Consider the following 68,227-nt stretch of genomic DNA (forward strand, 5'->3'; position numbering starts at 1 on the left):
TCGAACTCGCGTTTGGTCGAACCCGCACACACGCACAAAAAATTCGCAAACTCACACTCATCGTCGCCAGAGCTGGCGGGCACCACAATACTTGGTACCATGCCATATTATACTCACCGTAGAACCAGCCGCGCTCAGCACTGGGGCAGGGATAGAAGACAGCTCATCGCAACTGGGGGCTCCAGACCTGCGGAGGCAGCTCCGCCGGTGTCATCAGCGGGTGGTACCAGGCGCCTCCGGCGCCCTCCGCTGCTGTCGTCTCCGTCGTCGTGGGCACAGTTCCCGCCAGCAGCCCCCGCAACCCCGGCCGCGCCGCGCTGCGCTGAGGCCCCGAGATGCCTGCCCCTGATAGCGCCACCGCCGCAGCAGGATCGTCACCGGCGTTGCCCATTCCCACCACCATCCCATCCCTATCTGTCTCCTTGTCTCTGTCCTTGTCCCTCTCCCGATCACGTGCCGCGCCAACCACAATCATAGGTCGTAACCCAGGCGAATGGCCGTTACCGGCGCCGCCGGTGACGCCGCCTGTTGGGAGCAGTGGTGACAGCTCGCTGTTAGCTGCGGCGGCGGCGGCGCCGCCGCCGCCGGGGGCACGGGATAGCAGCCCCGCAATGGCTCGAGAAAGTAATCCTCCCTGCGTGCTGTGGGAGCCGGAGCCGCCGCCGCCGCCGCCGGTCAGTGGCGAAGATGACACCGGGGACCCACCGTTGGCGGCAGACGCAACGACCGCCGCCGCCGACACTGGGGACGGCATGGTGCCGGTGCCGCCAGCGCTGCTTCCGCCGCCATTGGCAATGCCGCCGCTGCTGAGGTTTCCGCCATGCTGCCGTCGCGGCGTTTTCATGTCCTCGTCAGAGCCGTAACCGTCCTCGCGCGTCTCCATGGCCGTGTACGACCCGCCGTCGGGCTGCTTGGCCTTTTTGTGCTGTTGGGATGGCGCTGATTTGAGTTTCCTGCATCGCAAATCCCCAGGGTAAGGCGAGAGGCGGATCACTTGGCATGGCGCACCACACCACCAATAGCACCCTGACGGATCAGGACCCCTCAACAGCAACAGCAGGAAAAACAGCGACGACACGACGACATCAAAACAAAGGGGGGACATAACCACAGTTGAAACAGCAGCGAAAGGCGCAGCTGCAGAGGCAAAAGCAGCGACAGCAATCCGAACCATGAGAAGCACAAGACCCACAGCACCCGCCGGCTTCACCTCGCCGCCACAGCACCCACACCGCAACCATGTCGCGACCCCTGTGCTGCTCCTCTCCCCTCCTCCCTCCCCTTAAGGACAAGGACTAAACCCAACAGACGGCAAACCATCATCCAACCGACAACGAACAGTTCAACTGACGGGAGAAACTGACGGGAGAAATGTTTCGCCCTCTGTCCCGCCATCCGCACCCCTTCTCCTGCAACTCCCATCAAGACCCAACATGCCGCAGCCCCCACCCCATCCCCACCCCCACCCACTTGTACTTATGGTAGTTGAAGAGCAATACACCAAGAATGACGACTAGCAAACCTAGCCCGCTGATCCACGTCATTACATCGTGCATGATGACGACAGCCGCCAGCACTGAAGGGGTAATGACGCGGGGGACCCCAAAGGTGTTGGGTTAAGGTTTGGATTGCATATGCCCCCGGCAACAGTCCAGGGAAGCCGGGTTGATAAAGAGAGGGCAGTAAAACAACAACTAGTAGTAGTTGCAGTAATGCAGACAGGTTGCGGGAGCACGGGCGGACATGGCGCGGTGCATGTGTGTCTGTGGACGGCATGATACGGGATAGACCGGACGTGTCACATCCTCCTCCTCCTCTTCCTGCCTCTCCTCTCGCTGCTCCAGATCAGCCCCCCAGCACTCCCTACCTGTCACGACCTCCTTAACGGTACCGGCAATCATGAAGGTGAGAGCCGAGGTCTCCTTGATCACCTGGTTTTGCGGTGCGGGTGGAGGGTTAGGACGGTCAAGGTCAAGTTAAAAACCGGTCAAACTTGACAGCTTTGCCAGAGGGGGAAAAGCCAGAAGCCCCCACGTCGGAAACCTCTCTCCTCCACATCCTCCCTCCCCCCTTCCCCTGCTACCTGATACTCCGTCCACACCATCAAGAAGGCGATGAGCGCCCCCAGCGCAATCGCCATCAGCGTCAGCACCGTGTGCTCCAAACTGCTGAAGTACACAGAGTGTGGCAGCACCACCCACAGCTCCTCCCAGGCCAAACTGAAGAACAGCACCGTCACCGCCATCACGGGGGTGAGCAGCTCCAACACCTCCAGTGGACCGCCCATGGACGCTGTCAGGAGGAGCGAGGGAGGGAGGGGGGGAGGATGCCCCGCGGGAAGGGGGAGAGAATCATCATAGCTTGACATGCAATTTGCACCATTTTTGGAAAGGATCGACAGCGAAACGACGACGTCCAGCCAAGCAAACCAAAGACCCCGCACCCGCACCAGCACCCGCACTCACACCCACACACGCCTCCCAAAAGGACGCACGTACCAGACGACTGATGCCCGTGCAGCAGCACCTGCGTCAACGTGAATCTGAGTCCCGCCAGGCAGCTCGCGGTCATCACCAGGCCGAAACCCAGGAGGTCGAACTGCTTCTCGTCCTTTTTTCCCCACACAAGCAGCACCAGCCCGCCCGCAATCACCACCACCACGCCCAACAGCTCCAAGTTAGGCCTGTGGACCGCGGGGGTCGGGGGAGGGGAAGACGAACCGAGAACGAGTGAAGCTGATGCCAAGAAGTGGGAGAGGGGACAGCAGTGCGACGTGGCGATGTGTTGGGATGAGGGTTTCATTTATTACAGGGTTAAGAAAGGATCGACAAGCAGGGGCCCCCAGACGTGCCGCCGCCGTGGATGCCATTGCAATGCCAGTCCTAGGCGGGGAAGGATGGGAAAAAAAGGATGTGGATGGAAGGCGCCATTTGAGGAGGAGGGGGCCGTTGCATGACGTAGTACCCCCGTGCCATTTGCGGTGCGAATACTGAATTGGGTTGGGCTCGTTATAAGTTTTGAGTTGGGCAAAAGCTGGGTTGGGCCTTATGGTGACCCAGAGAGAGAGAGAGAGGGTCTGAGATCTGCAACCACGTGCGCGTCAGGAACGCGGAGGCCCCCGAGTTGCTGGCTGGCCTGCTGCTGTCTCTGGCTGCGCGCAAGTTCTATGAATCCCCGGTACACATGCCGTTCGTCACGTACTTTTCAATGCCCCAGACGAAGGCGAAGAAGAGCAGGAACACTGGCACTGTGGATTTACACATTGTGTAGAAGGACAGGTTTATGAGGACCAGGCTTTTGTTGCTGAAGCCGATGTCGAGGCCGGTGGTGATGCCGTTGGGAACAACTGCGGGCGAGGCCATACGGGGCGGAGGACATGGGAAAGGAGAATGCGTGTGGGTTTTCCTTGAGCAGCGTGCGTGAGGGAAGGGTAGTTGGGGTTGGGGTTGGGGGTACGCGTGTGTGTTTTGGGCGGAGCGACAGAGGTGCGGCACGCGAGGCGAAGGAAGATGCGAGGGATCGAGGTCCCTGCGAATCGCTGCGGTACGTGTGAGGGCGCTCTTGCACGGTATGGAGGCGGTGGGGAGATGGAAAAAGTGCCGGGGCTGGGTATTGGACGCGGCGGATGGCAAGTCAAGGGGGATCAGTTGGGGGTTTGTTGGGATGCCGTCGGGGGTGTTGAAAGATCCGTGCTCTTTTCTGTAGACAATCTAATGTCCAAGCGCCTGAAGCGGGAAGCCCATCGAGTTGATGGGGAGAAGGGGTGGGGGGTTTGCTGCTAGGTACATGCGTTACACCGGGTCAGTGCTGGGCTGGAAAGCACATACCAAGGCGGAAGTAGTCGGACCATGTCAAGCGGCGGCTGTTTGTCCGTTGCACCCAGCCAGCCCAGAACACAAGTTTCGCCAGCAAAGTTTGACAGGCAAACTGTACGCCAGACATGAGTAATGGAGCTGCGGAAAGAAAGCACCCCTGTCAGATAGCCAGCCATCCGTCAACAGTCCGCCAACTAGCACGCTTACCTGGAAAGGGTTGATTCCCAAATAACCCATGCTCCCTCCCCACCGTTTTTTTGTTAAATAGAGAAAGGCTTGTGCTAAGCACATACCTGTCAGTGGGAGCGTGGCATATTACGAACCACTGCAGCGCTGAAAGATTTCAATCACTGCAGAGCACACGCTTACCATGCCAAGATCAAAGACAATGTCTTGATGAATTTCCGTGTGATTAATTGCATGGTCCGTGCGCACAAAGCTAACTAAAGTCGCCTTCGTTTAACCGCGGCCTTGCATCCCTCTTTTACGGGATGAAACTGCTAAGCTTCTGTCCGTTCAAAGCATGGCAGCTCCCCCTCGCTTAAGTCTATCAACTGCCTTACAACCTGTAACAGCCGAAAAGCATTGTGAAGTACACCTAAGCAGAGAGTATAATCTATGTAGTAATGATTTCGCCAACATCGAAGGAACTTTAGCACGCAATGGCGTCGGGACCGCAAGCTGTGCAATAACCGAAGCAGGCAAGTCAGGAGAGCGGATCACGTGGTGTAGTAGGGCAGCAGCTGCTGGTTGCTGCAAGGGGATTAGTTCCTCTGACACGAGCCTTCGGTGCGATAGCTACATAAGAAACAGCACATAATGTCGATTGCCGTATTGCTATTGCACGTACCGAAACCAAAATCATAGCAAAAGAGTTTATGTGTCCGCTACGCATCTCCGCGTAGGGCGACATGTAGTGAGGTTAACGGTCAGTTTGTTATATGTAACGATGCGGGGGCGCCGGTTAGAACCGCTGGGCGTCGACATCGCACAATTGCTTGTCGTTCCATTGACGGCACCTAAGGCTGCAGCACAGCAGCTGCAACACCACTTCTCCTTCACCGTCAGTCAGTCATCCGTCACTGTCAAATACATCTGGTTCTTCAGAAGTGCACATTCATCGCGTGCATAAGAATCTAGCTGATGACCAGGCCTGGATGCTTGTACGGCGAATGGTCATCTATCTTGGCCGATGGTTACTAGGCTTCCTTTTAATTATATGTTTATCCGAATGGTCTGTTTGTGGCCTTTAACCGCTTTGAAACAAAGACAGGAGCAAAACAAGCCCTCGCTCAGATACTGCGTGGATGTGTGCCCGCCGCAGGCCGCGAACGCCACTTGCACGGGGCTACTCACTTACCCTATGTGTCTGCGAGCACGCACTTTCTGTTGCCTTAACTTGGCTTTAACGCAGCGAAATGAAAGCCGGACAGGAAAAGAGGCCTCGTGAAAGTGATGTTCCCGGGACCTCAGCTGATTGGCCCAAATGGCCCAAACGCCAACGCACGCCAGGCTCCGCGCCCGGCGTACAACAATTACAAAAGCTTACATGTTCTCTGTGAAGCAAAATAAAAATGACGCAATTACGACGGCAGTTGTTAGACACGATGACCACGCTGCCCTGGAAAACACCGTCCTCCGTAACCGGGACGACTTACCACACGGCTGTACATGCTCGTCCGGCCGCAATAACCAACAACTGACAACCAACGCCAATCAACCAACAACTATATATTGCGGAGCATCAATACAGTGCAACCGTTATACATAACGGCAACATCGCCAAAGCTGCTGGTACTGCTCTAACAGGCACGAAGGCAGATGCATCTCGCGCAAGGCCTTGCGGCCACCTGCCTCACCTACCCACTTCCCAATCCCTAAACATCAAACCTGGCCAAAGCGGCTTCTTATACCCAAAACTGGCACTATTAGTATTACGTCGACCAATCCTCCGGTCGACTGAATGCCGTTTGATGCATCTTCGCGGCATTTCCACGCCTAAAGGCCTCTTCTTGCTTCAACTGCTCCGGTCACCTCCGTTTCACTCACAACATGCCGCGGCGACAGCCGGGTACGCGGTCCCTTTGGCATCAGGCCCCCGAGCTGCTGCTCCCGCTCCCGCTCTCCAGCAGCGCATGTACAGCATGTACGGCACGCACTCCCGCCGTACACGCAGTGGTCTGGTCTGTGCCCGTCGTCGTGTCAGCCGAACATGTGGTCCCAGTCCGGTCCGCGGCCCGGCGGCGGCCGACCTATGTCGTTGAAGCCTTCGCCGCGCTGCGCCCTGTGGGTTTTTGGAATTGGATTTTTGGAATTGGGTTTTTGTGGAAATGAAGTGGGACTGAATCATATGGCTGGAAAAGGGCCAACCGCCGCGACATCGTCACCCGCACCAGCTGTGCTGCATCACCGGCGTTGGAGTCCCAAGCGACGATGCAACGGTCCATCATGGCCCCTGGGTGGGAACGGTATTCAAAATGAATCCAGGATGGCAGCTGGACGAGGTAGGTGGATGGGCACGGGGCTGAAGAGGCAGTGACGGTGGCGCAGCTGCGGGGGAGCCGTTTTACAGCGCCGGCGTGCGTCCATATTAATCTATCGACCAATCTCGAAAGACGGGCGAAGCGGGAAAACACTCGCCGGCCATTTCTTTCCCCCCCCACACTCTCCTCGTCCCTGTAATGCCTTTTGCCTAGAATGTGGAGGACCACATCTTGCGCGATTGCTTACAGCTTCATCGGGAAAGGAAACGAACGGAAAATTGCCAACTTTCTCCCTTTTTCGTCAAAGGGGTTTCCCGAGCGCGTTCTTCGTTTAATCTCGGGCATTATTGCGTAGAGATTACATGGTACAAGTACATGGTACGAGAGCCGGATCAAAATTCGTACGGTGGCCAGTGTACTACAGTTTAGTACGCCGGGTAGCAAAAGCGCCGCAGACGCAGCGGCAGCACAGACACCTTCCGCTCCGAAACCGGACGGAGGTCCGCGGGGGGCTCTCGGGCGCCGACTGATGAGGCAGACGAGGTGTGGGGCTGAAGCGGCGGGTGGATGAGACGGCGATGGAGAGAGAATGGAACGGCGGCCGAGGAGGGATCCCCACCGCCAGAGCAACAGCGGGCAGTAGTGCATGTTCCCCACGGTGCACGTACCCCGCCGCCGCCATGACAGTGGTGGTGGTAGTAGTGGCAGTGACGGTGAAGATGGTGATGGTGAGAAAAAAATGTAGTGGTCGTTGTTGGTGTCAATGACGAACGGTGGTGGTGGCGGTACGAAGAGGAAGCGGTGCCGAAATGAAGATAATACGACGACGACGACGGCGGCGGCGGCGGCGGGGGCGGGGGGGGGGGGGGGTCCCGGGGAAGCGACGCGGGGGAGAAGGCGGCAGGGACGCACGCGGTGACTTCGCCTCCGCGCGGGGGAGTTGCACGTGCGTGCCCGTACCCCGTACAATGCACACACATAAACACTTTCGTCCGCCTCGCGGCGGAGTTCATGAAGACGTACAGACGCCATCAAGACGTACAGACGTCATCAAGACGTGCAGACGTCATCAAGACGTACAGACGCCATCCAGACGTACAGACGCCATCCAGACGTACAGACGCCATCCAGACGTACAGACGCCATCCAGACGTACAGACGCCATCCAGACGTACAGACGCCATCCAGACGTACAGACGCCATCCAGACGTACAGACGCCATCCAGACGTACAGACGCCATCCAGACGTACAGACGCCATCCAGACGTACAGACGCCATCAAGACGTGCAGACGCCATCCAGACGTGCAGACGCCATCCAGACGTACAGACGCCATCAAGACGTACAGACGCCATCAAGACGTACAGACGCCATCAAGACGTACAGACGCCATCAAGACGTACAGACGCCATCAAGACGTACAGACGCCATCAAGACGTACAGACGCCATCAAGACGTACAGACGCCATCAAGACGTACAGACGTCATCAAGACGTACAGACGCCATCAAGACGTACAGACGGAGTTCCGCATCGGTGTCGTGAAGACTCACCTCGAGACCTCCCACGGCATCCCCCCCTCAACACCACACCACACAACCTCACATCCACACCGCAAATGCCCCTCGCACACCGCCCACCACCGCGCACCTGCCCGCCCTCGTGTAGTCGTCCGGACTCCAGCCTTGCAGTCCCTCGGGGGCTATGGGGTCCCACCTCATACCCGGCACCGCGGGCCCCCCTCCCATACCGGACGAGAAGCCAGGACTGCCGGCTGGAGGGTGACGCAGGCGGTCTGGCAAAGACGGGTGGCCGCAGTACAAGGAGTGAAGGGGAGAGGTTCGGGGGCTGCAAGCGGTTATGGTTGTTAGCGTGTACGGCACGTGGGTATAATGTGCCGTACACATACGGACACCACGCAATTCGGGTCAGGTGATGGCCAGACGTGGACGTGCTGTCCCTGCACCGCTTCAACGTTTACCGCGGATACATACATACATACGGATACATGCATACATCTATACATACATAGATAGATAGATAGATAGACACATAGATATATGTATTCATAAATAGACACACAGATACATGCACGTATATCCATCACCCTATAGCCAAACAACGCTGGGGCTTATGAGCGCAGCAAACCGTGACTCTTGACACCATGACATACAGACACACACACATACGACACGTGCGTGCCACAACCCAACCTTTACATCGCTGTCTGCCCCCTGCCTGCCCCGCATCTCACCCGCGAAGATGGGGTTGCCCGGTCCCACATGCATACCGCCACCCAGCCCCCGGGGACCCGCCGCCGACAAGCCCCCGCTCCCGCCCCCCCCGCCGAATAAGCCCCCCAGTCCGGGGGGCGGGTACAGGCCCCCTGCGGAGTGGCAGCAATAGTAGCACCAGTAACACACCAGTGCAGTAACACCAACAGCAGTAGCATCAGCATCAGCATCAGGAGAAGGACGATGAGGAGGAGGAGGAGGAGTTGGAAAGGTTCTATGGGGTGTCGGACGCCGGCGCAAGCGCCTCCTGATGGTGGGTCCAAGGCGCAGTGTGAAACGACAGGAATCTGAGACTATATACAAACACACACACAAACGCCAAACCACACACACAAACGCCAAACCACACACACAAACGCCAAACCACACACACACACACATGCACACACATACACACATACATACACACACATGCACACACATACACACATACATACACACATACATACACACATACGTACACACATACATACACACATACATACACACATACATACACACATGCATACACACATACATACACACATGCATACACACATACATACACACATGCATACACACATACATACACACATACATACGCGCACCTGGCATCAGGTCCGTATCACCCACTCCCAACGCTGGTCTCCAACCCGGTCGTCCCCCCCCCGGGAACCTCGGAGGGTACTGCTCATCCAGCAACGGGTCTGGGTCCCGTAGCTGCCGCTGCTCCTCCTCCTGCTGCTGCTGCTGTTGCTGTTGCCGCTGCTGCTGCTGCTCTCTCCCGGATGCTGCGTCACCCTGTTGGCCGCTGCTGGTCTTCGCGGGTGTTCCGGCGGTGGCGGTGGCACGCGCCGCGGCCATGGCCTTGCCCTGGTCAGTGCTCACAGACGCAGGACAAGGTGGGAAGTTAGTTACACGGTGCTGCTGGTGCTGGCGCTGGTGCTGGTGCAGAGGATGGTGCAACAACAAGGTCAACGCAACGACTGCCGAGCGGCAGGAGAGAGGACAGGAGAAAAAGGGAGGAGAGAAAGAGAGAGGGGGTGGGGGGAAACAACCTCGAGACACCACTACCCGGCGGCTTAAAGGGGCAGTTATGGGCAGCTGAAGCAGGAGAGGCCTGCAGCCCCTCAGCCCTGTCCAGGAAATCCTTAACATAACTACGATGGATGCGATCACCAAATTCAAATATTCAAATCCTTATCGATGTATCGATTCCTTATACAACTTAATTAATTAATCAATCTCGTCTAGCCCTTCTACCGCACCCTTCCTCCTTTCCCCCCCACCCCCCAACCCCCTCGGGCTAGTGCTCTTCCAGTGCAACCCTACACGCAGCCCCCCCCCTTGGATACTTCATACTTCCCCTCACACCACCTCATTCAAGATGAACTTACTCCCCCAACACCACGCACCTCCCCGCCGCCCTCCAGCACCTCCCCGAGCGCCTCCTGGACCCGCAGAATGAGCTCGTCCAAGTGGTCGTACCCGAGAGCACCCGGCGCAAAAGAGGGCACGAACCTGCGTGGCAGTGTGGTTTCACGGGGGGGCTTAAAACGTTCTGAAGTGAGGTCTTGAGGCAAAAGGTTTTCCCCCTGCTGCGGTGGTACATGCCTAGGCCACCAGCAATTGAAGGTTCCGTGTGTAGCTAAGGGATTCTATAATCAAGCGATATTCATCGTGACGACAAAAAACCCTCAGATCCTTTAGTTCTGTGACGCTGAAGGAGTATCTACGGACAACTCCTTATATCATAAACCTAAATAACAGGTCGCCCCTGACCTTCCAACGCCCCCTTAACCTGCGCAAGCGCCCCTCCTCCCCCCCTCCTTCTCGCCCCTCCTTCCCGCCCTCCTTCTCGCCCCTCCTCACCCCCTCCTCCTCGCCCCTTTTCCCCCACCCCCCCACTGTGCCCCGCCCCACCTGTCCAGCTGCAGCTCCAGGGATACGGGTGGGCGCCCGGCAGAAGACGACGACACATTCGCCAAACTGACCAACAGGACCCCTCCAGCCCCCGCCCCGGGCCCTGGCCCCCCACCAGCCGATGGGGCCGATGCATCCACGACGAGTGTCAGACACTTGACCAGCAGCAGCGGAGGGGCGAGGGGAGGACGCTGCTGACGCTGCTGGGTGCCTGCTGATGCTGTTGTTGTGGTGGTGGTTGTGGTGGTTGTTTCCGGTAGGTAGAGGAAGGAGTAAGTACCGCCCTCCCCGTGGCTGCTGCTGGTCGTGGTGGTGGTGGTGGTGGCGTTGGCCTTCCGGTTCCAGTCCCGCAGATCCACCTCCTCGGAAGGGAGCGAGGCGGCGCCTTGCGCGACTGTAAAAGCAGTTTACATGTGTGCATGAGCGTGTGTGTGAGTGTATGAGTGTCGTGTGCACGTCGGTGTCTCTGTGTGTGTGTTCGGGATACTAAAAGACGCGAGGAGTAAGCGTGTGTGTGTATGCGGCTGCGGCTGCGTGGGTAGGTGTCTGTCTGTGTGTCTGTGTCAGAAGTTACAAGTTCCGCACGAGTGCGGGGGTGTCCGTCAAAGCCCTGGGGCCATGGATTATATATATCAATATATATGTATATATTGAAAATTGATTCCGCCGTACAACCAAAGGCGGTTTTGGTCCGGCCACCTAGGCCCTACTCATCCAGTAAACCGATATCCGTAGAGACAGCCATCAGCCATCACCACCAATTCAGCATGCGAAACTTAGTCCATCAACTAGACATCCACATCACACCCTAAAGCTCCCGATCAATGTCGGGGATCTGCCCAGTGTGTGTGCTCTGTATGTGTTCTGTTTGTGTGTGTGTGTATGTGTGTGTGTGTGTGTGTGTGTGTGTGTGTGTCTCCGCGGCTTGTGGAGCGACAGGAGCGGGAGAGTGTGAAAGGAAATAAATCGATATCACGAGGTATATGATGGTACGCGTGTGCGTGTGCGTGTGTGGTTGGGGTTTGGGGTTTGGGGAGAGGAGCAGATGGGCCGGGTTGTAAGCGTTCAGGGCGGAGGTGCGGCCGCCGGGTTGGAGCGACCGACGAGCATAGCTATGCGGGGGAAACGTGGGTGAAGGCAGCAGAGGTTTGCAAAAAAAGAGATTCACGCGATGGCAAATCATACAGGAAGGGCTTTGGTTCGGGAATCATGTGTATTGGAAGGTAGAAGAGGTTAAGGGAATTTTGGGGAGGTGTTCGGAGGCTGTCCGAGTCGCCACGTCCTACCTGCTTCATCCACACCCTCGCCGACCTTGCACAAGCTGAAGCCGTTGACAGAAACGATAGCATGCACAGCGAATGCTGCCTTGTCTGCGGTAGACCTGGTGCGTACGACGGCGTTTGGGTTCCACCACCCGAACTGGCAAACCTCAGCAAACTGGCAGGGAGAACTGCTAGGCACAAGAGGGGAAAGTGAACATAGCAATAGCACAAGGACGCACTTGAAATCAGGCCTCGATGCTCTAATGAACGCCGTGAGCGCTTGGGGTGTTGCCATCCCGGAAGCCTGGAGACTCCGCCGCTGGGGTATCTGCCGGCTTGTTCTATAACTTGCACCAATTAGCAGCAACGTGCTATTACAACTCCTCGAAGTTACGCATAAACTGGAATTAGCTGTTCCGACAGGGTTCAATCTAGAGTTGGCCAGTATGCAAAGCAGTTTGTTGAGCAAGATAGAATCGTTATAGTATCCGAATATCGCTTACTTGCGATGGTAATCAGCGACCGCGTGAGTGCGGAAAATGCAAGCTAACGTTGCACCTGCCGTGCATTTTCCCAACCTTGAACCAGGGGCCTGCAACAGGGGCTCGGCATTTATAAAAGTTTAGGCATGCATAATATAAAGTAAAGCTGGTCGGGCTAACATAAGCCCGTGGCTTTCATTCGCAGCGGTGAAGTTGGTTGTCAAGTTGCATACAGCGGTCGTAGTTGGATACACAGGATATATCACTTGCGCACAAGTTTAATTACTTGAATGAAGCCCTTAGCTTGTGTTTTGGTGTAATGTAAATATAGGAGTCGACACGTCCCAGGTCCCGGCGAGCGCAGGCTTTTACCGGAGACGCCGCAACCATGATCAAGTTCTTGTTAATGGTCAATAAGCAGGGGCAGACGCGCCTAGCGAAATACTTTGCAGAATTCCTCAGCACTGATGAGCGTAGAGCGCTGGAGGGGGAGGTGGTGCGCAAGTGCCTTTCACGGACAGACAAGCAGGTCTGTGCACCGAAAACCGCCATTGGTAGAATAACACCTGGCATCCTTCACACCCAGTGCTCTCACAGACGCGGCTATCTTTCTTTCCCTGGGCATCTAGAGCTTTTCCTCCCCATTTTCCCTCCGCAGCTTGAGGCGCATCCTCTACGTTGTTGCACGCACCCCTTGTCTCAGCGGGCGCGGGCTAGAAGGCTTACTTCCCACTCTCTCCTGGCAGCTGATCCCCGGCTCCCGCCCTAACACTTTTTCTTCACTTGCGTGTCGAAACACCCCTCTCCGCGTCGTACATTTGACCACTAACCTTTTCGTGTGCTCTCCTCATCAAACTCATATCACACGTTTCCTCGTCTCCTTCCGGTCGTGCCGCCCCGCAGTGCTCTTTTTACGAGCACAGGCAGTACAAGATCGTGTACCGCCGCTACGCATCTCTGTTCTTTATGGTTGGAGTGGATGATGATGAGGTGAGGGCTGTGAGGGATGTGGGGGACTAGAGGGCTAAGGTTACAGGGCGAGGTTGGGGTGGAAAAAGGCGGCGACCCAGATGGCCTCTCGGGGGAAGATAGGGGGGAGGGAGCTGTTCCGGGGGAGGTAGCCACCGCGCCTGAAGACTGCCCGGCGGCGTGCGTGGGTTGCCGGGTGTGGGTTTGGCTTCGGAGGGAGAGAGCCCAGCGCCATGTTGGCGCGAAGGGGGAGGAATGGAGAGCAAAAAGCGCGTGGGAATGGAGGTGTCAATTGTTTGATGAGAGAAGAGGTGATTCTGAACCTCGACTTCCTGTATTGTTCTGGCCACCCGTAGCTTGCCCCCCAATATTGTGGGTAATGCCCCCCTGGGAATCGCTGACACTCTACGCCGCGGCCTCGCGCACTTGGGGCCCTTCGCCCCACCGCGGCCGGCCCACTGCCTCTTATGCAGGGTAGCGAGCAATTGGACAGCAAGCGTTGCGTTTGACTCATTAGCCCGTATAATTCTTTTCGGTCGTTTGGTTGGTTGGTTAATTTCCCCCTCTTTCCTCTTGAACTCACCGTATCCTTCGACCGCGGCGGACCCAGAACGAGCTGGCCATTTTGGAATTCATCCACTGTTTCGTGGAGGTGCTGGACAAGCACTTTGGGCAGGTGGGAGGACCGTGCGGCTGTCGGCAAGTACTGGCAGTGTTGCTGGCTGGGTTGGGGGAATGGAATGTGGTGTGCGGTGGCCATGTCGGCTTGTGTGTGAGTGGGATGGTAAGGTATGTGCCGATCAGATTTGCCTTCCACGTGCTGTGCTGTCCTGTGATGTGTTGTACGGCTTGCATGTTCGCGTAGATGATGAGTGGGCGCGAGGGGGTGCAGGGTGCAGCCACAAACATCATCATCACAGGAGGAGGAGGAAGAATATGTAATGGACGTTTTGCATTCCTTTTACGGGGACTGGGCTGCTCTGACGAGCGGCATTAGGGTACTTTCCTGCCTGCCAACCGGCCTCGTCCGATTCCTCGTCGGCCCTCTCTTGCCTTGGGGTCCCGCGCTTGCTGGCTGGGCCACTTGCAGGTGTGCGAGCTGGATATTATGAACGAGCCTGAGATGGTGGGTGCAACGAAGGAATTGGGAAGGAAGATCGAATTATTGGCTTTTGCGTAGATCGTTATGTCGTCAGGTACCTTCCGGTGTGAGCAGCAGTCCGCCGCTTACCCTCCTCCTTCCATCACCCATCAAGAAAAGCACATGTTGTGGACATGTTTCGTCGCCTCGCCTTGTCGCCATAACGCTGTAAGAATCAATTCGTCTTCCTTCCCTGCCGCGGCCCTCCTATCCTTCCCATCCGTTCCCTCCTGTCAGCATTTATCTTCTCCTGGACTACCCGTCTTTGGTATCTCGTCCATTCCACTCAGTGGTTCATCTTACTGCCCTCCCGAATGTCCCTTCTGAATCGCCCTCCGCCCTGTTTGCTTGCTTGTGGATTTATATTATCTTTGGCGCAGGTGCATTACATACTCGACGAAATGTTGGTGAATGGCCAAATTGTGGACACGAACAAGACCAATATCCTGGAGCCCGTGCAGCTCTTAGAGCAGGCAGCGGCGTAGACATATAGGCAGCTGGGTGGAGGAGCTGGTGGCTGAACCCGCGACCGTGGCAGCCGAGCTCTGAACTAATTTCCCAGGTGCTCGCACAGGCTGCGTACAAACGGTCTTAGGGTTTTGCGATTCTTGCTGCGAGCCGCTTCGGCATTTGTCGGTGGTCATGTTTCCTGTGAATTGTACGTAAGGGTTTCGTATCCGACATGCGGGTTGAATGTGAATCGATACAGGATAGTTGTTTTGGGATACTGCAGAGCGACATCTCTTTTAACATGTGCATCGAGCTTCTTATCTGTTCGAATTGCCACGAACAGATTGGAAGGCGAAGTTGCCGCGACAAGCCACGGCAACTTAAATAGTAAGAATGCGATGTGTTAAGATTGCATTCTGGTGTCTGGGGGAATTGGTCAAGCTGTAAAGCCTATGAGGACAGCTCATGACGTCAGGCGGGAAAGCACTCCCTTCCCCGTCAGACGACGCCAGCCAGCCATATTTAAGAACGCATCCGGTCTGTTGTATATTGTGCATGATATACATCCATTTCCGCACAGTGAGATGACACCTCACGTCGTGCCCTCATAGGGGGTGGTCGAAGTACTATTATACCAATAGGTTAAGGTGGACATACCATTAACAAAACAATGCAATATATGGGTGGAGCTGGGTGCTTTCTTGAAGCGTTGCTACTGCAGTAGCCGCTGTCAGACTGAATACACCATCGATACATGGTCCATCCCATCATGTAGGTGACGCGATTTAAGCATGAGCGGTTGCTTTCCTACAGTATGTCCAGATCTCGCTTTATATGTGAATGCATGACCTTGAATGGCATTAAGCACATCAAAATTGCCACCTCATTTAGTTTACGCCTTACTGCAGACAGTTAATGCTATCGCCGTATCACTTAAGTTTTACCCAGAGGTACCTGGTTCGCATTTTACCTTGCCAACATCCAGGCCAGCGACATCAACCTGAGACACAGCGCTAGTCTAAGGAGTTTTGCAAAGCGACGTTCACGCAACAGGCAACTATTGTGCCATCCTTCCTATTCCAGAATACCTGACAGGTCTGTGTGCTTCTGCGGACCGTTAGTGGAACTAGAGCTGCCCTGCTGGACTAGAGTTGACGGAGGCACCTACCTCCGCTTTACACCGTAACCGGTGAGACGGCGCAAATCGAGTGGTCCTATTTCTTGTGACGTAAGCATCTAGGCTTTGTAGACTGTATGCGCATGCACAGGGCAAGTTCTGGAGAGGGGGCACGGGTAGCACTGTGGTAACGCCGTTTCTGTAGCGTGGCTGAATGAGGTTGTCCGTGCATGGATTGTTACTCAGTAGTTATCCCGTTTAACGGGTGCTCCTATGTGACGCTTACTTCTTGGCCTGGCCGCTAATGTCGGTCAATGGAGGCAGAGGGTAGGTGCGGTTGCCTCGCGCACCTGCTCGAGGCTACATGGGCGAACTTATAAAATCTCAAGGGTTTATGAAACCTAATAATCTTGGAGGCTTTAGCCAGCAGGCGGCGGGAACTTGGGTCACGCGTAATTATGGACCCACTTGAGGATATTGTGCTTTGCAGCAGTCAATTGTTTCCGTTGCACTGTGTTCATAAGCTTGTTTCGTTTTATACCTTTTCCGACAACAGGGCGTACAACGCACCGGCCGTGCTGGCTCTAGCAACTATGGAGCCCGAGCGCTCCAGCCCGGCCATTGCCGGGCTGGCGCTCAACGCGAGCCTAAATGGCTTCCTTAGAGGAGTGGTACAGCATCTCTTAGACAAGGCGCCGCACGCAAACTTCTTCCGCAGTGCGGTGTCCTGCGTGGTCGTGGACGATTATCGCGACCATGTTCCATCCGACCGGGAAATGTATTTGAACAAAATCCTTGAGCGTACAGAGGCTCACTTCTACTCCGACGTTGTCGCGTTCCGCGCGGACTTGCAGTTATTGTACGAGAACGCTGCAGCTTACAATGGCCGTAACGGCGGTAAGCACGCCTACGAACCCGTCATTCACTGGGCAGCCGACCTTTTAGCTGCCGCAGACAGGGAATTGCAACAGCACTCGCAGCCGGAACATGCGTTCGCCCAGGAACCAAAGCTCCCGCTCAAGGACCCGGCACAGGTAAACAAACGGTGGGGTTGCTGTACGACAGCAAGCGATGAAGCTGCCGTACACGTTGCCCGCTCAGCCTTTCCACAACAGCGTAACACGTCCCGTTGCCATGCGGCTTTAGTACCTCCGCCGTCCAGCAGGACGCGGGGTTGCAACTTGCGCAACTTGCGGAGCATACGAATCGTCCTACACGACGCTTTCCGTGCTGCGCAGTCAACCACTGCACATACTGCATATAATTTCACACACGATCCTCACGTCCCTCAAATCGGCCGGGTACCCAAATGACGACGCCACCGCTCTCGGCATTTCCCAGCTAGCGGCGGGTGAACCGGGCCAGGTGGCGAACGGATATTCGCCCAGGACCTTTCCTTTATCCGGGGTTGTAAAGGTGTAAAAATGTACACTAGGACAGATATCGGACCTGTTATATATATAGAGAGAGGCAACCTGTTATATATAGAGAGAGAGGCAAGACTAGTTTGGCGTGTACATTCGCACGCGCACGCACTGTTCGGCTTCCCTGCACTGCGCTACCTGTAACTGGCGCCTTTATCCTTTTTCCAACTTCGAACAACCCCTCGTAACTGCATGTAGCAACAGCAGCACCACCAACTACTGCTACTGCCACCTGACGTGGCGATGGAGGATGCTGCCGCGGACTTAACCGCTGCGCCGGCTGCACCGGCTGCAGCAGCTGCTGCTACTGCTACTGTTGCTGGGGGGGAGTTGATGCTGCTGCTGCCGGCAGCAGCGGCGACGGTACCTAATGGCTGCAGCCCCCCTCCTAGTCCCCCCTCCCCTGCCACAGCGCCACACCAATGCGACCCCGCAACTCCTACCGCTGCGTCACCCCAGCTCCAGATGCTGCTGCCGGCACCGCCGTCGCCACAAGCGGCAGCAGCTGACGAACCGCTACAGCCGTCGCAACAGCCTCAGGATGAGCCCCAAGCTGAAGAGGGAACGCAAACGCAGCAACGACGGGAGGAAGGGCAGCAGCAGCAGCACCAGCAGGCCGTGCAGCACCAGCAGCAGCTTCAACCCGTGCCTTCCGGGGCAGCAGCGGTTTGCGATGGCGGCCAGAGCTCGCCATGTCCTGGCGGAGTCAACGGCGGCTCCGCCGGGCAGCAGTCCTCTTCCCCCAGCAGCGGCAGTGGCGACGGATCTCATTCAGGACTTGAGGCGCTCCTTGCGGCCTGTGAGCTGGCGGCGGAGCAGGACTCCGCCGCACCTCGTGGCGGCCGCGGCGGCGGTGGTGCTGACTCCGTTGCGGCCGCTGCTGTCCCGGAGCGGCATTCTTACCCGGGCTGTAGCGGGCAGACGAAGCAGCAGCTGCAGCAACAGCATTCGTCACTCGAGGCGCTGGAGGGTGGGGAATCGGCGCAGGATGCTGCAGGGACAGCCTTGGGACTGGGTCCCGTCCCAGCGGCGAAGGAGCAGCGGGAACGTGAGTACGCTGCGGGGTCATCGGAGGGCGGCGGCATGGCGCTATGCTGTGTGGGCAGCGGCGGAGGCGGAGGCAGTGCGGAGGGGGTGGCCACGACCCCGCCGGCGGGGGTAAATGGAGGCGGAGGGCCTGCCGGAGGGTTGGGCGGTACCGGCGGTCCGGGCGGCAACGGCGCGGGCGGCTCGTACTTGGCCTCAAACGCGTTTAAGAACCGGCGGCACAAGAGCAAGGTAAAGGCGCGGGTAGAAGGGGGAAAGGGGGCCTTAGGCGTGGGAAGCGAGATCATCGATGTAGTCGACTCCGTTAACTGGAGCATATCACCAGTGTGAGGGTGTGTGTGAGGGTGTGTGGGTGCATGTGAAGAGCGCTAGTAGGCGGGTGATGAGTGAGGAGAGGTGGTGACGCAGAGGGGGGAGGGCAGGGTCCCCCTGGCGATGCGGCTGGCCCAACAAATCAGCTGCGCCACCTGCCTGGACCATCCTCTCATGCTTGTCGCAGCGGGTGGTCGTGTCGCAGCGGTGCGCCGGATACCTTTCCTTTCTTCCTCTTCCCGCTGAGGGCAACCTGCCACCCCACCTAGATGGGGGCCTGTATCCCTACCAGCGAATAAGAATACAGCGCTTGTGCTGGGTGTGTGCTCTGGACATCTCCAGCGCACGGCCTGCCGGCCGTCCTCTCGCCCTCTCCCTTCCGTCTCCCCCATCCCCCCCCCTCGTGGCTCCTCCCTCCGGGGACCGCCCCTCCAGCAGGTGTACATCAAGCCCAACAAGGTGGTATACCTGCCTACGACCTTCGTGGAGGAGGAGTTCGATGTGGCGGCCCTGCCTCTGGACTGCGAGCTGCGGGTGGAGGCGGACGGGGTGCTCACGGATGAGACGTTCAGGGTGAGTTGCGCAGCAAGGAGGAGGATGGGGAGGGGAGGAGGATGGGGAGGGGGGAGGAGGAGGTTGGGCAGCATTGAAAGAGAGGAGGGGAGTAGTGCAGGCGGAGGTAGGGAATGGAGAGAGGCGAAAGGGGAGGAGGTTTTGCATGGCATGGCACCCGTCACTCGGCCATTCTGCGTCTCTTTGTGCTCACTCGCTTGCTGCCCTCCCTCCTTCTGGCCCTCTCCTCATGCCACCCGGTGGACCTCCTATGGGGCTGCAGGTAAGCATTAAGGCGGTTCCACGTCAGGGACTGTCCACCATGTACTGCATGACCAACGTGATGCGCTTCCAGCAGCAGTACCTGAACTGGCAGATATATAACTGGACCAGAGTCGACAACAGCCACATCAAGATCCACCTGCAGGTATGTATGTTGACATTGATGAATAAATCAAATAATAGGATAATGAATAAGTGAATGAATGAATAACTGAATAACGTAATTAATTTGATTATATTAATTAATAATAGTAATATATATATATATATTATACATTTTTTTAATTTGTTTTGTTAATGTTAGTGTAAATGGATTGAATGAATGAGGGAGAAGGGGATTGCACATGGATGAGAGAAAATCTGTCTGTCTGTTTGACGTTTTCCCTTTTTTCGTTCAAGCCAGCGTTGTTAAACTCGTAATTTCAATCCCATTCCACCGATTAAGGATCCGCCTCTGCCGCTGCCTCTACACACGCGCGCACGCGCGTGTGTGTGTGTGTGTGTGTATCTCTCCGCCCATGCAGTCCCCCAGGGACCTGGTGCTACAGCGCCCTGAACTGGACCGGTCTGCCAGCATGCCAGAGGTGAGACTTCGTGACGTGCTGACCTCGTTCTTCCTTTCCTCCCTCTCTCCTTCCCTGCCCCCCTCGCGCAAACGTGCGCGTCTGTGCGCGAATCGGGAGCTCCTTGAAACGTTGTTTATTCACCGCCCCGCCCCACGCCGGGCCTCCTCCATGCGTCGGTGCTTTGGATGTCGGCATGTGTTGTTTCGTTTCTTATTTTTGCATCATCCTCGTTAAAGTATCCGCAGCATATGTATGTAACCATGTAACCATAGATGTATGTATTTATATGTATTTATATGTATATAAATATATATATATATGTGTATGTATTTATATGTATATAAATACATATATGTATACGTATATATATGTGTATATTTACACAACAGTTCTTATTATCCTCCTCCTCCTTGTTCCATTTCCACTGCGCATACATACACCGAACGACCCACTCTTTGGCGGCGGTGTTGGCTTCATGACGGCAGCAGGTCGGCCGCACCTTTGGTCACAGCTTGCGAGGAGGCAGCGAGGACGGTGCGTTGGTGCAGCACCATGCGGCTCGGGGGGCCGGCGGCGGCGGGGGGCCCGGTGGCGCCGCCGCCGCGTCGTCCTCGTCGCTGAAGCGCAAGAGCGACACGGGGCGATACAACGTCACCCGGGTCGAGCGCCGCCTGGTTCCGGAGCCTGGCGGCAGGTGCGGAGGACTTGGGTGCCATTAGAGAGCCTTAGCAGGGCAGTAAGGCCCTATTATTAGCACGACAGCGTTCGAGCTAGTGATTGCCAGGCGCCTGCATTTCGTAGGTGTATTCCATCTTTCTCGTCACGTTTTCTGTCCATACTTTCTATTTATGATTACCCATAAAATTGATCCTAAATTGATTCTCATGAAATTGATTTCTATTTATGATTTTACCCATAAAATATTTTGCGATGTTCAGTAAAAATCTTTGTTTTCTGTTTCCGTGTTTGATAATCATGTTTGGGAATAAAGAGTATTTATGCGTTTCCCGGCTTATCTTGTCTCGGCGTGTGGCCGTACGTAGGGAGGTTCCTCTGCCCCTGGAGCTGCGTCTCCCCGCCACGGGCTACCTGCAGTACCCCAGTCCCATTCCGGAGAGCCCCCCAGTCAGCCCGCAACGCCACCGCATATCAGCCGGTCAGGCAGTGGTGGCGGCGGCGGCGGGGGCGGCGCTTCCCCCCCGCGGCCCGGGCGCCCCGGCTCGCGGCCTTGCCGGCGCCCAACACTTTGCCCATCACCACCACCATATGCATCCGCCCCATCACTCGCCTCCCCAGCAACAGCAGCAGCAACAACAACATGTCCAGATTCATCATCACCACCACTTTGCGCCGTCATCGCATTATCAGCAGGGCCAACAGCCACTTTTGGGCCTCTCTCTATACCATGCCGCCGCCCAGCAGCAGCAGCAGCATTTCCATTCGCATGCGCAACAGCATCACGGCGGCGGCAGTATTGGAAATAACGCCGGCGGCAGCGGCAGTGGTAACGGCAATCCGCTAGCGCTCTCCTTCCCGCTCGCTCAAATGCAGCCGCGCGGCAGTAACAGCAGCATCGTCACGAAACAGGACCAGCAGACTTGCAGTGAGGATAGCAGCGGGCCCGTGCTCGGTGCAGACGCGACGGCATCGGCTGCGGCAGCAGCAGCAGGGATGCCGTTGCAGCTTTCCTGGCACGCGACGGCGTCGGCTGCCGCCGCCGTCGGTGGCGGCGGAAGGACCACGCGGCTTCCAGCCACTGGCGGCGGCGGCGGCGGCACCGCCGCCACCAGCATGCGCAGCAGCACAAGTGCGCTACAGCCTCTGGAACTTACGCAGCAGCAGCTGCAGGAAGTTGCGGAGCAGCTACAGCTTCAGGCGCAAGCGGTGGGGACCGAGTTGGCCCCGCTCTCGGCGCTACAGCTGGCCATGGCAGCGCTACAGCAGCAACAGCAGCAGTCGCTATTGGCGGCGGCACTGCCGCGCAGCGGCGGCGCCATCGACGTCGGTGCTGCTGCGGCCAGCGGCGGCGGTGTTGTCACCGTAGCGCCCTTGGACTTGGCGACGCCCATAGATCAGGAGCGGCTGCTACAGCAGCTCGGTCTGGGGCCCGGCTCTGGGGCAATCTCACACTCCCAGATCCGCAGCAGTGGGCACCGCGGCAGTGGCGGCGCCACCGTCAGCGGGGTCGGGAGCTTCCTGCACCTGGCGACATCTGGCCACCGGAGCAGCGGTGACGGCATGATGACGGATGGTGACTATCCGCAACGAGGGCAGAGTAATTCGGGATCCCTGGAGCCGTACGCCTTGCTTCAGCAGCAGCCGTCCCATTGCCATCACGACGAGCAGCAGCAGCAGCAGCAGCAGCAGCTGCGAAGGTCGTCCCACGGCGACCGGGGCCGGTACGGCGCTGTCGCCGCCGGAGCCGGACAAATGATCCGGAACGCCTTGTCTGCTGCGCAGCAGATGCAGCAATACGCTGAGGAGGAGAACAACAAGAGGCCGTTAGCTGACGCCGCGGGAGATGCCACCGCCGCCGCCGCCGCGGCCCTGGCCGCTGCTGCCGGCGGCCGCACCTCGGATCATCAGCTCCACCAGCTGCATCCCTCACAGCACCCGCCGCCGCAGCAGCAGTCGCAGCAGCCGCACCATGATGGCCTGACGGTGGAGGAGGTGGATGAGCACCACATCGTTTGCCATCCCCGTCGCAGCGCAAGCGGCAGCGGGATGCACGTCGTCGGTGGCGCCGCCGGCAAGCTGTTCCCGGCGGCGATGGGTACCTTGGTCAACGGCGGGCGCATTTTGCTGGAGGTTGGTTCAGCTGGCGGCGGCGCCGCCGCCGCCGCCGTTGGGTCCCGTATCAGTGGCAGCGGCCGCCGCCTTCCTGGCGGTCCCGGAGGCGTTATTTCCCACATGGACCTGGCACAAGCTGGCGGCATTGGCCTGGCGGCGGCGTTCCCTGGAGCATTGGAGCTCCCTGAGTACAACCCGGCGGATATCATTTTCCTGTCGCCAAGCAAACGCTTCAAGATAGCTTTTGGCGCAGACAGCAGCGCTGCCACTGCAGCAGCGGCCGCTGCTGCGGCGGCGGCGGCGGTCGGCGGCGGCGGCAACGGCGAGTTATCCGTACTTGAGCAAGTGCTGAGCCTGCGGGCGGCAGCAGGGCTGCCTGTGGCAGCGGAGGCAGCTGCGCTGGCGGCGGCGCTGCGCCAGGGTGGTGGCGGAGGCGGCGCAGCCGCCGCCGCGGCCTTGAGTGGCCGCCCCTTTCTGCCCGTTGGCCCTGAGATCATGGGACAACTCCTGTAAGGTCGCTCGACTGTTCCTCCAACGGATGCCGACAGCCCTGAGCTCTACCGACGAAGTGAAGATACCTAGAAGAGTATGCGCTGAGCTTCGTTATATTGCCGAAGGGAATGGAAGGGATATTGCGGCGACCGGGCTCGCAGCTGCTGCTGTTGGAGCTTTCTAGAAATGCAGAGAGACCGGACCACACTGACCGGTTGACCTTTTTGGGTGCGAGTTGGGTTGGGGGTTGGGTTGCATGCACCGCGCCGCGCCGTGCTGTGTCTCGCCGTGCCGAGGAGCTGTCATTTGCTGCTATGTGACTTTCGCTGCCGCTGCCGCTGGTTTGGTTCGGAATGTTGTTTGGTGCGGGATCTCTTGCCTCGTGCGTGTGTGTGTGTGTGTCTGCGTGGTGTGTTCGTGTCGTGGATTCGTGTCGTGGAGTCGCAGTGGGTCTTCGTCCGTCTGTGCAATATGAAGATACACGATAATAAGTTTGATGATGATGATGATGATAATGGTGATGATGATGCCTCCAGAGGCCTCCTTGACATTGATTAGAGAAAACAGAAAGGTTAGGGAGCGAGCTGCCTAGGAGAGGGCTTTGCTGCCAAGGAAGGGCTGCTACCGGTTTTTTCCAGTGCTCACATTTGGCGGAATTTGATGTTGTTTGTTTGCGATTGGTTCTACATGCCGGTCCACGCGCCGTCTAATCCTCTGCTGTTTTTCTCAAATCTTACATGCGGCGGCTTTCTTCTCTCCTTGTCGTTGTCTTTTGGGCCTCTGGTGCGTTAGGATGGCACGGTCGAGGGGGCGAAGGATGGCACGGTCGAGGGGGCTGTATAGTTCTTCATGAGGTATGGTCTTTGGGAGAGCCGCCTTGAGGAGAGCTTGGGCGCCGCGTCTGCTTTTAATGTGATGCTCCAGAGTGAGAGAGAAAGAGCGCGGAGAAGGAATTGGTGCTTTCTTTATGTTATCTTTTTCTTCGCACTGATGCGCCTTGCCCGTCCTGCAGATGAAGAGGATGAAGAGGAGGAGGCTGTCTGTCTGTCTATCTGTATGTTGTGTATCTGTCCTGCTTCGTGTCCCGGAATGGTGAAGTGCGTTCTGGGTAATCGAGCTGGGTCGCATAGCAGCTTTTGCTATTTTTGGGCGGGTGAGAGGTTTTTTAATCTACCGGCGCATGGATCGTTTCAGAGACAAGGAAGGTGGGAAAGGAACACAGCTCCTTGTCGTCATCGTCGTCGTCGTTGTCTTCGTCGTCATGTCTAGTGGGAATAACAGAATAGGCTGTTGGTCACCCGGCATGTGCACTAATAGCAGTACCCTCATGGTAAGGTCGCGCAATCGCGCTGCATGCTGGTGACAAGCTCTCTTGTTTGCTCGTTAGCCTCCAAATTTGCGTCCTGGTTGGTTCTTGATCGGCGCAAATCCTGTGGATAAGGAAAAAAGGTTTGCAAGTATGTCTGTACGTCTCTCTTGTCTCTTTATCTCTTGCTCTGTGTCTCGCTGCTTCTTGCTCCTCAAAAGCAGGGCGTCGTTACCCGATGGCTGGACTGAGGGGTAAAAGGTTGGGCAAAAGGCACGTACGGCAAAGATGCGGCGCCGTTGCCTCTCCCTCCCTCTCCCTCTTTCTCCCACGTGTTGTACCTCTGACCCAAGCCGCGGAAACCAACCTTCAATGCGCGGCGGCTTTTGCTTTTGTGCAGTAGGGTTCAGCATTTTTGCGGTTGTATGCTACTAGGCACCTTTCTGCCGCGGCGGGTGGTTTGTGACTATCAACTCGACTGCGACTTGGCACATATGTGCTGCTGCGACATATGTTCTGACGGGATAAGCGCGAAGGGCGGCAGGGCGTTCGGCTTTTGCGCATTGAGCCGGACCGTGTGGGAAGAACCAAAATACATCTGTACCTACTTACCTACATACCTTCTGACTGACCTGACCAATGGACCGAGTGATGTGTGTGTGTGTTTGCTAAGATGGACCTTAGTGGTATCCGTCCAGAACTGTTGATGATGCGAGACAATGTGCTGAGCACATAATCGCGTGTGGCTTTTGAGGGTGGTCGACACAGCAGCCGCAGCTGGACACAGCGTTGTGGAGGATAGGATTGGGGAGATTTAGGTGGATGAACGGATGGATGAATGGATGGACGGGCGCGAAATGGCGCCGCGCCGCGCCGCCTTTTGACAGACGTGAGGTGCGAGGTTTGTTGTCGGTTTTGCCGTGTGACGCAGACACACGCAGACACACAAACACACACATATGCGGGCGGGCGGAGGGGCGTGCGCGCCGGATGTCGGCCTCCTTGAAACCTATTGCTGTGTTATTGATGTTGATGTTCTGGGTGCCCGAGTTGTTGCTTTAATCCTTGACAGCGCGCTGGAGCTGAATGTTTTCATGTGCGCCACGGGACATTGGCGATACATAGTCTTCGATGCGTGTGGTGGCACCCGGGGTCTGGGGCTGCTGCCGGACGGGTTCATGGACAGGGTAGGGGGCCCGGGCCTGGAACGGGTTGGCTGGCTGGCTGGCTAGCTCAGCTTGCGCCTTAGTCGGCTGGGCGGAGGCTGCGTGTGGTCTTGAGCGGGGCATCTTGCAGCCCTTCCTAACATGCACGTGTGCACCCTTCCGTTGGCTGCCCCACGTTTCTGGCCCCGTTCTGCTGGATCGATTTCCGCCCACGTCGGATTCACAGAAGGTCTCTAGAATGTAGTATAAGACTTTACCCTAATTACTTACTACCATTACACTGATAGCATGTCGCAAGAGACATCTTTGATTGGGTTTAGGACCGGGACTCTGACACATGAACCCCTTGCCCGCCCGCCAGAGAGGATTCTAGTCTCTGGTTCAAATTTGTGCTCTTCTTCGAATAGGCTTCAGTATGTGAGAGCATTTAGTTTTGGCTGTGGCTATTGCTCGTGAATCTCTCTATCTGTCTGTTTCTATCTCTCCTATCTCTGTATTCCTCGCTGTGTGTATATACGCTGTGTGCCGCTGCGCAGGCGGGAATGTCCCTTCCAAAGCGTGCATGACCGGCGCAGCAGCTGCAGCAATATAGACTGAAGACCATCGTTCCCCTTTCCCTTTCCTTCTTCTTGCTGCAACTGCGGTTTGTTGCTGCGCGCTGCACGTGCACGCACAGCGCATGGCTTGTGGCTTAAGGGCTTTACTTGCGCCACCTGCCGTGTGCGCGCTGTTTTCGGGTCGGCCGCTGAAAGGCTGCACGTTTGTTTGATGAAAAGAGTGCAATGGCTGCGACTCTTCTTCTTGTCACCTTTTAAACTACCGTGGACCGCATATGTGTGCGTATGCGCCTGTATGTGTGTGTGTGTGTGTATGTGTGTCTCTGTGTGTCTTCTGATGTCTGCGTCTGCTGGTACTGGGAAGAGAGAATAAAGCGGTCTCTTTGAGGCGACGGCTTGCGGATGAGGCGGCACATCAGCACTGGGGGCAACAGGGCGCAGAGGTTGGGTAGTACGCGCCTTTATCCTGCCCAGTAGGGTATTTTGGCCTCGCACAGCAATGGCGCGAAGCAGCGACATGCCACACGGCAGGAAACGTCGAGACCCGCAGAAATGTCGTGGGGGTGTGTGGCGCGGAGAGAAAGAAATCTTTGCCGTGAGAGGTTGTTTGTTCTTCTTTCCTTTGTGGATGATTGGCGAAGTTTCAAAAGTTGACCCCAGCGTGGAAGATCGTTGTGGGCAGAAAATCTTGCGTTTAATGTCTCGCTACTTTCGCTGCTTTGCTGCGCTTTTTTTTGTGTGTGTGTGTCATGTGCGGCGGTTGCGTTTCGGTAGATGTACCGCCTCCCCTGCTTTGGCACTGCGTTACGGGCCCTGGGCTGTCCCTGTTGTACCTCCATGTAGCCCCTGTGTACAGTCGCTCTCAGGCCGTTCTCCGCTGCGTGGGGAGCACTGTTGTCTTTCTTCTCGTCGTCGTCTTTCGTTGGGATTTGCTGCTTTTAGTCTCTTCATATCGAGAACTTCTTCCTTATCCGCGCAACACGGGGTTCCCACGTCCTTTTCCTTCCGGCACCTTTAATAGTGCCATTATATCATTTATTAGTTGTAGCAGTAATCGTTACAGATGAGTTGACCCAGCCGTGTAAGACCCTGTACAGACCGCATACGTGTCGCGTCGGTTGACCTGTTCCGTAGGTTCATCGTTGGGAGGCCCCCTGTTCCCCCTACGCCTCCTGTGCGGTTCTGAAACCGTTCTAGCTTCTATTGTCAGGGATGCGCCTTGTTTATAAACCTTGTTTATCGCGCCACAGCTCTTTGACCGACTACGCAAGCGTGTCGCGTCCTAAAACAGGGAAGGGTGGGGGAATCCTAGGCCAGAAGTCAGCCTCCGAGCTTGAGCAGCTCCGGGTGTGTATCGGGGATGAAGGAGTGATCCTCAGGGGGGAGAGACGCATGGACCACGTTTCCGAATACCCACGAGGACCGCCGGTGTGTGGGCGGGGCGGAAAAACTGCTGGGCAATGAACGAGAGCTGCTCACGCTGCTCTTTGCTGCGTCGAGTAACCTTATCACAGCAGGTCAGGGCGGGGAGCAGTGCTCACCTTCAGCCAGGCGTTTTGAAAAGTAAAGAGGGAGGGAGGGAGAGGGGGATAGTGAGCAATTCGGAGGTGGGGATCCAGGTTGGCTGCAGTTGCCAGCCAATGTCTTGACGAGCTTGAAATCCGAGAGCTCGACACCAGGGCAGATGATCTTTGCTGTAAGACCGTACTGCTGGAGCTGGCAGGAGCTGGCGTCCTTTTTTGGGTTAAGTTGAAACATAACATATGATGCACCGCTGTGCGTTGATATGGACATCCAAGGGTGTGGGAGCCTCATTACGACAGAGGCTGTGTGCGGGGCGCACGGAACGCCGGGAGGGGGCAATTAGGGTTGTAACCCTAAAGAGACGGTTTCGACTTGAAGCTTCCAGGTCTGAGAAGATATTATGGATCGATGATGGAAAAAACGAGTCCACGAAGCTGGTGGAGGAAGGCGTGCCCTTTATGTAGATGACGCGCTAAGGACAACTGTCCAAGACACACCTCTGTCCAACTGGCCTTCCTTGCTCCTTGGTTTCAACTTCCAACCAAAGCAACAGATTGTCGCTAAGGTTGTCGTTCAGGAACTACATCACGCTGGCGGGCATCTTTCCTAATACTGACGTCACGCTGGCAAACGATGATTAACGGTAAAAGCACTCTCGTCCCAGGCACATCTCCCAGCGACTCAACGACTCTGTCAGACTCAAAGCATGTATTCAATCTTCGGCGTTTGTCCGTGTTTGTACTGCTGTGGCTCTGATCTTGTGTTAGCCTCCCCCCTGCACGTGAGCAACAAGCTCAAGCAGTCCTGTAGGACAGCCACGGTCTCACCGCCAACTCAAGCTGGTTGCGTTGCTGACTTACAGGATTGGCAGGCCCTCTGTCAAACTTGTACCAAATGGTACGGCATGACCTATAACATCAGCACGTGTCTATCACGTCCATGCACACCCTTGACATCAAATTAGCCTCACACGTTATTCTTATAATATTGGAGCATTTGATACAGTTACGTAAGTGATTGCCACCGTTTTTCCATGTTAAATTGCGTCGGCTGCATCCACGCACATCCATGGAGTATGGCTACACGTACAGCTCTCAAAGGCCGGCTGATACCACACATTACACGTAGGCGTACTTTACAGCTTTAGTAAGCTCTCCTCTGTCAAGACATTGTGAAGTCTTCACGTTCGTCTGTACATGCCCACGACCACTTGTTCCAAATGCTGCGCTGCCTGTACCAAGTCTGTCCCAACTCAAGAACCCATTTTTCTTGGTATATATTCCTTAAAGATGTACAGGGCCTTTTGGTTTCTCCGCTTCATGCGCCGACAACGAAGATTCGAGAAACATTTAGACGAAGGTCTGCAAACATGATTACTTAGGTTGCCCAGTGACGGGCAGGACAATCCCGTGGGTCATTGACAGATAATTTATAAGTGCAAGCAAATTCATCTGCCGTTACCCAATTGCTTAAGGTTTGGGTCGGCTAGAATTCGCGAAGCTGCATCGAACCTGCAGTCTGTGGGTTGTGACTACTAGGGACTACTTTCGCGTTGACGGACAATTACCTTTGCAGAACTTGGCAGGCAATAACAGCAGGGTAACTGTATTTATCTTGCTCTCGTGGGATGCGTGGGCTCGGGGAAGTGCATTCATCTTCGACCCTTCTCCAACGTTTAGCATTACCCTGGACAAAATATGCCGCAGTTTTTGAATGTTTGCTTGAAGTGGGACTATCCACCTCAAGCATTAAGAAGCGACAGTAGCGAACACCTTTTCAGGAGCACAACGACGGTTGTGGTTCCATCACATTCCCAGTTTTGGTAATATTGGCAGCACCGTGCCCTTGGTAAATGGCCGGTGTTTCGTACCGCCAACCGCCAGGGAACTCCTACCTGGAAGATGAAAACGTCATGTACATCTCCTGAATATTGTACATGGTCAACGAAAATTGGGTTACGCCTCTTCCTCAGGCCGGCCGCCGCACCGGCGCGTTACGAATCGTTGAAGCGCGGCGAGAAGGGGCAAGATGACCCCCATGTTAGGCAGGTGTGCCCCTAGGCGGTTGTGTTTTCCACCCAGGCGGGAAGGGTGCAAGGCTCAAAGCAACAGAGCGCATAGCATGCGATACAATCCAAGCCTGGCGTGACGAAAGCCATCGAAACGGCAGTGGAGCAGGGAGTGTGTCACCCTTTCGCCATTGATTCATCACTGTCTTTTGTTCAAGATCGCCTGCCCTCCTTTTTAATAGGCACTTAGGGGACGTCCTCCAGTTCGTCAGATAGGGCACTCTGTGCAGACGGGCATCGGCCTAGGAATGCAATGTGGGCAAGGTTGGTCAGGAACACTTAAGCTCTGCGGTACGCCCAGTCAGAACCTGATTAGTCACACTCATCTGCGTTTTCTCCTCCATAAACGTGTTTGCGACCTAGGACTGCGTCGTGCTGTTGCCCAACGTGACGGGTTTCATAGGGACACCGAAGATGTGCGCCACGTCACCATGCTTTCGCATTTTTTGGCTGTAATCCGTATCATGTCCTTTAAAAATGCGTCCCGCCGTCCGAAAGTCCACCTGTGTTGTGTCCCGCCGCGAACTCCGTGTTGCTAAATCGGTGCGGTGCCTAGCATCAGGCGCTTTCCTTCCCTGCCGCGCCCTTACGACACTCTCCATCCTGCCTGCACATGCTGCGATGCCCTAGCCGGTGCCAACACCATAACCTGCGTAGAGTCGGCCGGCACTGGCACAGCACAATGTCCAGGTTGCAGCTATCTGCAAACCTGCCACTCCTAAAAAGATAATATTTATGAACTGAACGGTGTTCCAGTGGTCATCCTGATATCCCTGCGTATATACCATCAACAGCCAGTGGCACAAAGATGGCGTTCCCAGCTGTGCATATTGTTGAGGAACACATCAAATATCCTTCTATTTATGAAGGGGACGCATCCCTTGCTGTCCTGGGCTTACGTTTGGTGGTTTGGGTAAATGTTCACGTTCACTACTGACGTCGTACAATGAACCTTTGTGCTCAGTTATACTCAAACAGTTACCGTGAGCTGCCCAATCATGCAAGCACTAAAGGTTTAGGGTTGAAGAGTCTCTTTGCCGTGCAGAAAGCTGTCTGCAGCTAGTATTCAACGACTGTAATTTGAATTTACAGCTACTTCTGTCAGTGCGTCAAGTTTTGGGAAGAGTTCTCGTGCAGCCCTAATTATACCTACGAATTGAGTGAGTCTTCTTTCTGCGTCCGGTGTTGGCTAAGGAGCTGCTGCTACAACCGAAGCAGCCAGAGCCTGGCTTAACCAAGCTTACCCCTTCTTGGACACGTTCCCTACAGTTATACATCAGCAGCGGTCCTTGCTTGCACTGATCTCAGCTTGTTGGCCATAGGATCACTGGTCCTCGCGTGGGCGAGGACATCATGGGAACTAGCAAGCCGAGGACGGCGGCTTGTTACCTTGGGACAGTGTTACTAGTCAGTCTACTACGTCTTGCTCGCGCCCAAGGCACTGCGGTTCCAGGAGACGCGCAGTACCTCTTCGGGTTCCCATTCTGCCAGTGCGATGATTATCGTTGCACCTCGTCTCCATATAAGCCGACAGTAGCTTCCCAAGAAAACCTTGCAAACGGACAGTACCGGGTATGCTTTAGCTTTCAAGATGTGGGCTGCACGTCTGGTAACGTTTGCTGCGAAGCCATTTTACAGCAGATGTCAAAGGTTGAGTTCCAGGCTGGTAAGTCCCTTCGGAGAATATTTGAGCGGGTCTAAAGGTGTTTGGACCCATCACGGGATGAGCGGAGCAGCATGTCGCCACACAACCCACCACCCGCAGCCCGCTCTCCCGCCCCGCTCCACGTTCCTACTTCTCCCCTTGCTTAGAGAGTCCACTATGTCGGATGTCCAATTAATAGCAACTGATAATCTCGTTTTTCGCACTCTTCGCAGACAAGGTCTGCAACAAGAGCATCGTTGCCGCGACCTTTGGGGGTGTCAGCTTTACTGGTTCGACCTACTTTGAACTGGATAACGCCGTGGGTAAAGTCCGTGTGGCGGGCCTTGCCGCGACGCGAACAATGGTGCGGAACAGCCAGCTGTGCTTCACCATTCGGCCGCCATGCGCTTCTTTCGACATCTTTTTCCAGTCCGCTAAGCTGGGCCTCACAGGGCTGTTCCAATATGCCATCTTCGACCAGACTCACAATTGCTGCCCAACATGTGCACTGAGGCCGCCATCTCCCCCGCGCCCTCCTCCCGTCTCGAGTCCGCCACCCATGCCGACTCCACCCAAATCTCCTCCGCCCCCACCGCCGCCGCCTCCCCCACCGCCACCGCCATCGCCTCCTCCTCCGCCACCGCCGCCGCCTCCGCCACCACCACCACCCCCTCCCCCATCGCCACCGCCGCCGCCGCCTCCACCACCGCCACCGCCGCCTCCACCACCGCCGCCCCCAAGCCCGCCGCCACCACCGCCGCCACCGCCGCCACCGCCACCACCACCGCCACCACCTTCGCCACCGCCACCACCGCCACCTCCACCCCCACCACCGCCGCCACCACCGCCACCACCCCACCCGCCGCCTCCACCACCGCCACCTCCACCGCCGCCACCGCCGCCGCCGCCGCCTCCGGTTCCACTTGCACCCTCTTCCCCATATTGCGATTGCCTCAGCCCGCTCGTGAACACTAACAGCCGCTGGGCCGTTTCATACGTGGCCTCCAACATTACCAACGGTGAACTACTCTATAACTTCAAGATATCGCTGAATGACGGTACCCATTGCCGGGCAATTAATTACCGTAACGGTTCTTGTTGCAACGCAACCCTGGAAGGCGTGTCCCTACCCATATTAGACCAATACCGGACCGCCTTCCTCAAGGCCGTCGTGGCGCTGGGTGACGAACGGTTGAAAGCTAGACTCTACAAGGTCGAGTACGAGTATGGCCTGCGGCTACAGTTCAACGAGCGCCTGTTCGTGACGAGCTTGCCTGCAGGCGCATCGTTGGCGATGACTCTGTTTGTCGATCCGGCCATCTGGTCGGACGCCAGCAAGATTCCTTGCCCGCCGTCGAGATTGGACCCCTATGGCAGCGCTTGCGACTACTGGCTGCACGGCCTGCAGACGGCGCCTGGCAAGCCGGAGCAGGAGCTGGTGAGGAGATTGTTGTGAAACAAGAAAGGAAATGTTAGGGTATGGCGTTCCAGGGCGGGCGACATGAAAAAAGACGATTGTAACCATTCAGATGATGCATGGTCGTTAGTCATGCTGTAACTATATTGCAATAATTTGCACTAAACGCGGTGCATGCTCCTTGGATTTTAGATTGAGCTGATCATGACATTTGTGGTCCCTCATCAGCAACGTATTACCCCCTCCTCCCGTCCATTCCAGGTCAACGTCCAGACCGCCGCCTCATGTTGCCCTGAGGGTGTCATCAGCTTTTGCCCAGCTGACAACGCCGGTGCCTGCATGTCCGACCTAACCGCAAGCCCCTACACCCTGTCCTTTGCGTCTCGTGTTCAAGCCGGATCTAAAACCATTTTCAGCTTCCAGCTGGCCCACCGCAACCTTGTCAGTACTTGCTCTGCCATGGCCATCGACAGTGTTCTGCTTTTCGTAAGCCGTTCGTACGCTTTACCAAGCGCCGCTGCGACTCTGGGCTCTATCAGCACCACTGTCGCGCCGGGTAGCATTGGGCCGCAGTCGTATCTGAACATCTCGATGTCGTCTTACGCTTCCGTACAGCCTAACACGCTGACACTGGAGTTGGAAGGGAATTTGGAGTTGTCGGACATTTGCGTTACTCCCGCGGGCAGCTCTCGTGTGTGCAACTATGTCCTCGTGGGTGCACAGCGTTCTGGTGGCACATCGCAGGCGTGCTGCCCCGCCGGAAACATCCCCGCAACACTGCCGTCCGGCCGTCGTCTGCTTGCGCTGGCCGAGGATGTGCACGGAGTGCTTGCGGCGGGTGGCTCCATTTGCAGCAAGTACGACGCCTTCTCTTCGTGCTTTTCGGTTGCACCAGTAGAGATTTCGGAGACGTTTGATGAGGGCATGACGTTTTCCTACAAGCTCACGCGCACCAGCGTTGAGGCGAATTGCCCGTCTGAGTTCCAGGTGATGGTGTCATCGGCCGCCATGGCAACATTTAAGCAGGGCCGCGGCCACATCTGGGCCGGCGGTATTCCGGCGGGGGATCACTTCAGCTGGATGCTGCCGGCAGCCGGCTCCGCCGTCGATTCCGCGATTGGCTCAACGCACATTGTATCTTTTACACTTCGCGGTCACAGCATGGATCGCCTCAGCCGCGTGTGCACGCTACAAGGGCAGGATTCGTGTATTTTCCGCCTGCTAGGTGAATCAGGTTGTTACCAAGGTGAGGTGGCAACGGACTTCCTTTTTGGCGGTGCACGGCGTAACCAATGAGCGAGGCACACTGAACTGGGCGAGGAAGTGGAAAGGAGGAAATTGATGGGCGGATGGGTGCACCAGCGGATGCGCTTTGATGTGGTGTCAATGATGGAAGCCGGCGAAAGCGTAACCGGGCGTGCTGCTTGACAGCACCAGCGCTCCATTGATCGCAACACAGTGCCACGTGTGGTGCCAATTCAATACGGTTTCTTCGTGCATAGGTGCAATGCGTTTGGTGCCCCACATGGGCAGCACGACAGTCGGATGCCGGTGATCTTCCAGCTTGAGATTTGGCCAGTTCCGGTGGCGTGAGGATGAAAAGCTAAGATGAGAGTAGTAATGTTTGTGTAGTGGCAGAAGACGTGAACCGTACAGAAACTTGCGCTGAATCGCGCATAACCTAAACCCCAAGGGGAAGGGGACTAGAGTGTGAAAGGGGGGCAGGATATGGGCCGCAATTCCCGTTGCATTGCGGTGCGTGCGCGCATGGCGACCAGCATTTATAACAGCCGCAGCTACATGCTTGCGGACTTGGTATAGCGAAGTCTCTGGCACCTTCATCTTAGCTGGGGCAGCGGTCTCGCCTCTTAGTGGTGCAACAATAGGCGATTAGCAAGCGTGCTGGCTTTGTGTTTGTAGTCACTCCATTTATTCCGTACTTTGCGGCGGGGCGGTGAGTGCACCGATGTGCGGCGGTGATAGTTTTCCCCAAACATGTAAGCTTGTCGATACCTACCCTGCGCGTTCTGAGCCTGTGACGTTGGCACCGAGGGTTCGACCCATGGTGCTGCTGGGTTCCTGGCTCTGCAGGCGAAAATCAACCGTAAAAATCAGCTCAACATAGCTGGCCAATGGAAGAAACCCCAGGTTTCATTAGTTATGCTAAGTTTGTAGGAGTAGACCCGTTGATCAACCTGGCCATAGAAAGGCTTATGCACTGAGCCACGTCCCTCATCGGAACTATGAGTTTTCGCGCTGAAACTCTATGCAGTAACAAGTGTCCTTATGAACATTAATGTTTTCATTAAAACTTGTGTACTGTATGCCAGGAATTAAGTTGTCCCACGCCTATCAAGGACCTTAGAGCTGACGTACCTCTTTTGATCAGTCAATTTGAAGCAACGCAGGAAACCCACCAACGTCCTATAGTTATCAAACATTCTCCTTATTAGTACTGCATTGCGATTTAGCTCGAATGCTGCTCCCCTTATAGACATCGAACCGCGGACCCTGGCAGGATGACGCAGCCAACGAGACCATTTGATGCCTTATATGGTACGTAAATATCTGTGGGAATGACTATTGTCGTCATGGAATAGCTAAGTTAACGTTGAGCATGGCCGGTCCCATCATTCTCGCGGCCCCACAGACACCACTTTTACAGTGGCCGGGCCACGTGACCATTATCGACAACAGACGCTAGGCGGCGGATTCAACATTGAACGGGCCCCCATCTACAACAACTTCTTTTCGGAGCTCCCGCATTACCCGCCTTCAACGCTAAGGTGTGTTTAATGCCAACCTTCTTAACAGTATCATCATGTCCTTGAAGCTGGGCTTGGGTAATATTATTGCACCTGGGATGCGGCCCATTAACCGCTGCACCCTCTCATGGTCCCCCACCCAGGTTGAAGAATGGCGACCGACTGCCCGCCTTCATCGACCGTAACTACCATCAGCAGAACCGGGACCAGACAGATTTGCAGCAGCGCAGTGACGCTATGGCCGTGTCGGGTAACCAGCGTCCCAAATATTTTCGCCGACCGCTCCTCGCCGCGGCGGAGATTCACGTGAAGCAGGCGCCCCTGCCGCCGCTACCTCAGTATCAGGACTTGAACGCCACGGCACCCGCCGCCATGGGCGGCCCCGAACCACGTAGCAAAACCATCGGCACACAGTCTGACTACCGTGAAAATGAAGCCCAAACCGCTCCCTGGGAGCCAGATTATGTGCTCCCAGAGCACCCCACAATCAAGCAGCAGGCGCTCAGCCAGCGCCACCATTGCGATGGCCCCGAGGTTCTTCACCTGCGCGATATGGCCTTTGCGGACGGACTGCCGGCGGGGCTGCAGGAGGTCATCCGCATCGACAAGATGCGTGCCAAGCGTGCTTTTGAGGCGACGCTGCCGCCCATTGACGATGCGGCGCGGCTGCCGCTGCGCCAAAAGATGATTGAGGAATGGGAGGCGCGGGAGTGGGAGGAGCGCGAGCAGGAAATCCTGGACATTCAGGAGCGCCGCCTAGCACTGCTGGACAATGCGCTGCAGGTGCGAGCGAGGCTAACATAAACGCTGATACCTGGGAATGAGATTTCGGCATAGGCAGCCGAACCATGTTATAAAGTCCTAGTACCTTGGCGACCAGGTCCGGAAGGTGGGGAGCTGGGTTAGGGAGTGGGACAACGCAAGGATGGATGGCTCCGAGAGGAGCCTGGCAAGGAAACAACCGCAGCACGGCCGCTTCGGGGTAGAGGAGGAAAAAGACTGTGCCCAAGCGAGAATGCGGTCGGAAAGGATGCACCGAGGGGCGCCGAACTCAGAGGCATAGAACCATATTAAAATGGCCGGCGTGATGGAGAACAAGTGCGATTGTTCCTTAACAAGGAAAGGGAAAACCCAGGGTGGTCCAGGCCTTGAAACCAACCCATCTTGAGAAGGCGTGAGTGCCCGTGGCAGTTCCGTGCGCGTATACCTGTGCGCGCTGAGGGCGTGCCGGTGCAGGAAAGCACACAACAAAGCTTTTAAAGCGTCCGAGTGCGTTTAAGAGAGCTAACACCTCTCTGCATCCATGTGAATGATTGGCGATTGCTGAAGCAAGGCGCGGTTACAAAACTAGACGCGCCAAAGCTCGCTGTCCCTGGGACGACGGTTGCAGCCAGGCCAGTGGTTCGGTGGACCGGGGTTGGGGCCCCGGGTGTTGAGAATCAGGGGCAGGGCAACATGCCCGGTTCTATTCCCAGGACAGCTACAACGCTGCAGCCGGAGGGAGGGAGCGCGTGGCACCATTCCGGACAGGGCTGGCGGCAGGGGGCGCCAGAGGAGGGGCAGGGCGCCGCTCCTCGTCGCCATCGTCACAGCAGCAGTAACAGCAACCTGTAGAAGATTGCAGGGCAGGAAGCGCGCGGCACCGGTGGCGGTGGCCTGCCAGCCATGGCCGAACAACCCCCCGTGCTACCAGCAACACGGCCACAGGGGCGAACTTGCCACATGTTTCCACAGTAGCTGTTAAGTCATTTCTGCTGTCCCCTCCTTCACGTTGTATCCTGCGGTGTGTATGTGTGTGTACGTGTGTGTGTGTGTGTACGTGTGTGTGTGTGTGTACGTGTGTGTGTGTGTGTGTGTGCGTGCGTAGCACGTAGGGACAAGTATCTTATCTGTCCTGGGCTGTTGTTCTCCGTTGGTTCTGGTCTGTATCTATTCAGGGGACTCCCCGAGCAAACAGAGTCCCTTGAGGCAGTGGTTTCCAGAGGCAGAGCCGTAGGCTTTCCCTCGACTCGGAGCGCTGGCGAGCAAGCTCCAACCGAAGTTTTTCCAAGAGATTCAGATGTTTAGATGCTGACGGCCGTGCTGGCCCTGGGCCCTGGATCCGGTGCTATGTTGTTGTTCAGGTTCGTGAGGAGGAGCTGGATGAGGAGCACCGCCAGCGGGTGGACGACCGGAAGAAGGCCACGTTAGCGGCCCGGGCGGGCAGGTTCGCAGACGTGCAGGTGCGGAAAAGGAGCAGGAAAATGGTCCAATAAGAGGAGAGGGGGAAATACACAGAGGGGGTTACAGATGTTGCCCGAACGTAACGACGGGAAAAAAACACAAGGTTTAGGCACCATGCGTTGCGTTGTGTTGCATCGCATTGTTTGTCATCGATCTGTGATACGGACTCAGTTGCTACCCTTCCCTTTGACGTCATTGTGCTTATTTTTTTATACAATTTCTCTCCATGTTTCTCTCCACGACCTCCCTTCCGAACTTGCAGGCCACCCGCATCAAGACCATGCGGCAGCTCATTGAGAACCGCAAGTACGTGGAAAAGCACCGCAAGCTGCACAAACCCACCATCGTGGAACGCTACGCCAACTTTGGCAGCGGCACCTACGCGCCCCTGCAGCGCGAGGGTCGCTTTCCCGAGTCTAAGCCCATGGGCCAAGAGATTGAGACCGAGGGGTACGAGCCCGCCACTCTCAAGGTGCGCGCTTGGATCTCAGGTGCTGTCGCTTCAGCGGTAGCGGTAGCAAGCACAGCAGCTTGTTTTTTTGAAGGTGCTAGGAGGAGGAAAAATTACCTTTTGATGCTTTGCATGGCGGTAGTGTGGAGATGGGAAGACGCTAGTCGGTAATGAATGATACAAAAGGGTAATGGGTACGAGAGAGGAAACACAATTTGGGTAGGTTGCAACTGTGGTTCCTGAGCTTGGCAGCAGGCAGGCGCTCTCCCCCGCCGCCGTCTATGCTCTCCCCCCTCCCCCACGCCGCCGTTTCCTTGCGTTCCGGCAACCCTGTCCCTCCCCGTCGCGGTACAGAAGTACAGATACTTCCAACAACCGAATTGCTACCGAGTACCAAGTTCCGCACACACACACACACACACACACACACGTGCGGGGGTGTCCGTAAAAGCCGTGGGGGAGGGGCCCCATGGACGGTAGATAGGTATTGATGCGGGTACGTGGGGGCCATTATCATCCTCCCTCGTCCGCTTCGTTCCCGAAAGGTACCACGATCACCTCCATTGCCACCACACCTCCGTTTGGCAGGGTGTCCTGGAGCTGGAGGCCTTCCTGCCCGCCCGCCTGCTCAACCCCAAGATGTCCGCACCCAAACGCCCTGATCGCCTGGACTACGGCCAGCGTAAGGAGGCCGCCACGCAGCGGGACCTCAAGACCATCAATGACCTGTTGGACGTGTCCAAGGCCACCGCAGGTAGAGGCCACGGAGATTGCTGGCCAGCGCCTCTTAGGGACGACTCACTCGGCAGCCCCGGCCTGGGCAACCCGGGCTCCCTAAAACGCGCATCTTCAAGCAGCCTCTCAAAATCCGGCGCCCAGCAGCCGCCTGCTAGCGCGGGCGGCATGGGCGCCGGGCAGCTGCCGCCATCGGCGGCCGCCGGCAGCGGCACCGTCACCGCAGCGGCTGCCTCCGGCGGCGGAGGTGGAGCCGCCGCAGCCGCCGCCTCCGGCGGCGGCTCCACTTCCCCCTCGCGGCGCGTGCTGCGCGCGATGGAGCGGCCGGCGACGCCGGAGCTGCCGGTGCCGCCAGCGCTGTCGCAGCCGCAGCACGCGGCGTTGGTGTTGCTGCAGCGGCTGCTGCGCGGCCGTGCCGCTCAGAACATCATGTACGAGGGGCGGCTGCGGCGGCAGGAGCTCATTGATGAGTTGCGCGTGTCGGAACGGCTCAGCGGCGATGGGGCTCGCCTTGACGGTAAGATATCGAAGTGTATGCCTGGGGCCCTTGAAGAAGGCTTCTAAAGACGAGGCGGAAAAGAACGGGGGTAATGTAGTGGGCTCTAAACATGCTGGGAGTTAGATACGGAAGGGAAGGGTTACATCGGCGCCGCCGGGAGGACGGCGGACGGCATGGGTAGGTTACAAGGGGGGCTATAAGTGGCATGGCCACGGTGCACGAGGGACCCATGAGTGGAGGGGTACTAAGGTTTTTACGTGCGCTCTGCTGTAACCCCTTGGAGCACATTCCAGCACCAGCAGCAGACGGACACCACCATCAGCCAAGCTCCTACACATTTTCGGTGTACGTTCGATTGACGTATTGCTCCGGCATCCCATGTGCTTTTTATTTATGTCTTTTTGCTTTTTGGGGGCCCCCGTGTACTACGTATATGTGTGTGTCGTTCAGGCAAGCCAATCCGCCGGCCAGAGGAGCGCGACGCTGCAACGCTGCGACTGGACGCGTTGCTCGGGTCGACTGTGGCGGAGGTGTGTGCCGTACTGTCTGAAGTGGATCCGACCAAGCGCGAGGTCCTACTTGCGGCGCTCGAAACCTCCCGCGCCCACGCCACCGCCGCCGCCTTTGCCGCCGCGGCCTCTGAGCTCGCCTCTGCCGACCTCACCGCTGCCGCTGCCGAGCGCACCTCCCGCTCCTCCATCCCGTCGGCATTGCAATCGGCGCCGCTGTCGTCACTCTCACAAAAGTCCCTACATACGGCTGCTGTTAATCTCGAGGCGCTCGGCATCACCCGTGAGCAGGCAGAAGAAGCAGCCACACGCATCCAGGCGGCGTTCCATGGCCATAAGGCCCGTAAGGAGGTGGCGGCAATGCGCGAGCGCGGCGCACTGCTGCGGAACATCATGGCCAACGGGGAGGAGGGCAAGGTAGTCAAGTGTCAGGCAGCAGTGCGCGGCTATCTGGATCGCAAACGGGTCCATCAGATGCGACATGCTCAGGCGGAAGCACAGGCAGAGGACAGCGGCGCGAAGGCAACTGCTGGGGCGGAAGGGGAGGAAATGGGGGAGAGGAGCGAAGCCGGATTCGGGTTTGACCCCTCGTCATACAGCCCTGAGCAGGTGGAGGCGGCGAAGCGCATTCAGGCTGTACAACGCGGCCGGCTCGCGCGGCGGCGGATGGCGGCAATGCGCGCCGCACGGGACGTGGCAGCGGAGGAGCCGCCCGTCACAGGGGAGACCGGCGGTGACGAGCATACGGCCGTAGCGACGGAGAGGGAGCTCAATCCGGAATACACGGTAGAGCAACAGGTGGCGGTTATCAAGATCCAGGCGGCAGGGAGGGGCTACCTGGCACGCCGCCGCGTTGCTGCCATGCGGGTGGAACAGGAGCAACTGCTACAGGAGGAAGAAGGAACAGGCAGCAGGCGTCCCACTGTCATTGGCAGGCAGGGCGATCCGGAGATGTACGTGGCAGCGGCGGCGGCGGCGGCAGAAGCTGCTGCCGCCGCTGCTGCAGGTGGCGACACTGGTGCCGAAGATGAAGGGCTGTGGCCCAAGATGCAGAACCTGTCGGGCTTTGTGCTGACGCCCGCGGCGCCGCCAGGAGGACAGGAAGCCGTGTCATTGCTTCCGATATCCCCGGAGGCGGAGGCGGAGCGCGCATCCTCTCAGCGGCCTGCGGAAGGGGAAGCGGAAGCGGAGGCCAGCTTGGCGGGAGGCGGATTTGGCAGCATGGAGGACGCGGGTGCGGTGGAGGCGGAGGCCCCGCCAGAAGGGGAGCCGTCGCTCGCCGTCGGCAGCAGCGGTGCCGAAGGCGGCGAAGGGGACGAGCCAAGGCCGGCTCCGTCCGGCATTGCTGACGAAGGCTCGGCAGCGGAGGCTGCAGGGGAGGAAGCAGAAGAGGCCGGTGGAGAGGCATACAAGGGGCGGGACGGTGACGGAGAGGGGCAGGAGAATGGGCTTGGTGAGGAATCCCAGGCGGGGCCTGAAGAGGGAGAGGGAGGATATGAGGAGGGCGGAGAAGAAGGGGAGGAGGGCGAGGGCGAAGAGGGAGACTGGGCAGAGGGTGAAGGGGAGGACGGTGAACCCCAGGCGGAGTAAAGTGGTGGTGAACGGTCGGGTAGGTGAGCGGAGGCGGTGCTGCGGGTGCCTAGCGAAGTGGTTGTGTCCTTATGCACTTGCTTTCTTGTGGTGGTTGGGCCAGATGCCTGTGACTTTCATCACTCGTGGTTAGGTATTTGCACGCGGCTCGGCCTGTGATCCCTTGTGGTTTTCCCCTTTTTCCCTTTGGGGTTCGTAGTCCTAGTGCGCTGAATCGTGGACATGCAGTGAGGTGTTGCTGGGCGAGGTGCAATGCGCCTTGTGCCTTGGCGCTGTGGTGGCGGCGAGGGGGAGAGACGCCGCATTACCAGCGATGCGATCCTCGCCGCGTCGTCATTACTCTGCGAATGTACGGTAATCGGCGTACTGTCCCCAATCAACACGTTGGCAGAAGAAGAAGGCATAACATGTGTGCGTATGTGTGGATAAGTAGTATGCACATGCGTGGCATTGCCTCTCTGTCGGCTCCATAGGCCCTTGGCGTTTTTTTATTGGACGAAAACAAGGGAGGGAAGAACGTTTGGTGGCTTAGAGGAAGGGCGGCTTAGGCGAATGACGCCCTTTGCTGCTGTACACAAGAGGCATCAGCAGCAAAGGAAAAGCGGGTCGGAGGGAGCATGGGAAGAGGGGGCCAGGGGGGGAAAGGGAGAGACTGGTGATACATTAGTGAGTTGCTTTTGCGAAGCCGGCCTCCCTCAAAACCCCCACCCCAAGGAGCATGGGCGCTAAACCGAAGAAGTGCCGGGGCTTCGTCACTCATTCCCTCGTGAGTTTGTGTGTGTGTCGTCCCAGCTTCACCGCGACACTCGCAATCCGCCGTCTGCATTTAGTTTGTATGTTGGGCCCGGTGTTCCTTCCCCGTAACCCTCTGGGAATGTTACTGTGGGGCGGGTGGAGGACAAGTATCTGTAGTAAATAATGAATCCGTCGGCATGCATGTTAACCTGTGTGCATGCAGGGGGAGGACGGGTGGCGGCCTGGAGGGCTGCTATTTTGTGCTTTGTTGCGTTGCGGGTCGTTGCACACCGTGTAAGGAGGCGGAGGGAGCTATGAGTGAACATGTGTTTGAATCTGTCTTTCTGTCTGTGCAACCTTTTGGTTTGCTGCTGCTGGTGCTGCTACTGTGCTTGTATGTAAACACATGAACGGCGGCTGTTTGTCTGAAGGGTAGCCTCTTGAGCGCAAATAATCAGCTCGGTGAAGCATTCATGTCCTCCACAGTCACCTCCGTGCAGCCTTTATCATCCATGTACACCGCACGCAGAACACCGCACGTCAACACCCACCCTTAGCCGAAATACACCAACCTCGGCGCACCAAGTCCCTCGGGCTGTGCAGAAGGTTCGCACGCAACCTTAAATCGCTTCAACTACATCCTCAGGAGAGGCCCAGATATTCATTACATGGTTTCTTTGGCAGGAAAGGAAAAGTCACCCGTTATGAGGCAGTTAGCAGCGCTTGGAACCAGGGCAGGTGCCGTACGGCTTCCAAATCCACGTCACGTACTAGCTCGGATGGCCGTACGGCACCGCAGCTCAGCAGCGCCGTCAGCAGCTGATGAGCTTCCTGGTGATGGCGGTAAGATACCGTCAGAATTCCAAGGGGGGCCGGAAAGGGTGTTAGGTTACCAGGTAACGGGAGGAGGGGGGGAAGGAAGCGGGCGAAACCCATGGGGGCCCCCGGTCCAGAGGAGAAAAGACAAGGTGGACCAGAGACGTCATCCGAACGCGATCACGACAAACCCCAAAGCTGCCAGGGTATCCGAGAAAGCGCCATCAGCTCCTAACCGGGTGTAGCTGGTTCCGAGAACAGCCCCTTTTTACCCCTTGATTGCATCATGCCGCCGCACGGACTGATCCACAACCCGCAAAACCGGCCCCTCGTGCGCATGTCCATGTGCTGCCGCCGAAACCCGCCGACGGCTGAGTGACTACGGATAACTGATCTTCTCCGTCGTCATCCTTGCAATACCCGGCTTGTGCCCTTGATGCCGCTCAGTTGCTGCTTGTTGAAGTAAACGTGTTTACGGATGAGACACACACACACACATACACACGCACACACACACACACACGCGTGCGCGCGCGCACCTGGTGACGACCCGCCAAGGCCAACGCACACGCCAGGTTGTATCGCACATCGCAGCGCTGTCGCCAGCCCCCCAGCCGCTCAGGGCGAACTACAGCCGACTGAAGCGCCGCCGCCGCCGCCGCCGCGTGCCGCTGCACCGCTGCATCAGCGTCGCTATTGCCGCCGGCGGAGACTGCAGCCGCGGCTGCTGCCTCCTTGGAGCTCTTCCGCGCTAGCCTTGCCAAGGCCAGGTGCACCTCCCCCGAACACACCTGCACCATCGCAGAAGGGCACGGCAGCAGGAGGATGGCCCGGTCAGCACCCTCGTTCCTCAGCGCCCCTCCTCAGCGCCCCTCCCAGAACCTGCAACCGGCGCAAGACCGGCTTTACGTTGTCTAGGCATGGATGCATAGCAGCATAGGAGATCACACACCGCATTCACAGGACCCACCCACCCACCCACCCACGCACCCACCAGGGCCTCAGGGTCGTCCCTCCGCAGCGCCAAAGCAGCGGCGTAGCCGCGTTCCAGCGCCGCCTGCAGATGCGCCGTCGCCACGTCGTACCAATGCCGTACGGCTGCGGCATCATCAGAGGATGTGGCGAGCGCCTCTGCCGCCTCACCCGCCGCTGCCAGCGTGTCCCCCAGACTACGCAGCGGCGCGGGATCCCCCCGATCAAATGACGCCGCCTGGGCCAACCGCGCGGCGGCTTGCTCCAGGAGGGGCAGACGCGCAGCGGGATCCTGCGGCGGCGGTGGCGACGGCGGCGGCAGATTGAAGTGAGAGAGCGCGCGTGCATGGGGCGCGTGAAACGGCAGTGAATGCAGCGGAACACAACCCCTCGCGAGGCTGCAGGCTATTTTGGCTCGCGCTCTCCAACATGCCTCCAAGCCAGCCAACCTTCCATCCTTCCCGTCCTCAGGTTTCCCCCTTCGCCTTTCGCCGTCCCTAACAAATGGGTAATAAGGATTATTATCCATTAATCTTATTCGACACAATTTTAGCTCGGTTAAAGTGGATTTATCATAGGCATAGTAATGTTATCATTGGCGTTTTCTAACTTAGCTTGCACTTACTAGTGGGAGCGGGTAAGACAGAGGGAGCCATGGATTGTACCATTAAGCTAAATTATAAACCACATTAAACCCCCGGAACACACCTGCAGGCAGGTGGCCAGGCTGCGCAGCCCGGCGCCCCAGTTGCACAGCAGCCCCGGGAGATCGTCACCTGCGGGACTCGGATGGGGACCGTTGGCGGTTGTTGGGCTCTGTTGGGAGTTACTACTGGGGGGAAGGAGTTACTACTGGAAAGGGCAGCAGCGCGCCAACAAGAGACAGCGTCACAAACAGAAAAAAAAGAGACGTAAGGACCGGAAATCCCCAACCCACGCCATCGCGGGGGGTTCTCCCCCCTGTCCCCCCCATGCACACACCCCGGCCCCTGACCCAAATCTCCCAGACCCAACCCAGGTGGCGTTCCATCCCCTCACCCTGCGTGGAGTCACTCATGGAACAGGCGGCCTCGTACGACGATATAGCTGCCGAAAAGTCGGACTGAGACTCCGCCTCGCGCGCCATCACCCACTCCAACGGTGATGGCAGAAGCGGAGGCGCTTGCTCCCCTGCCGCCACTGCCGCTGGCGGCGGACTAAACAGCTGTAACGCCTTCACGGCCTCATCGGGATCCGCGTCCCGGACCAAACGGGCGATGTCGTGCAGACACGTGCCGCTTTGGACGAGCACATCACCCAGGTTGCTCAGGGTCTTGTAGGAGGGGGGAAAAGGGGGGGGGAAGACGAACCACGTGAGCGCGTGAAGCTGATGCCAAGGGGGGAACGACTGATGTCGCAGATGTAAAAAAAGCAGAACTGACCAAGGGAGGAGGGAGGAGGGTGGAGGGGGTAACAGAGGGTACGTACGGAGACGTGGAAAAGGAGGAAGCTTAGAGGGGAGCCTCGTCTCCCAATTACACCTTGCCAAGCATCTAAACTGCATCTCCGCAACACATACACGCACAGGTAAAAAACGACACCATCTCTAACTCTGCCAACATTCATGAACATTTACATGTACCATAAGTACGGACATGTGCCACCATACACACGTATGGTCGTCCACGCACAAGGGCGTCTTCCTCACGCGCGATAGCCGATCTGTAGCATGCCGCCGCTGAGCGGTAGCAGCGCAACGTCATGTCGTACATTGACAGACATTCCGTCAGCGGCGACGCCAACACCGCGATGCCCGCTTCCTCCTCCAAAACTTCGGCCAACGATGACATGCAATTGCCCGCGTTAACGGAAACCTCCGCCGGCAACGCCGCTGCCACCGCGGCGGCGGCAGTGGCCGCCGCTGCCGCCGCCGCAAAAGCCGCCGGCAGCGATGCCGCAGCAGAAGCAGTGCCGCCGCTGCCGGCTGTGGGTTCTTGGACCGTCAGTACGGCAGCCGGATGGCAGCACGCGTAGTGCCGCAATGCAATCGTCAGGCGCTGCATGGCAGTCACGGCGGCCTGCGCGGGGTTGGAATTTGGTGTGTGGGCATCCGTCTTTATCACCAGGCAACGCGAGAATCCCTTTGCCTGCCCAGTCAGCACTAAACTACTGTACGGAAACCATCCGTTATATGTATTAAATGCTGTACCTGACGCTCCACATCTGGTGTGAGCTCCGCATCCAGCCGTGCAGCCGCCGCTGCCATCAACGCCTCCCCCAGCATTTGGTGGCACTCGGCCTGTGGCGCCGCGGTCGTTCATTCGCCGGAGTCACCCTCTTTTTAGTCGGAGCGGTCCACTCGCGTCCCGTGGGTCAATAAGCCAATGCGGGTCGCAGTCGGTCGGTCGGTTCGTGCGCAGCACCGTACCGCATTAATGCCTGAATCGATTATGTTGGTGCGTTGCAGTTTACGTACCCATTGGGTTACAAACGCCTTTAAAAGTTTCGCCCGCCGCGAGTCTCGCTGTTCTGATCTGGGTCAGAACGCAGACGGCACCTTCATCGATTTGGGTCGGCAGCAGGAAGGCTCCTCCGGTAAGGGCCCGGTTGCCGCCTTCACCCTCACAGACGCAACCCCCATAACTTCCTGTGCGCTCGAAAGCCGAACGTTGTTTCTTCAGCACCGAGCACCGATTGAGGCCAACCCCGCCGGGTAGCCATTGAAATTCAATCCAAAAATCCACGTTCGCCGTTTTCCAAAGCAGCTCCCTAGAAGTGTCCTTGAAGTGTCTCTTGTGCTGTCCTTTAAAGTCCCCCCTTAAAGTCCTTTGTGCTGTCCTTTTAAATTCCCCCTTACAGATCCGCAACCATCGGGATTCCCATCGGAACAGTCCATGCGCAACGGGTTGCGATACGGTATGATTGCTAGATTGGGGTTAGATGAGCTTCCGCAGGCGATGCCCATATTTGCTAGAGTGGATCTAAAGGTCGTTCGCTGAGCAAATAGTCAAGACAGGCTATAGCAAAGATACCAGTTGAGTCGTAGGATTTAGGAAACCCGTCATAGGATCACTTCTCCGAATCCCCAGGTCGCCATTTCCAGAGCTTCGAGCCCCAAAGCCGTCTGTAACACACCAGGCTGGATCTCATGTCGATAGCCTCCTCCCAGGAGGCAATAGAGCTGCGGCCTTCGCCCATAGAATGCGAGGGTGTTGACGCATTTTCTTGGGGGGCAATGCTTAAGCCCTGCCGCTGCTGCTGCCGGACCAAGGCCTCAAGAGCTTGCTGGTATTTGAAAGCTGCCGCCTCAAATTTAGCTGCAGCTTGCAGGCCTTTCCTTCGCTCCCCTTGCTGTTGCAAGCTGTCGGCCTCTGTCGGATACGGCGATTAGGGAGAGAGTTGAAGATGGTAGACGGCACAGCTATAGATTTCGACTAAGTATGTATAATAAATCGTTCATGTCTCATGTGGCACTTATATCCGTGCGAATACCGATACCAAGAACACGCATTCTTAAATCCAGGCCTGCCGGCTGAATCGGGAAGGATGTGGTGTCTTTCAACGCGCATCTCTCACCATCTGCAAGTTGGCGGGCAGAGGGCTCGCCAGTGCACGTCTCTGACCCTGATTTTTTACCGGGCCTCCCAGGCCCAAAGCCCCTTCTCATTGATGCGCGAAATTATTAGTGGTTTAGCATGAACACTGATTCCTTCCGTGGTCCGTCAATCCGCGTCACCGAGGGCTGGTACGGGTGGTACGGACATCCGACTCAGCTCTCTGATCATTAGCAGAGCGCCTCAGCACGCCGGTGTTTCGGATAAATTGCATGTTGTTGCTTTCGCTTTTGCAAGGCAGTATATTTTCACTGCGTCGACCGTGCTTCCTGACGTCGTTTTGCTCGCGAGTTTTTTTATCTTGGTAGACATTATTGGCACAGACCGGCACAAATACGGCAGGTCATACGCCTTTTATGAAGTAGAAGTGCACGCGTGAGCAACTGCGACTTTGGCACAAGAGTATGTCGCCTGTCCTGACGCAGCCGGTTGCCGGCACGTCGACTGGTATTTCGCGAGCAGTACCGAACTGCCAATCTCAAGCGCTTCGGTCGGGTGGCCCAGTTGCTGGTGCATCCCGCGGCTCGCCCGCAACGTCGGGCCCCACGCCCGCCGGCATCCGTCGGGCAGTAGAGCAACAGGTTGTTCCTGTTCTATCGCCGTCTGCGGCCAACTCAAGGTATACCGTCGCAGCAGTCAATGGATGTGTGTCTTTGTGTGCCTGCTCCTGGACGCTCCCACATGCCGTCATATATGAAGCCAGACGAAACTCTCTGGACGGACTTGCAATTACCGCTTGTTTAGACATCGCATAGCTCATCTACATATATGTTAATCTTTACTGTGCGGTTTTTCTCACAGGGTCGACGATATGGACGGAATCGATGCAGCGGGGAATGCGCCCTCTTCGCCTTCCGCAGCTGTGGCCACCGCAAAGGCGCACCAGCAGCACAACTTGACAATATCTTCAACAACGTCCTCGACTTTTGGTGGCAGTGGCAGCGCGCTCGGCCATTCTCAGGTTGGGCAGCAATTGAAATTGCAACAGTCTGAGCCGATGCAGCTATCTGGCTTTACTGCTGCCAGCGCACAGAGCCGGGTATTCAGCTCGCCAAGGCAACCGTCATCAACTGCTGCGGGTCCATTTAGCCCAAGGCCATCGCTTTCACCGCTGCAGGAAGGCTCTGGCGTATTGGAGTCGTCGGGCGATATTTCTCAAGATGTGGGCCTTACAGCACCCTTCACCTTTATTCCCTTGATGCATGGGCCGCCATCTCCAGTGCATTCGTCGGCGCCATGTTCTCCAGCTTCCTCTGTCGTTCTGTGCTCCGGCGCGTGTCGGTCGTCCATCGCGTCCGCCACCTACCGAATGACCTCCTACGGCATCGACTCGACCTCCAGCGGGTTCGCTTTCGCGTCCAATACTGCCCTCCCAGCTGTCGCTGACGCCGCCGCATCGGTATCTGCAGTCGGTTCCACTGCCGCTGCCGCCGCCGTCAACAGCGGCGGCGGCGGCAGCAGCGGCGACGGCAGCTGCCCGTTGGTGAATGCGCTGTTGGGACCGCCTGACGCTTTCCGGCAGTGCTTTTCTGAATTTGCTTCTCCGCCTTCTATCCAAAGGCGCTGTGCAGCTTCAGCGGCGCCGCAGCCCCGAGGGGGGGCCCCGCCGCCCGGGGCGGCGCCAGCGGCACAGCACCACCCGCCGCCGCGCGTCACAAACTGTCTCCACCGTCCGCATACCGTCCATACCTTCGTCAGCAGTGCCGCTGCTGGTACGGCAGCCGTATCAGCCGCAATACCGGCAGTAGCACGCGGCGACAGCAGCACAGCGACAGCTGCAGCGAGACACACGACCACTGAGTCGCTCACGGACCAGCCCGCATCTGCGGACGTGTCCGTTGGCAATACCCCTGCCGCCGTCGCCACTGCCGACACCGCCCTGCCGCCGCTGTCGTACTTTGCGACTGCATCGCTTTCCGGGTGCTCTTCCCGCCGGTCGTCGCTCCGAGACCAAAATTCCGTGACCATTAAGGCCACGACGGTGGTTAAAGACGCGGCGGGTGCCATTGACAAAATTCTATCGCGGGGGGTGACGGCGCTGGTGACGGCGCTGCGCTCGGGGGGGCCGCCGTACAACTCACCGTACGACAGTCTTAACCAGGTACGGCGTGTTGCGTGACGGGTTAATGACGGGTTAATGGTTAAGGAAAACACATACATGTGCTTGCGCGCAGGGATGAGGGAGGCGTGTGTTTCGCCGGGGATGGTGGTGGTGGTGGTGGTGAGGGGATGTGCCGGAATGGAGTGCGAGTCCCGAAACGGATATCCATCTGAGAGCTGCAAAGGAAATTGTGGCGGAAGAGAAGGGGGGAAAGAGGCTGTTGGTGCTGGTTTCGGAGAAGTACGGAAAGGATTCCGTGGTTGGGTCATCAAGTAGTACGGCCCGGTTATAAATAATTGATTAGTACTGGGTGTTGTTGCAACTCGACTGTTTATACTTTTTGTCCAACAACGCGCTGGCGCACCTCGTCCTTTTCCGCCAAGAAAATTTATATACACTTTTACAGGCGCATTTTGCGAATCGCACGCGCGCATCCGCAGGGCAAAATTCGCTCCTGGCTTTTTTGGGACGATGTACGAACTGTTTTTGGGCACAGTACGACCGGACACATTTCTGCGAGGGGCTGCTTGAATAAACTCTTAAAAATGTTTATTATACGCAGGCTTGACAGGCATCAACACATCGCACTTATTATATCGTTTGTTTTCGCGATCGTGTTTTCGCTTTCTCTTCGCTTTCGCGCGTCCCCTCTTTTTTTCCCCCCTCCCCCTCACCCCACCTCGTTCCGCTGTGTCGCGCGGGGCCTTATGAACAGGCTGTCAAGGCTATTGCAGTCGCCAGGCAGTACGCCAAGGAGACGGCGCCTGAGGGCGTCGAGGTCACTTTCCTGCCGTTTCACAGGTAATGTCCTGCCGCCGTACCCTTGCCGTACTATACGCGTCGACCTCAATGCATTCGCTGCTGGTAATTTGGGAGTATTATAGGAATGAATGATGCTGTGATACCGTTTTGCATCGTGGACTGCGTTGTAAAGAGGTGACTTGTGCAGGTGTTTTTTTCTTCTTATTTTCCCTGTGATTGAGCGTTCCACGCATCGTTCGGAATGGTCTATGCCGTACAGGTACGACAGCAATGAGCGGGCCGATCCATCCCGCTTTGCTTTTTTGGTGTTTCCGGTGCCGCACTTGGACGAGCAGCTCAAGACGGTGGACGAGACCGTACTGAATGTGGCCCGCGGGTCGGATGTGCACAAGATGGCCAGTGCCATCATTGCTGTCATGCTGGACCGAGGCCAGGTACGTTTTGTACGACTTGTGTACATCGTACAACTCGCTGTACAGTGGGCGGTGAAAGTGTGAAAGGAAACGAAATAATGAGCGTGCACGGCCTCATTCCTGAACATCTCGACGCTGCTGACATCTCCTCCTGCGCTTTTCCCTTTTCCCTTTTCCCTTCTCCCTTTTCCCTTTTCCCTTTTCCCTTTTCTTTCTCTTGTAGGCGGTTATGAAGGCTGCCGGCACGGAGGCGATCTTCGTGGCCATGTCTGCGGTCGTCAATGCGCGACACCGACTGATACTGAAGCACGGTTTCGATCTCATGCTGGCAGCCGCCTGGATTACGGAGGACACCGTGACAGTCATGGGCCGCGAATCCAAGTTCCTCAGGTAGGGCACACCCCCCTCGCGAACAACAAGCGGCGCCAGCGCGCGGTGTTGACGATTTTGTATGAGCAGGAGAACTGGGGAATTGGGGAACTTTGTTGGTAGTGGTGGTGGTGGTGGTGGTGGTGGTGGACTCCTAGCTTTCGTTACAGACAGACAAACGTGTTTTTCGTTCTGTGTGTGTTCAAATGGCCCAGAAGCCTCCCACTCTGTAACAATTCAATTCAACTCAACTCAACTGAACTCAACTCAACTCAATTCAATTTTCTGTCTGACGACACTGTTTTGGTACAATTTTCTGACTTGGGTTTTTTGGGGGGGTTTGTTATCCAATTTGTGATTTGGGTTTCTCTTGTCTTAGACTTTTCTTTCTCCTCCACACTTGACGATGTGACACCCACGGTGATTCACTACTGCCAATTTCATATTTTCCTGACGTGTAGGTTCAACATTCTTAAGACCGAGCCCGCGGGTCCTAAAAGCCGCGTAGCGCCCTCCTTGCCTCCAATGGTGGACAACTACTGAGAGCTTTGGAAAGGAGGATTGAGGACCACCGGCGCTCGGACGCGGCCTCTCGGTCGGGGTTTCTCTTCGGAGAGGGGGTTTGAGAATCCTGGGTAAAGGTGTAACCTTGGGCATTGGGAATGGGGGAGGGAATCGCGTAAATCCTTCGGTTCTTTGGTTTGTCCGGTTTGTCAGCGAGAGGCACGCCTAGAGGTTGCCGTCGCGTTGGCGGTGGGGGGGGGTTGCGGGGGGTGATGGCGGTGGTTGGTGGTTGGTGGCGCCTGAGAGTGGTGCGGATTTGAGTACGGTGTGGAGGAGGAGGAGAAGGTGGAAGGGGAGAGGGCAGCAATGTACGGCGGAAAGGCGGCAGGGGCGGAGGAGATTGCAGCGGCGACGGCGGCGGCGGCCCAAGGTGCTTTTGACGTTTGCGACTTTGTTGTCGCGAAATGGGAAGGGGGGAAGGGGATTGTTGACTGTGCGTGTGTGTGTGTCTGTTTGTGTATGTGCGCTCTTTTAAAGTGTGTAATGTCGAGATACCTTTGTGGGTTCTTGGTGGTGATGGTAATACGAACGATTGTTGTGTTCATAAAGCCATTTCCAGAAGCCGCTCTCGTCATCAATGCGTGTAGCATTATCAAACGTGGTCGCCGCTTTCCCTTCCGTACATGCTTTTGCTAAAAGTAACATTTGCTTCTCATTCTTGCTTACGCGCTTCGCGACGAAATGGATGTCCGTACATTTTAAAATTGCCCCGCGGTCCAAAATTTAGCTTTCCGTGGGCGCTGTCTTGGGCCTTATGCGCGGCTGTTCAGATACGCGCAAAGCGCGTATGCCACAAATGACAAACAGTTATAATAATAGTAATAGTAATAAAATAATAGTAGTGGTAATAATTTCAAGTCTGCTGATGATGGTGCATACGATGTCGCATTGTTATGGAAATGATGAAGGGGAAGAAGCTGCTGGTAGAGCAGTGCGGGGTGGGGTTGCTTTTAGAGGGAGAGGGAGAGAGAGTTCGGAGGAGGCGAAGTCGAAGTCGAATGGCCCGATGTTCCATCACCATCATCACCGTCATCATGAACGTCTCGCATGGCGTGAGTGAATGTGTGCGTTTTTTCGATCATCGCATCCCTTATAAGATGTTCTCGTACGCCGCAGTGTACCGCGATGCCGTACAATGTCGCGTACGGCGATCTGTGATATGGGTACGGCCGCCTTCTGCGTGTTTGTTGCGTGCATGCGTGTATATATGGCGGGCCAGCGGCGGCACCGCTGCCGCGTCTTTTACCACGATATCACGGGCGGCAGAGCATGGCGGCAGTGTACGACGGCGACGAGGAGGAAGAAGCAGTTGGCAGAGTGTGAGCGTGGCGTCCCCAGGGTTTCGGAGGGAAGGGGGGAGGGAGGGGGAGGGGGGAGTGAAAAAAAGTTGTCGAGGGAGCCCGTCGTGGTGTTACAAAGGTGTCATTTAATCCGGTTTTACTTTCTGTTTCGAGCTGTGTGTTTTCCCACGTAGGAGGAATGTCTGAGAGCGGTGTATGTTGGTGTCATGTACATGCGTGCCGATGCCTGACTTTACACGTGTGTATGTGGGTGTATGTGAGTATGTATGTATGTATGTAAGTGGGTGTTTTGGGTGCCGTGGGGATGGAGGGTATCACTGACGGAAAGCAGGATGTGTGCCGTACTGTGGTTTGGCGCTCTCCGGCTGGCTCAGATGCTGTCGGTGTGTTTTTGCGGATCGAGCGCCCGGAGAAGTACTGGTTGGATCAGTTTGCCGTGTTTTGGTGTACTTGCGTAGCTCCCGATACGTTTTGCGCCTCCCCACGAATGGAGACATGGTTGGTCCTGCAGCCTCTGATGAACGCACTGATTAACGCACGAATGACAGAAAGACTTACAGACGAACTAACGAACAGGCGCGCCTGAGCAGTAAATGGGCTGTCGGGGTTGGCCTCCAACCCTCTAAGGAAAGCATGGGGTGCTGCGCATGCGGTGTGTAGGTAAGTATGTCAGTCGTTTGTGGTGGTGCCTCAACCATGCGGCGGCTCATGGGTTTAGGTTTGCGGCGGTGCCAGGTGCCGGCAGGGCAGTCACAAGCCAGGTATGGGTCGCAGTGGTTCCGTATGTATGTAGGTCCACAAGCCGTAGCTGCTGAGGGGGGGGATCGAGCTTCGCAGTAGCTGCAGTAGCTGCAGCAGTAGCAGCAGTAGCTGCAGCAGCAGTAGCTGCAGCAGCAGTAGCTGCAGCAGCAGTAGCTGCAGCAGCAGTAGCTGCAGCAGCAGCAGTAGCTGCAGCAGCAGCAGTAGCTGCAGCAGCAGTAGCTGCAGTAGCAGTAGCAGGCGGAAGGGGAGTAGCTGTGTCGTGTGTGGCTGCAGTGGCAGTGGATGCGGGTCCGTGGGGCGGACTTTGTGCCGCTGAAATAGCTATGGTGGTGGTGGTGGCGGTGGGGGGTGATGGTGGTACGATTAGTGAGAGGAGGTGTTGTGGAGTGTAAATAGAACTTGTGATGGTGGTGTTTGGGAACCGGCTTTTAGTTAGTGGGTTGGTGGGTGGGTGGGTGGTTGCCTGTGGGTGTATGTACGGAGATTCCTGATGGACAATAACGATCTTGAGGTAGCGATGATGATGATGGTGGTGGTGGTGGTGGCGGCGTGTGTTGTGTTGGGCGGGGGATGCGGCCACGGCAGCGCATTGATGTGTTGGTCGTGGAGGTGGAGAAGGTGACGTCGCTACGGACCCACGGGTCGGTGCTCGAGTTTTAACTGAGGAGTGCGGATGAGAGTGGAGGTGGCGTCATGAGGCATCATCGCGGCGTGAATGCGCATTTCCATGAAGGGAGGAATCACTGTGCCACACGCAGCCCCATTTGCGTCTGTATGTCTGTATGCGCATGTGCGGATTTAGGGTTGGCTAGGCGCAAAAATCCTGTAGATTTGCATTTTGCTTCTCCTCTTTGTTATCGCCTCTTTGTTATCGTTGTTATCTAGGGGGGTGTTAGGAGGTTTTGCCCTAATAGATGCGAAATGTGGACGTATTTGGAGGTCCCCGGGATGTTGGTGGGGGAGAGAGAGAGCGAGGGAGGGGTTGCACGCGCGCACCTCGCCTGCTTGCATTTCCTTCTCTTCCCCTCCTCCCCTCTTTCCCTCCCTCCCCGGCCCTCCTTCCGACGAAATGGCTTCAGGAGTGGCTTCAAGAGTTCAAGAGGAGGGGGTCGGAAAGAGGGTTGTATTGAGTTAGGGGTTTTTAAAGAGGGTACCCCCTGCCGGGTAATCTCTCTGCTTACATGCAGCTGCAGCTGTGCAATGACGACCACGGCGGCGGCAGCGGCGGCGAGGGCAGTAGCGGCACGAACAGCTTGGGCAGCAGCAGCAGCAGCGATGGGGCACCGCAGCGAAATCATCATCGTTGGCAAAAATAAAGACAGCCGCAATCCCCAAAAAACATGGAAGTATGTCCCAGCCGTTCGTTGCTGGCGGATTTGGAGAGCGTTTGAGAGGTTTTTTGGGTGGGTGGGTTTTAGAAGACCCTTCATCGAGAGCCGAGCGGCCGTGCACACGGCTGCGTGCTGTGTGTGTGTGTGAGGCATATCGGGGCATAGGAGGTTTGCAAATAACACGCGGCGCACAGACGGACCGACAGACGGACGGACAGACGTGAAGAAGGTTGGGTATATTCGGCATAAGAATCTGTGTGTGTGTGTGCGTATGTGGCTGTGGGAGGCTTCCCTCTCGGGTTTTGCACGTGTTGCGCCGTGGGGCTAGATGGCTGGTCTATATAGCGGGGTGAGCTGAGATGCCCCGGGGCAATGCCTGTGTGGAAGTGTGTATGTATGTATGTATGTGAGGCCGAGCTTGGGTGGTAGCTGTTTTTTAGGAGAGGAAGTATAAGAGAGCTGACAGGAGAACATATAGATGTGGAGGAAAGATAGAGGGGGATGCTGCGATTTGGCCGCCGTCTCGGAGAGGGGCTCCAGAGGCCACACCAGGAGACCTCCGCCTCCTACAACACCCCCTTGACGATGACGACCACGTTTGCCATGGACGCATAGCCTAAAAGTTTGATATTGATCGAAATCCCTTTTGCATCCTTTTGCGCATATGTTTCGGAAGAGTCCACTCCCCCCCCCCCCGGGGGACAGAGGGGTGCAACGGGAGCGTGTGTTGCGAAGCCTAACCTGACAGCTGGCACCGGGTTTGACGTGTAATGCCGATGCGACATTGCTGTGTTCTGTGTTTTCGGGGCATGTGATGGCGTGCGCAACGCTTCGCTATAATGCTGTGTCGCCCCTTTTTTATAGTTTTGGAGAAACAAAGAAATGGAGCACTCGATTGTTTAGGGGCGCAAGCGGAGCGTGAAGAGGATGGTTTGGATGGCTGGCGGTGAGGTGGATCCACAGCCGCGTGCATTTTCATCTAGTCATGTAGAACATGATTTTGCTTTTGTCGGTCGCGTGATGTAGCTTTTTTGTGTTTTTGATTTGGTTCGGATGGAACGGTTTTAATAGATGTGTGTGAGGTGACGCAGGTGGAAGCATGTGTGGTTGAGAAGGGATATATTAGATGGAGGACCATAGGGTTGGATCGGTTAGAGCATTTCCAGCTGCGGTATAGCGGCGTCGGGTTGAGGGTTGTGCGCCCGGCCTTTAGCAGACCTTTCTAAACCTCAGAAAAGAGGGGTTTCTCCACAATGCGGGAGAGAATGCTTTGGGGCATTTCCGAAATTGCAGCTGGCTCGCATGCCTGTCTTTTAAAAGGTTTAACTTGTCATTAAAAAAAAGTCGAGGGTTAACTGCACTCATTTCGTTCGGATATCATTATTTTAGATGTTCAGGCCTTTTTCAGCTTATTGCATGTACTACAATTAAGATAAAAAGAGGTATTATGGATTGCTGGTCGTCATTGCTCCTGTTGCTGGATGTGTTAGGGCCATCCTAAGGGCCAAATTTGTAAAGGAAAACGTGTTTTTTCGCCCCTTTGTCATCCCCTCGTTGAGGACTATCGCCCCACACTTAAGGAATACATTACGGCGACCCTAGCAACTTTGTTACTTAGGTCGGAATAAATTGAGACCCCCCTAAATGAAAAAAAATCACTGACTATCGCACGGCGCCCCTAAATTCCCCATGACATGCCGTGATATCAACGCACGACAGCTGTCACCTATTACTTTTTAAACCGGAGCGGCTATTATGGGTCACTGCAAAACAGGAAGAGCGCCCCCATAGGGGAGGCTCTAGTACACATTCCCGAGGTCTTCAGTTTTACGGGTACTGTTGATGTTGTATTGCGCGCTCGCCAGCCAGTTCTACCTATTACGCACCCCGCAAAAGAGTAAAACAAGGATCGTCACAAATACCCGCAGAGCAGCATATGTGGCTTTCCACGCTTCAAACATTTTCACAAAGATTTTCAAGGCGAAGAAGACCTCTTCTTATGCAGCCACGAGAACAAGCAAAGCGTAGACGCAAAAGCTGTCTGGTCAAAAGCTTGAAATCTCCGACCAAGTCGCACCCTCCTCGCACCACCATCCGCCGCCGCACCCCTCTTCCCCAAGTCGCGCTTTCCTCACCCAACATGATGATGGTGCTGATCGTAATGATGGTGATGATGGTGATGCGAGAGGGCCACGACAATCAGCCCGCCGCATGTGCAGGCCTCCATTCGGGCGCCTTACGGACGACGCCGCACCCGTGTTACATCTGGAACTTAGGGTTTTCGTAACCCGCAACACAAAATCCGAGTCTCGTTCCTCCCTTAGCCACCCTGGCGTCCGACACATGCCATGTACGACACATACATGTGTTCCACAGACGGCTACAGGAGACGCAGCAGCTACACCCCACGCGGCAAATACAGCTGGAGGAACCGGCCCCTGGCCCTGCCTTCGGTCCTCACCCCTGGCCTGGCCCCAGTCTACACAGCTGTTGTCGCAGCCCCGACACTGCGAAGGAAGATGATGCCAGCGACGGCGACGGCGACGTCATTCGTCCCAGTCCCGCCCCACCGCTCCACCACGCCTCCTCCTCCGCCGCCTCCTCTACCTCCTCGCAACCAAGCCCTTTCCCCCCTGCTGCTGAGCCCGCTGCCGCCGCAGCCACCGTCGCTGCCGTACAAACGCCCCTTGATGCGGCAGGTGGCGATGTCGCAATCGCCCCAGGGAAGAGTACGCGGCTGCTGCCCATCGACGGCAGGTCGCGATGACGGGCGCCGCCGATGCCCGCCTGCGCCCCCCGCCCCCTTCCCTCCGCCTCCTCTTCGGTGTCTGGCTGTGGTAAGGACGCGGAGGGGGTATCCGGGTGAAGACCCGCCCATATTCGTTCCAGGTTGCGGATGCGGAGGGGGAAGCCCGCGGAGGGCACGTAGCTGCCTCGGCGAGCCAACTCCCCGGATGTGTCCTTGGAGCCGACTGGGGAAGAAGAAGGACCCGGAGGGGGAAGGGCCACATGGGGGAATATGGGGGCATATGAGGGGGGAAGGGCCACATGCAAAAAAAGAATGAACTCAGGAATGAACTCCTTCCCCCCTCTCACCTCTCACCCTTCCGCCCTCTCACCCTTCCGCCCTCTCACCTCTCCCCTTCCCACCCGTTCCCAGCTTCCCACCACTGCCCTTCCACCACTGTCCCAGGCCCACTACCCTACCAAGCAATGCCCCCCGGCCCTTTTCCCTTTGTGTCGTGCCATCCCCATCCCACCCTACTGCCTCTCTCACCCAGTCCGGCCCGAGGATCGGGATCCTCGGGTGGTGTGGGGATGATGTCGTTGACGGTGGGGTTGGGCACCTTGCGAGCTCGGACCTGAAGCAGGGGCATGGCTTGGAGCTTTCAGGGCGAGGGACGACGGAGCTGCCGACGGGGTGTGTTCCCCTGGGGCGAGGGTGGGGAGATCGTAAGCAAGGAGGAGCTGCCTCACCCGCTTGCCGTCGGGGGTAAACATGAAGATTACTCGTGTGGGTAGGCCCGTTTCCGGGTCTGCCACCTGGACTTGGCTATAGTGGAGAGGAGCCTGGAGCGCGTGACCGGGGGGATTAGGGGACGCGGGAGAGGGAGGGAGGCAAGGAGTTGGGAGTGGACATTGGGGATGGATATGGGGGCCAGGGAAAGGAGGGGGATGGCTGCGGCAGAGGCAGAGGCGCATCGCAGAGAGGGGGAAGATAATCATGAAGTTCGCTGTGGCTTGGCTGTGGTGGCTTAGGAGAGGGAAGCCCTGGCTGCGTGATGGGCCTCGCTTCCGGATTTGAAAAAGGCCCTTTGCCGCAACACAAGTAGTCCTTTTATTGGGGCCATGGGCTCTATCTTGCGTAATGACAATGCACCAAAGGCTTGCAAGTGCACTCGCACGTTCATCGCACGCCTCACCTCCATCGTAACGACAAAGTAGTCATCATCGCCTGGCCCCGTCCGGATTTTTTTCTTTCGCTGTATGAGAGATAGGATGCTTAAATCAAAATCACACAAAGGGGCCGCCACCTTCCCGATGTCACCTTACCATGTTTCGACCCTCAACGATGACCCGAGGAAGACGCGGATCCTTGAACACCTCAAGAACTCTACCCGTCTTTCCCTTATCTGGGCCACTCAAAATATAAACAATATCATCACGGCATATCCGCCAGCGGTCTGTCTTGAACATCGGGCGAATTGCCCGTAAAAGCTGAGGCATCTTTGCTTTGCTTCAAAATATTCCCTTACGCCCCGTGTTTGTCTATCTTAATGCTCACTAGCAGGTGGCCTTCAAGCCAGGCTTGCATTACAGGACTCCAGGCAAACGTGCAAGCCAACTTCCACTAATCCCCCCGTTACTGGAAACAATGATGGAAGTGGGAAGACAAGCATGATTTACGCTGGCCACAACATCAGCAACTGGCACGCACGAAGTGACGGCAATTGCTGGTTTCGGCATGTGCGCATGTCCGTGCAGTACGAATGAGAACCCCTGCCACCATGCTTAAACAGCAGATGTCCGAGCAGAATCAGGAGCAGGAGCAGGAGCAGGAGCAGAAGCAGGAGCAACAGCAGCGGTGGCAGTGGCGGCGGCGGCCCTCAGGGAAAAGACAGGGCCGCGTAACTCGATTGAGTGCCCCCGGGGCTACATATGGGGCTACATACCATCCGTGATCGGGATTCTTCGTCAGTCCAAAATTTGGGAAAAACTAGGAAGGCGATTTAAAAGCCTAAACGTATTCCTCGTCCACCCAGTGAAAGCTCGGAACCCTAGGCCTGCTCAAGGCTCAGGAAGGCGCAGGCCAGTGTCTTTAAAATTGGTTACTAGTGACCAAGTGGTTACTGAGAAAACAATTCCCTTCCAGAAGGTGGTCACTCGGAAATGTTTTGAGTCACCTGCCAGTAACCAGGTGGTCGCCAGGAAATTGGGGGCCGCAGACCCCCCCGGGTAGTAGTGACCACCTAGAAATGTTTTCGGCGCTTGGATGGGAGCAGTGATGCTTCAGCGAGCTCGGCTCGGGAACGCGTTGCCGTACATAGCGTCAAAGTTGATGAAAGCTTGCTCAGACGGCTTGTTCATTATAATCTCTTCAAGTGAAGTCGGATCTTCGGATGCTTGGTTCTAGGGGCCTCCTGTTCAGGATACTCGCTGGGGAAAATCTTTTGTAAGGTGGTTACCAGAGGGACCCCCCCCCACAGTAACCACTTGGTCACTCCACGGCGGTACCCTGGATAATTATCACAGCCGGCAGCGGCACCCACTTACGTCTAAACCCTAAAACCCTAATACCCTAGCGATGTTTGGGGCATGTAGGCGTTGTATAGTGCTCAGAAGTCCAGACACACAGTCCCCTCAAGGGAAAGGAAGGAGAGAAGAAAGGGGAGGGAGAGGAAAGGGAAGGGGGACAGGAGGGAGAGGAACATGTTAATATTGCTTGTATTGCCGTGTTTGTCGTTTCCGACAACAAAGCTCAGGATCTTCCAAACGCATCCCAGAAAACATGACAACGTGAAGCAGCAAGCATAGAACACATATAAGGTCAAAACATAGTAACAAACATAGAACCTTGTACTCGAATATGCAGGTAAAGAAGTGTAAGTGTAAGGAGTTAATCTAATCCTTCATAACAGGAAGTACATTTGCAACATTAATGTACAAATCGTCCACAAGGACACGAGGGATGTAATTGACATAAACGAGAGAAGCGAGGGGACAGGAAGGAATGGAAGTAGGAAGAAAACGTGAGGGAGAGGACAGAGGTGTTTGGAAAAAGGGACACGAGAGAGGCGGGAGAAAAGGGACAAAAGGAGAGAGATGAGCAAAATGAGGAACAGTTTCCGCAAAAGATCGAAAAGATAGGAACAAGAGAGGGTATGGAAGGAGAGAACAAAAGGACGAGAGCACAATTCATCAATTTACTTTGTTCTTTGTAAGCTTTCCATCGGTATTCGCATATGCTGTGGCGCGCTCTGTAGCTGAGACACAACCCCTGAGTGGGCGGCTCGTTGAGCAACGTGCATTGGAGGTCACAGGCAGGAGCTGTTTGCTGCGGGGCACTGGCAGCGACAACAGCAGCAACAACAGCAGCGGCGACATGGATGGCAGCGAAAGCGAGTTTGGTGAAGGAGGCCATATGGTTCGAAGCGGAGGGGTTGGGAATGTGCACCTGTTTCTCTCCAGTGAGAGCCCGGAGAGGTTCACCCCACTGAGTATCATAGAGCTGGTGCACGAGGTGTTCACTCCTGGCGGGATCAACCTGGACCCATGCTTGTCCGCGGCTGCTAACACACGTGTTGAGGCGACTGTGTATTACTATATGGAGTCCGATGGTCTGCTGGAGTGCAACGCATGGATGGGTGTTTGATGCGCAACGGAGTACATGGCTGGTCGCATTGGCCAAGCAGTACTGCTGCTGAAAGCCGCTGTGGGTTATGCGTGGTTTGATGCCATACTGCAGTGGCCTGTCTGTTTTCTGCGCAACATTTTGCGTTTGTGTGTGGAGACAATCTGGGAGCCACCAGCAGGAGGGAGGAGCCCCGACATGGGGAGCGCGGGTCGCCAATCCACACGGAAGTGTGGTGGTCTACATGGGCCCAGACGTGCAACGTTGTGTGTTAGTGTTTGGTTGCATGGGCGGAATACCAGGGGCGACTTCATGGGCCATGCCCCACCCAACGGAGAGCTCGATGGATTGAGCCACAGAACACACATGGAGCACACATTCTTCTCCACAGACATCTACATTTTCCTTTGTTTTCAATGTAGCTCGGGGTACTGAGTTTAGCGGTGTGTATCGGAGATTCCCCATTGTTTCCACCCGAACCTATTCATGCATACAAGTATTGTGGGATAAACTGGACAAACTGCCGATGAAGTGTGGTAGGAAAACAGTGGGACCTCGGCGGCTGACTTGACTGGGTAATGCAGTCGTGGCCCTGAGTGCTTGCCTCCCGACATTGCCAGAGTACGGTAACCAGGTGTGTAAGTTTTCCTGCTCCACATCCTGGGATCGAAACCAACACTCACAGAAGCACTTGTAAGCGGTCCCCTTGCAAAGTTTTCTGTAAATTCCTTAAAAGTCATGTGCTGCCGGATGCCAGCCTGAGCCAATCCTGCCAACTCGACAGCCAATTCGACACCCCGAACACGCTAATTCGATAACCTGCAAGGCCAATTTGACACCCGGACAGGCCAATTCAGGCCCAGCACAGCCCAATTCCGGGGCTCCACAGCGCAATTCGAATACCTCCGGGCAAACCGCCAGAAGAATTCAAGACCCCGACGGACGAATTCGTTTGTCAGGAATAAAATCCAGGCCAATTCTGTGACAGAGCTCTTCCCTAATTCCAGCCCGGATCCTACCCTCCTTCGCACATCATTTGACTCACCGTACTCACACAATTTATAAAAAAAATCCCATGCTGCAGCACTCTCAACGGCACCCACTACAGACTAAGACAATTCCTCTTTTGGGCAAGTCGGCATACGCATAGCGTGTGGTTTCATAACATAATTGCTCATAATGCACGTATCCGGTACCGTACATCGGTACTGCCCAAATAGCTTTAGGCAGCTTGGAGTGTTTGTGTTTGGCATAAAATGCTTTTGGCCACCTTTGCCTTGCTCCCGTCAATCTTGAGGACGGAGCGGATCGCGGCGGCGCGAGGTCTCTTACAGGTCTACCGTATAGGTGCAGGGTAAATCCTCAGGGATATGATGGATAAGAAAAGTAAAACTGTTGCAACACAACTATTTGCGGCGGGGCGTACAGGAAACGAGATTTCTTTCATAACCCGCCGTCAGATGCAGTACGGTGGACGCGTGAGCATGTGACGGTGTCAACCACCCCAGCATCACATGCGGGGCAAACAAGTTAGCTGTAAGATAACAGCTAACTTAGATGTAGATATGTAAAGCATTAGATGTTTCGTAGTTTTAGCTATTAAGATTGATAGCAACTAGTGACGGCAGACCGACATTTGGATGATAACCGGATGATGATGCTCTTTCCGTCTGTACACTGTGAAAATAATTCGCTGAATATGAACGGATTTTCCTAGGGTTTGACTAAGGAAATACTTTGCCTAATCCTGGGATAACTATCCGAAGGAGATAATTATATAGCGTTGTGGCCGGCAGAAGACGGACGGCCGTTGCATACGAGCTGCTGAGCGGGCCATGGCCCTGCCCAACCTCACGAAGTCCTAGAAACAACACACTTCGCAGGCTTCGCACTTTTTTTTGTAGTTACTAGTAGTAGAATGAACTGTCCGTAGATTTTAATAAGGCCCTTTCTGCCTATCTTGTCAACTCAGCAGGCACGTCGCCTTTTGTAGAGGCTGTGCTCAAACTGTGTGCACAAGAAGTCGATGCAATTTTGGCAAGTAGGAATCTCTTTTTATGGCGTAATGAGAAGGCCCTGTAACAGTCTACCTTGACTTACGTACCGATACATAGGGGAACGTTTAAGGGCACAGTAATAACAAAAAGCAGGATACCACAGTAATAACAAAAAGCAGGATTCTAGCTGCTGTAATTTGCGAAATGCCGCCCTTGCATATACTTTGTGGAGTACTGCGTTGCTTTGGTGGGACTCTGGACAGCTCAGAATGCAAATCACAGGAGCCGCGTTTCGGTGCGGTCCAGCCTTCCTATACCAGCGGCGCAGTCGCTTCCTCGTCGGAGCGACCATTCGAGCTGCTCGCGGCACCGGCGTTTGCGGGCTCCGACGAGGTGTGTAGTGTCTGCAGCCTTTCCTTTTCTTATCGTTTGTCCGTGTTGTTGCTGTTGATGCTGTTGTTGTTTTTCGAACATTCCTACGTTGCGCTCTGTTGCACGGCCGGCTTCCTACTTCCTACTCCCTACTTTAATATCTTCACAATTGCGCAGTACACAAATCTGGCCATTGGGCCAGAGTGCATGTAATCAGGATTCAAAGTTGTAGCTTATAATATTGTTTTTTTTAAACTAAGATAATGATTTTAAGCGGACGTTCAATTACAGACACTTGTAACGTTTTTTCCGTACTGTACGTCTCCCTTACGTGCATACTGCACACTAAATCATATTAGCTCGAAACCGCCAAGTGCAACCATCAACGTCATCTGATACGTTCATCTATTGCCAATGCTCCTGCTGCATTGCAGACCGCATTGCGCCAACTAAATGGCGGTGAGGCAAATCCCGCAGCTCTGCGAGACACGATGGTGGGTTCTTTCCTTACCAGTTGTTGCACCGCACGGCACATCAGCATGCGCACACATTTTTTTAGCGTTTTCCGGACTAGTGATGCAGGGTGGCTGCGGCTGGTGTTGTTGTTGTCGTTGTTGTTGATGGGGTGTTACACTGTGGGCGGCTCGCCCGATATAGGACGAGCACCGGGGCCCCTGACCGGGGGCCGAAACACAGCGCAGGGACGGGCGCGCGGCTCTACGTCCGTCTGTTCTTCCGTGCGCGCCTCATTCCCTCACTCACGCCAACCGGGACGCTCTCCCAGCCCCTGGCTAGGCAACACAGCGGCGCAGAAGACTGCAAACCGAACTAAGCGAGAGCCGCGCGAGAGGCGCCACTTCAGCCAGCCTGCCTAATCGTGCGCTCTCGTCCCTCTTGACCGCCAAAACAAGAACAAATAGAAAACACCACCGGGGCCAGGGGCTCTACTCAGGGGGCTCCACTTCACACTCAAAAGCCGAGGCAAGGGAAGACCTACCCACGTCAGGTACTGGCCCCTCAGAAGACTCTCCTAAACCAGGGCCCCACGCAGCCAGCAAGGCAAGAGATACACGGAGGCCCACGGGCCTTAGACGCCACACCACAAAAGCCGAGATACGGTTGCACAAAGAAGACCAACACAAAGCGAGTACTCGCACACTGGTCCTTGAAGGCCAGCTGTTGTTGTTGATGTTGTTGTTGATGTTGTTACAGGGTGGTTAAGCTTCACCAGTGGCCTCCTTCCCGAGGCAGTTCCCTGCTCTCCCCTGCTAGAGGGGCACCCTAAGCCATTCACCCCATCCGACTTCAGAGTGTACTCTTTGAGTTTGGCAACTCACCACCAGCATCCAACCAAATCTAGCGGATCAACGGCGCGTCAACTTAGTTCCTAGTCAGCTCGCGAGTTGATTTTATCACGTCCTACACCGTCCATAAGATGGGGAGCCACCTCCCATTTCAACACCTCTCAAACACCCCGAGAGGTCGGCAGGCGGATTTGAACCCGGACGTGCCGTAACGCGCCGGGAGCAGAAGCCAGGCCTTAACCTCTGCCAGCCGCCCGCCTTGTTGTTGTTGATGTTGATGTTGTTGTTGTTGGTGGTGGTGGTGGTGGTGGTGGTGCCAAGGTGTGTCCTGTGGTCAATGAAGCGTGTTATCAATAGGCTGTGGGTGGCAGTTGACGGGGGGATTGGATTTGGATGCGGGTCGTGTGGCGTGGTTTGACACTGGCAGCACCTTTGCATCCACACTTGGGGCCTATTTCCTCGAACCACACACCCAAACGACATGTTCGTCATGGACGTTTTAGGGCGGAACATATAGGGCCGGACTGGGGTGCTGTTTGCCGCAGATAGGGGACTGATTAGCAAGTTATTACAAGGTCCGCACACAACACGTGCGGGGTTCTCCGTAATAGCCGGGGGCCCCCATGGACGGTAGATAGGGACCAGCTAAGTGCGGACCAGCGTTGGATTAGGGATGGCGTCGGCCAGAAACGGGAATACGGACGTGTCAGGGATCCTGGACCAAAGGTTTGCCTAAAAAAGATCCGCGACAAGTTACGATGAGGCCGAGGTCAGGTAGGGTTCACGCCAGAGGTCAAATATACATACGCAATCAAATATATGTGTTTCGCGCAATAGATTCCTGAACTGAAAAACGGCTGCGGCCAAATGCGGCCAAATACGTCCGCAGTAGAAGATTAAAATTGAGAACTCTTGCAGCTTGCTGCATGACGTTTGGGATTAAAAATAAAAATCATATTTTAGCCCAACCGATGGTATCCGCAAAATAGGTCATGCAGTCTCTTGCTGCAAATGGTGTAGGGTGGATCTTGGGAAATACGGCCTGCGTTTCGCAGGTGGGAGGAAAGGATCGACGTTTGAACGAAGCAAAAGAAATTAAAGCAAATCAATTCACCTTTCCTGTCATTAATTGGCAGAGGGCAAAGCTTGCGGAATGCTAAGTTACAAGTTCCGCACGAATTGGGGGGTTGTCCGCCAAAGCCCGGCGTTAATTCCGCCGCACGACTTCAAATCCGAAGGCGGTTTGGATCCTGCCATCTAAACCCCTCCTCAGCCAGTCACAAAAGCGCGTTTTACAGGGGAGCCAGAACGGGTACAAATGCTTACAGCACACGCGGACTCGGCATGCCACCAGCGCCACTAGCTCAGGGCTTCAGTAAGCATGTGAACCAAAATATAATTTGGTTTGGATATTATATATGTCCTGGTTCGGCGAATGTATAAATGTCCTGAAACAGGCAATAAAAGCCCAGGATGGCCGTATGAGCTTGTACGAGCCAAGAGGCTCTTAAGCTGCCGAGCTGGAAACAATAATGAGATAAATAAAAAAAGATATCTGCCCGTCTTAGCTATCCGAGAGCCAAGAGGAGTCAGTGCCCATGATGACCACCTCTACACAGTCACGCACGTCTCCTGCATATGTATATAGTAGTCTCCTAAAGCAGCTCCGTTTTCCATAGGGACCTGGCCTACATATATGTGTATGTATATATGTGTACATGTATATACATATATACATATAATATAAATATATAAACAAGGAGTCTCCTGCAGCATACATATATACAGGCGGCTGGCAGAGGTTAAGGCCTGACTTCTGCTCCCAGTCGACCCAGTCGACCCGGGTTCAAATCCGCCTGCCGGCTCCTCGGGTGTTTGGGGAGTGATGAAATGGGAGGTGGCCCCCCATCTTATGGACGGTGTAGGAAGTGATGATATCAACTTACGAGCTGACCAGGAACTAAGTTGATGCGCCGTTGATCCGCTAGATTTGGTTGGATGTTGGTGGTGAGTTGCCGAACCCAACGAATACATTCTGAAGTCGGATGGGGTGACGGATTAGGGTGCCCCTCTAGCAGGGGAGAGCAGGGACTGCCCCGGGAAAGGGGGCCGCTGGCGAAGTTAACCACCCTGTAACAACATACATATATATGTATATATGTTTGTATCCTATATATGTAAGGTGTATATACATATGTGTGTATAGGGGTATTCTAGCCGTACATCATAATGACGTTTGTCCTCCAACTCCACTGCCCGCCGGCTAATTCCACAACCCCCCCGACATACATATGCACACACACACGCCGAGCTCCACGCTCCTCACCACAGAGTGGGCTCACTGCCAACGAACGGCCACACACGCACACATTCTAGATCACATCGGGATATTAACTTGTTGCTTTGGTCGGATATAACCCACCCACCACTGCAGCAGTGTTTGGGTGTTCCCGTTTCCCTTGAAATATCGGCACGCACATCTACTCTTCGTCGGGTTGTTGCCTGTCGCCGCCCTTAACGAAAAGGACTGGGTCCACCGCCATCTAGCCTTTCCCTACCCTAGTCGTCATCAGCTTTAAAAGTGCCCTGGCCCTCCACTTGTCCGTCAGATCATCGACGTCAAGCTTAAGTTCATCCTGCGATGAGATG

General features: G+C 56.1%; 7 protein-coding genes across 7 annotated transcripts; 4 read left to right on the top strand and 3 right to left on the bottom strand.

The window, feature by feature from the left end:
• Positions 1 to 9,178: 9,178 nt before the first annotated feature.
• On the bottom strand, positions 9,179 to 12,246 carry VOLCADRAFT_120910 (uncharacterized protein; the record flags this gene model as incomplete). Its single annotated transcript, XM_002950805.1, has 5 exons — positions 11,995 to 12,246; positions 11,780 to 11,874; positions 10,494 to 10,887; positions 9,986 to 10,091; positions 9,179 to 9,515 (listed from the first exon to the last, which is right to left on the bottom strand). Coding segments are annotated over exons 1-5 (987 nt in total), but the record flags the coding sequence as incomplete, so codon positions are not given.
• Positions 12,247 to 12,386: 140 nt separating this feature from the next.
• Positions 12,387 to 15,237, top strand: VOLCADRAFT_109095 (uncharacterized protein). Its single transcript, XM_002950699.1, has 5 exons — positions 12,387 to 12,766; positions 13,141 to 13,227; positions 13,817 to 13,882; positions 14,297 to 14,332; positions 14,728 to 15,237. The coding sequence occupies exons 1-5, from the start codon at positions 12,626 to 12,628 to the stop codon at positions 14,830 to 14,832; spliced, it is 435 nt and encodes a 144-aa protein (XP_002950745.1). The 5' UTR covers positions 12,387 to 12,625; the 3' UTR covers positions 14,833 to 15,237.
• A 1,135-nt stretch (positions 15,238 to 16,372) lies between these two features.
• Positions 16,373 to 26,620, top strand: VOLCADRAFT_91250 (uncharacterized protein; the record flags this gene model as incomplete). The annotated part of the gene is made up of 11 exons (XM_002950700.1): positions 16,373 to 16,811; positions 17,751 to 18,616; positions 18,885 to 19,016; positions 19,136 to 19,270; positions 19,533 to 19,676; positions 20,056 to 20,115; positions 20,586 to 20,791; positions 21,141 to 21,222; positions 21,649 to 23,396; positions 25,758 to 25,872; positions 26,528 to 26,620. 11 exons carry the CDS (start codon positions 16,373 to 16,375, stop codon positions 26,618 to 26,620), a joined length of 4,020 nt encoding a protein of 1,339 aa, XP_002950746.1.
• A 4,733-nt stretch (positions 26,621 to 31,353) lies between these two features.
• Positions 31,354 to 42,986, top strand: VOLCADRAFT_104860 (uncharacterized protein; the record flags this gene model as incomplete). Its single annotated transcript, XM_002950701.1, has 9 exons — positions 31,354 to 31,666; positions 31,879 to 33,083; positions 33,324 to 34,308; positions 35,713 to 35,848; positions 35,971 to 36,610; positions 37,951 to 38,049; positions 38,313 to 38,522; positions 39,090 to 39,753; positions 40,186 to 42,986. The coding sequence occupies 9 exons, from the start codon at positions 31,354 to 31,356 to the stop codon at positions 41,832 to 41,834; spliced, it is 5,901 nt and encodes a 1,966-aa protein (XP_002950747.1). The 3' UTR covers positions 41,835 to 42,986.
• Positions 42,987 to 43,271: 285 nt separating this feature from the next.
• On the bottom strand, positions 43,272 to 48,003 carry VOLCADRAFT_91252 (uncharacterized protein; the record flags this gene model as incomplete). The annotated part of the gene is made up of 9 exons (XM_002950806.1): positions 43,272 to 43,400; positions 43,925 to 44,176; positions 44,380 to 44,649; positions 45,066 to 45,133; positions 45,396 to 45,669; positions 46,028 to 46,414; positions 46,546 to 46,635; positions 47,472 to 47,707; positions 47,913 to 48,003. The coding sequence occupies 9 exons, from the start codon at positions 48,001 to 48,003 to the stop codon at positions 43,272 to 43,274; spliced, it is 1,797 nt and encodes a 598-aa protein (XP_002950852.1).
• Positions 48,004 to 48,761: 758 nt separating this feature from the next.
• On the top strand, positions 48,762 to 52,138 carry VOLCADRAFT_117671 (uncharacterized protein; the record flags this gene model as incomplete). The annotated part of the gene is made up of 5 exons (XM_002950702.1): positions 48,762 to 50,051; positions 50,767 to 50,852; positions 51,073 to 51,247; positions 51,450 to 51,616; positions 52,057 to 52,138. 5 exons carry the CDS (start codon positions 48,762 to 48,764, stop codon positions 52,136 to 52,138), a joined length of 1,800 nt encoding a protein of 599 aa, XP_002950748.1.
• A 5,134-nt stretch (positions 52,139 to 57,272) lies between these two features.
• VOLCADRAFT_120913 (uncharacterized protein) lies at positions 57,273 to 59,961 on the bottom strand. Its single transcript, XM_002950807.1, has 4 exons — positions 59,607 to 59,961; positions 59,477 to 59,536; positions 58,831 to 59,123; positions 57,273 to 58,525 (listed from the first exon to the last, which is right to left on the bottom strand). The coding sequence occupies exons 1-4, from the start codon at positions 59,778 to 59,780 to the stop codon at positions 58,033 to 58,035; spliced, it is 1,020 nt and encodes a 339-aa protein (XP_002950853.1). The 5' UTR covers positions 59,781 to 59,961; the 3' UTR covers positions 57,273 to 58,032.
• Between the last annotated feature and the right edge of the window lie 8,266 nt (positions 59,962 to 68,227).

Source organism: Volvox carteri (genome assembly GCF_000143455.1).
Source record: "Volvox carteri f. nagariensis unplaced genomic scaffold VOLCAscaffold_20, whole genome shotgun sequence".
In the NCBI taxonomy this organism is placed as follows: domain Eukaryota; kingdom Viridiplantae; phylum Chlorophyta; class Chlorophyceae; order Chlamydomonadales; family Volvocaceae; genus Volvox; species Volvox carteri.

Coding starts and splice junctions, on each gene's coding strand:
- VOLCADRAFT_109095 (XM_002950699.1), top strand. CDS start 12,626: ATGATCAAGTTCTTGTTAATGGTCAATAAGCAGGGGCAGACGCGCCTA. Junction 13,228..13,816: donor TTGGAGTGGATGATGATGAG/GTGAGGGCTGTG, acceptor CGGCGGACCCAG/AACGAGCTGGCCATTTTGGA. Junction 14,333..14,727: donor TTATGAACGAGCCTGAGATG/GTGGGTGCAACG, acceptor TCTTTGGCGCAG/GTGCATTACATACTCGACGA.
- VOLCADRAFT_120913 (XM_002950807.1), bottom strand. CDS start 59,780: ATGCCTCAGCTTTTACGGGCAATTCGCCCGATGTTCAAGACAGACCGC. Junction 59,537..59,606: donor TCGTTGAGGGTCGAAACATG/GTAAGGTGACAT, acceptor TCTCTCATACAG/CGAAAGAAAAAAATCCGGAC. Junction 58,526..58,830: donor CGATCCTCGGGCCGGACTGG/GTGAGAGAGGCA, acceptor CTTCTTCCCCAG/TCGGCTCCAAGGACACATCC.